Below are 72089 nucleotides of genomic sequence, written 5' to 3'. Positions count from 1 at the left end.
TGCGACACTAAGATACCTAGATGTCATCATTCCAAAATAAGATAAAGCCCCCAAATAATCCAACAGGATCCACGATTGTAGCATAAGACATGTTAGGTTGTCTATGAACCCGCTTAACAATTATGTTTCAATTTTTAGTTTCACTAAGACTAAGCTTGGGGAATAGAGACGCACTGTCTCCTTCAAAAAGGGAGCAGTCAAGGATCCCCCAGGCCTCGACAATTCCACATTATAGCCCTCATTGTCAAGAGGGAAGCCATTTAGGGCTGACCTCCTGTTCCACCATAAATTCCTCATTTTTTCCATAGCAGTAGTCAAACTAGCAGCACCTTTTTGTTTATCCCCTACCATTTGTATACCTTCTTCTGTAATGGCAACCTCAGCAAGATTTCCAGCAAAATACTTTAATTCCTTATCATTATCAAAGCTTTTAAGAATCTTAGTTAGTCCAGCTATTCGTTTCTAATTTTTCTTTTATCTTCCTTCATTATTGTTATTCTTTATTGGTGAAAATAGAGAAGTATTGTCTTTTAAAGGTTCAATTGGTAAAGTGTGGGGCGGGTTTCAAGAGATGGCTCAAGGTTAGTAGTACATACTTGGTCCTGTTTTCCTTATATGTAAGAGATTTGTTTATGAATATCCTTCTGATCAGCGAGTATAGTAGCCTGATTAATGTTTCCTTACAACTCCTTCAATGCTAAGTTGGAAAGCATCTTGTGGTTGTGCTATAGCAAGTGACATCTGTGAGCACGCATTTTTCTTCTCCAAGACAATCTCGGAACATTGTGTTGAGATCGTTTTGATACCAATTGAAGTTCCCTCTCCAATGTTATTCCTAACACCAGCAATTCTTTACTCTTTTAATCCATAATTTGTTACCTCCATAGGTTGCATCTGGTTTGATTCCACATTTTCAGTACATCACCCGTTCAAAACCTTAGTTCTCTTCCCTATTGATCTATTTTGATCCACTCCACGAAGATCGTCTTTCCCTATACTAGGTTGCATATATTGGTTAAGTTAGAGCCCTCTTCTTGATTTAACAAATTGTCCCTAGTTCCTGCAACTTCTTTCCCCTCGAACAAGTCAGAGTTATGATTTCTCAGCATGGTATGCCTATCATTTGTGTTTACTCCTTGGCATCGCTGATTTTCTGAGAACAAGACATGATTCTCTGCTTTTAACCAAGACCCAAACTGATCATTATTTAGATTGCTAGATCATATATCCTTCTCTCGTACTCACAAGGTTTATAATAATGTCCGAGCATACCATAATAGTAGTAAACATAATGTAAATTTCCGTATTTTATTTCAACGCATGTAGTTTCTAATCCTAACTTGATCAGTTTACCTCTAGACAATGGCTTGGCAATGTGTATCATGACTTTTAACCTCATATATTGTCCCTCTTTATTTCCATTTTCAGGGATCATAATATCAACGATACCTCCCAAAGCATGCCCTATTTTGCACCCAACATCCTTTGGCATCTAGTGTAAAGGGATGTCCCAAATTTGAACTCACATATTACATACATTAAACACCGAAGAATCACTTTTCAATTCTAGTTCCCAAGGATAGTCATTAAAGAGGTATCATGGTGTCGCAAACCATACTTTATCCATGTTTTCCTTGTCTTTAAAAATAAACTGACAAAATTTCCATCCTATTTTTCTTTATTTGCAATTTCCCCAAGCCAAAGGCATAGCGTTCTTGACTCCTTCAAAATTCACCGTTTTGTCAGAGATCACATTACCAAAAAGACTTACTTCATAATCCTTAATGTTTGATTGAATATTTGATAACTCAATTGCCACAACATCATGTTCTTCCTCAGTAAGAATAAATTTATGTAGGTGTTCCGTAATTTCTTCCTATCATCTTTCCAATTGCAAAGTTCACACTCCAATTGGAGATGATTTAGCACTATATGTATCCTAGTTGTTCTAAAAAAACAGAAGCTTTCTTATAATAGGGTTCAGTAGAAACAAGAATTTTGCAGAAATTTATGAAGCATGAAAAACTAAAGTGAAAATTTGATAGGTTTACAGATGAAGAAAGTAGAAAGACTTAGTTAGAGAGGTTGAGATGAGATGATTACCTGCATATTAGTCAGCTATCATCAAGTATTTGAACCCACAAAGGAGGAGAAAGCTCTCATGGTGGAGAGAGAAAAACCATCGGTCTAAGGCGGTGGAAATTAGCTGAGAGACATCATGGTTGGCAGGAAGTAATACACTACAACAAATAAGCTTCCCTTTCTTTGCTGTAAATTAAAATCTGAAATTCTTAGAGATCTCTTGCAGCTTTGTCTTTGTGCATACATCTCTTGCTGTTTAACATATAGCCCTTATCTTTTTTATTTTTATCTATTATGAGAAGTTTTTAGCCTAACTCATTAGCCATCTAAAAATTAAATTTTCCAGCCCGATTGATTAGCTCTTTATACTTTTATATTAAGTTCATCATCTCAATTGAAATTTTATAATACCTGTTCAAAAAGAAATAATATCGCATGTGTGAGATTGCTCGTAATGTCGGTCACATACTCGAAACAAAGGGTGAAAGTTACGTACATTGGATTAACAGTAAGCATTAACTATTTAATTTATGATGACTCCTTACAGTTAAAACTTAAAAGTACCAAAATGGACAAAGCAATAGGCTAGAGAGATTTGCAACAAATATTAAAGATAGTTAAATAGATAGATAGATGAAAATAAGAATGAGGTGAGAAGTATTGTAAAAATTGGACTTATCGATAGTTTGAGATACGATTATTTTTTATTAAACGAAAAACAAAAAGGAAAAAAAGATACGATTATTTAATTAAGACTTGAATTAATGTGTCACGTCCTAAACTACCTTCTAGACGTGACTGGCAGCCAGCTAACACCATACGTTTAACCATTTACACAAACACTGAGAGAATAATAAGTTACCAACATACCTTAGTCAATTGATAGAAAGACCAACGGTCACTCAAATAATAATACTCTAACTCGAATCCCACATTAAGATCATGGAGCATCTAACAGAGCAATATGAGCATTACTAATGAGTATGCAAACCCCAAAGAAAAAGAAAATAACTAACACTGGCTAGATAAAGCTGAAACTAAAGCCTCCAAAACAATGTGGTGGCTCACCTCAGCAATAGGATCCACCCAAACAAACTTGTCAGCCATTAGCTCTATCCCTCGCAACGGTATCTGCATATAGATGCAGGTAAGGAATGAGTAATACGTAAATATAACCCAGTAATATCCTCGACTCGTCACTTTAAATACCTCTGTAACAAGTGTTATAAAAATACAAACACACCACAACAAGAACGATATAATAAATATGTCATTATATAATAATCCAATATATATGTATCAACAGAGTTAGTAAGAATTAATCAACAAGAGTACACACTAAGGATTTGTCATAATTGTAGTGAATGAAATCAACGGCACCACAATGCCTCAAATATGTAACGGAGCATACTCAATGCTCACTGAAGTATACATAATGCCCTAAATATATCAAGAAGCATACACAATGCTCGGGTATGTACAAAGGCATACACAATGCTCATTGAAGTATACATAATGTCCCAAATATATCAAAAAAACATACACAATGCTCTAATAATGTACAAAGACATACTGTTTACCATGAAAATGGTAATAACAATTAAATTTGATTATGGGACTCTAAAAATACGTGATCTATTTTTATGCTAGTTGTTAAGCAGTTGATACTATGTATGTGAGACTTAGAAACGAAATGAGAGCTAAGGATAAGGTGATAACCAAACTGATAGGTTAATTATCGGGGCCTCGAGCTTGTCAATTCGGGAGGCCTCGAAGTCGATTCCGGAGCTCGACTAAGAGCTATCGAAGGTGGTCGAAGTATGACTAACAGTTACAATAAAATTAATGAAGGATCTTTATAGCCAATGATAAGCAATATATGATGAACAATAACGAAGATAGTAAATGGAAGTAATAATCTCAAGAGAGTACGTTAGAGAGCAGAGAGAATGTTCTTGTTTATTTAGTATGGAGCAATCAATCCTTACAATGTGGTAAGGACCCCTTTTATATAGAAAAATGTGGGATCTTGTCATAGTACAAATGCATTTATTACAATGGTATAGAGATGGGACAGCTAGTTGACGTCATGATGCGGGCTCAGACTAGCCTGACAGGCTTTGGGAACTCCCCTCTTTTCCAATATAGTCGTTGGTCTGCATTGCGACCAGGTCGAGCATCGATAGCCCTCGAAGGTGAACCGCGACCCCAGTCTCGAGTCTTGGGAAAGTATTTTTGTGGGGCATCATAATGACAAGGAAATTGGACCCTTCGATTTCACCATACACAGATAGTCTCCGTGCTTCTTAGAGTGAAAATGATAAGAAACAACCTTGAACCTTTGCCCCCTCCGATACTCTTGTAACGACGGCAATCATAAGGTGCCAAAAGACTATGCACACGCAGCCTTGAAGGCCTCCGCATTGATTATGGTAGTTAGCTGCCCCTTGGCCTCCTTCAACGCGCACGCGGGGCTTCTATAAATACTCCCCCTCTCGTTCTTTCCAACTCACTACATTTTCAAACCCCAAAAAAGGTTCCTTCTGCCTTTACTTTTGTTCTTTCCTAGGAACGCAACTTCCCTTTTTCTTTCAGAATTTTCTAGTAATGGCGAAAACTACCGCCTCTGTTTCTCAGGAGAATGCGTCCTCATCCTCTTCTCTTTTATCTCAAGGTGAAGCGGTGATGCCTCCTCGTGTTGAGGAATGAGTTCCAGGATTTTTCGCGATGACTTCTGATTTCAAGGTCGAGAGGCCTTCTTCGAAGACGGGGCACCGTGAGACCGTAACTCAGTATATTAGCTCGATAACAGACGTCGGAAGAGTGAGAGCTGATTGTCACTGGGGAAACGCGGTGCTTGTGGAGATCCCTACTTGGGAGGAGGATATTATGACATACAAAGCTGATTTTCTTAGTGTGTATACTTACTCGTTTACCCTAGGGCCGGTGGAGCCATCTTCACCCCCGATCGACCCCGTGATTCTCGACTTCTACCAACGATATCAAGTGACCCTTGGCCAAATTCATCCTTCATTCTGGCATGTTGTTTACATGATCAGGTACTACGTGAACATAATCGAGGAGATGCCCTTCACCCTCGATCATCTGATCAAGATGTACAACCCCGGTCTCTTCCGCGGGGGTCTAATCAAACTCCGTTGTCGTGCCACGAGGGCCCTCTTCACCTGTACCGAGGAGCTCGAGAATGGGGGATGGATAAGCCTCTTTGTTCGAGTAAGGACTTCTGACCTGATCCCGGCGGAATGGATGTCGTTTCCTGAGAGGTGGAATGTGGAACGTAAGTTGACACGTTATCTAGAATTCCCTCGCTTCTTTTTGAATGTGTTCTTCCATGCACTTAATTTATCTTGCTAATACAACCGCAGCAATTTATCCTGGCACGGTTCCGTACCTCCCAAGTTGGGTCGGCCGCATGGACTCAATTTTCCCGTATGCTGAGCGAGTGTGGCATGATTTATCCCAGGGTCGGTGGGAAGCTAAGGATCATGGTGAGTCTCTACCCCTGCTGTAGTCATTCTTTTTGACCTAAATCGCTACTAGCAGCGCTCTCGTTCCCTGCGCTTACCTCTTGCATTTGTGTAGGCCTGGGGGAAATCCCCTTGATGAAGGGAGCATTACCTGGCAGGGAGGGTGATTTGGTACCCGATGAAGGAAAGAAAAGACCAAGGGATCTGTCAGACGGACCTTCGGAGTCCAAGAAGGTTAAGGCAGAGGAAACTAAGGCCGACCTGGCAGCCCTAACTCCAGAAACAGCGGGAAACCCTTGAGTTGAAAGTGAGGGGGAAAATAGCTTCTCGACAATGCCCGAGGGAGGGATAAACATGGACGATCCTAGGTCCGTAGAGATGGTGTCTTCCGATCTGGAGTCTAATGTTGTTGCGGTCCAACTTCGTAGCAGAGAGACAATTGAGGGAGTATCCGGTTCTTCCCCCGAGCTGGCCGGTGGCCAGAGTTCCCTTCGGTCTGGGGTGCCTTCGTTAGGTGGTTCGTAGGGGCCTAATTCTGAGGCCCTGAATGGACAAGGGATAGTCTTGACTGACCCTGCTAGTGCCATGGTCATGATTTATTCCCCTCAGGGAACAACCCTACCTCCTAAGGGAGTGCAAGATGCCCCGCATGAAGAATCTTCCGATGCGGGGATGCCTATCAAAGGCGGAGATGTGCTCGAAAGGCTTCTAACCATTCCCGAAGGAATCCCTAAGATCGATGCTTCCCTCGTCTTTGGCGAGATGAGCAGGCTTTGCGAGCAGGTAATCTTTTCGAACACTACCTGTTGCTCAGGCCTCGGTTACTCTGACCTTTGTCTTTCTAACTTGTCTTTTTTCGTGGCTTCAGGCCAAGGTGCTTTACAATCAGACTTTCACCCGGTATCAGGCCGAGGTGACCCGTCATGAGCGCGAGAAAGCTCTCCTTACTGAACAAGTTATCTAGTCCCCTTTGTCATTATCTGAATGTTTTGCCAGATCCTATTGTTTTAACATCTTGGATCTGATTTGTGCAATTTGAGAAGGAAGGTGCCCTACTGAGGGAGGAACTCCCGGCCAGAGACTCTGAAGTCTCCGAACTCAAATGGCATGAGAGAGAGATAACTTCCGAGAGGGATGCTCTCCAAGAGAAGGTGACCTTAGTTGGGCGTCAGCTTAGTGACGCGAGGGAGGACAGTGACAAGTACAGAGGTCTCCATTTTGAGTTGGTAGCTGCATTATCCGAGATCAAAACTGAAGCCGAGGCACTTATATCTTTGCATAGAGAGGATGCCATTTTGACAAGTGCTCAAGCCGGGAGGGCGCCTGAGGGGGCTGAGCTGAAATTGACTAGGGCCGTGGAGCGTGCTCGATTGGGATCTCGGAGGCAGACTTTTGGGGACATATATGCGTGAGATATCATTTTACCTATTGAGCTCGAGAGGGTGAAGACCCTAGAGAAGAGAGATGCTACCTTGCTTGCTTTCGGAGGTGCACCGGGCAGTGGCTCAGAGGTGATAAAAATGAAGGCGGAGCCTCCGAAGGGGAAGAGGCCATCGAAGAGGGGCCGCTGAAGGACCCGTAATTGTTGGGGTTCAACCTTTGGCGGAGACATCGAAGATGTAGGCTCGATGATAGATTAGGATTCTGTTTGGTTCTTTCTTTGTAAGGGTTTTTTCAAGGCTTGTAAACATTCCCCTCGGGGCCATAAGAAGGCTTTTTGTTTCCTATCCCTTCTTTCCCTTTTGTTTTTTGGAAATACTATGTGATGTATTTTGACTTTCGACCCAAGGTCCCAGTCCTCGAGTTAGACCCTCGGGCTTTGCTATTGTCGGGCGAATTGGATATTATGTATCCGGCTGGCACGACCTTTGATCTTAGTGCCGGTGACAGTGACTCGTACGTATTGGGTCGGTACGCCCTTTTAGTGCAACCTGGCATTTGAGCTCTTATGCTTTTGCTCTTAGGCATTTCTATTAGTTTGGGCTCAGTCTCTGAGTCGGATTTCGACTCGAGTTCATCTGACCCTCAAGTTTTAAAATTTCGAGCTGGCCTACTTACGCCTTGGGTCGAAGCGACCTTTTATGTGGGCTGGCGACAATGGCTATTACGCCTTTCCCTTAGGCATATTTAGTTAACTATTTTGGGTTTAGTCTCCGAGTCGGGTTTCGACTCGAGCTCATTCGACCTTCAAGTTTTGTATTTGTGCGGGCTGGCGATAATGGCTCTTACGCCTTTGGCCGAAGTGGCCTTTTAGTTTGGGCTGGCGATAATGGCTCTTATGACTTGGGCCGAAGCGGCCTTTTAGCGTGGGCTGGCAATAATGGATCTTACGCCTTGGGCCGAAGCGGCCTTTTATTGGCTTTATTTTTCCCTTGTTAAGGACTTTTTGAAATAATTTTTGCCTGACTCTTCGACAGTTCGATAAAAACCTCGATTATGAGTCGTTATGTGGCGATAATCGAGAACCTCGGGAGGTTTGGCTCGGAGGCTGAGTATCTCGAAGCCTGTGATTTGGAGTTGTCATGGTCGAAGTTCTTTTGCCTATGTCAAGGGTAGCCTGTTTAACCGGTTCTTTTCGAAGTAGATTTGAAGTAATTGAAGGCCTGTGATTTTGTAGCGACGATCGGGCATCCCCAAGTCGCATTAGTTCGGCTGGTACAGCCTTATGACTGGAGTCATTTGTGTTTGGCTGGAGCCTTTAAGTCCCGAGTGAAGTAGTTTCAGCATTTATATCGAGGGTATGCCTTTTTAGGGGTCTTACAAGTTCGATATATAGCTGAAACTTTGAGATTGGGTTTATGCCTTTAGTGAGGTCTTACAAATTTTACATGCCTTTGAGATCTTACAGTTTTGGATACTTGGTACAAGTATTGTTCATGCCTTGCTTGAGGTCTTACAGATATTGATGTTGCCTTATGTAGGTCTTACAAGACCGAGGCTGCCCGCAGATGGCCTTACGACCTCGAGTTTTGATAAGTTGATGGAGGTGGCGCTTGACGGCAGTCCCCGAGTCGTCGAGGGTTTCTTGACTCGGGAGACATTACTTGTAAACTTGGTATTGCCTCATTACGGGCTTACGATTTTGGCGATTTCGTCCCTGAGGTCATGCGATTTTTGAAATTTTGGCGTCAGTCTCCGAGTGTTCGGGACACCTTCGATTTTGGAGACGTTTTATGATCTTGATGTTGCCTCATTGAGGGCTTATGAGTTTGGAGTTTCGACCTGGGGGTCATTCAGGTGTCGAATTGTTGACGCCAGTCTCCGAGTGTTCGGGACACTTTTGATAGAGAAGTCCATTTTGCTAAAACGTCGAGCTTCTTTTGAAGGGTGAAATGCTTTGATGAAAAGTGTTCTTCGATTACTTGGTACAAGTATGCATGATTTTGTCGTTAAAAGCTTGGTTTCTCTATATGGGCACGGTTCGTTCGACCGTTTAGCCCGGTACATTACTTTTCCTATCGAGGTCCCATTTGGGGTATCTTGGCTTTCCCGAGTAAGTGACCTTCCCGGGGGATTCCCCCTATTATTCGAGGTGGATTGCAAAAGAAATCTTGAATACTTGTTGAGTCTCCTTAGGTGTTGTATGGTCTTTGACTCGTTAAAAACCTTGTCGATAAACCCTTCTAGGGACAAAATTCGGTCGAAGGAAAAGAGTGCAACGCGTGATCGAGGGTGTTTTCGGAATTTTCAATTGGATGCCCTAGCAATAATATCGCTTTAGCATTGATATGTTCCAGTTGCTTGGAAGCTGTTCATCCTCCATTGTACCGAGCTTGTAAGACCCTTTGCCGACTACTCTGAGGATGCGGTACAGTCCTTTCCAATTTTGGCCTAGCTTTCCTTCATTAGGGTTTCGGGTGCTAAGGGTGACTTTCCTTAGAACCAAGTCCCCAACTCCAAAATGTCGGAGGTTTGTTCTCTTGTTATAATACCTTCGATCCTTTGCTTTTGGGCGACTGTCCAGACCAGCGTGGCTTCTCATTTTTCAACTAGTAGTTTGAGGGCCGTTGTCATGGCCTCGTTGTTCGAGCTCTCAGTGGTGTGTTGGAATCTGGAGCTTGGCTCCCCGACTTCCATTGGTATCAAAGCCTTGGTGTCGTTCACTAGAGAGAAAGGTGTTTCCCCTGTGCTTGATTTTGAAGTTGTTCGGTATGCCCACAACACTTCGGGAAACATTTCTCTCCACTTTCCTTTGGCGCTTTCCAGCTTCTTTTTTAAGTTTTGGATGATGGTTTTATTTGTGGACTCGGCCTAGCCGTTTGCACATGGGTAGTAAGGCGTCGATAGGATTCTCTTGATTTTGTGATCCTCAAGGAATTGTGTTACCTTGCTCCCGATGAACTGCCTCTCGTTATCGCATGTTATCTCGGAAGGAATCCCGAATCGGCACATAATATGGTCCCAGATGAAGTTAATGACTTCTTTCTCTCTTACCTTCTCGAAGGCATGCGCTTCCACCTATTTTGAGAAATAGTCAGTCATAAATAAAATGAATTTAGCTTTACCTGGTGTTGTCGGCAGGGGCCCAACGATGTCCATCCCGCATTTCATGAATGGCCATGGCGATAAAACAGAATGCAGTTGTTCGCCGGGTTGGTGAATCATAGGGGCAAATCTCTGTCATATATTGCATTTTCGGACAAATTCCTTGGTATCTTTTTCCATGTTGTCCCAGTAGTAACCTACCATGATTATCTTTCGGACCAAGGAATCGGCGCCGGAGTGATTTCCGCAAGTACCCTCATGAATTTCTCGGAGTACATAATTCGTATCCCTTGGCCCCAGACATATTGCTAGGGGGGAATTGAAAGTTCTTCTGTACAGAGTCTTGTATTCATCAAGCGAGAACCAGGCTGCTTTAGTTCGTAGGGCCCTCGATTTCTTTGGATCCGCAGGCAATTTTCCGTCTTTCAAATAATCAATATATTTATTTCTCCAGTCCCATGTCAGGCTGGTGGAATTAATCTCCGCATGACCTTCCTCGATCACTAATTTAGATAGTTAAATAACAGCCCCGGGGAGTAAGTCATCTTCTTCAATAGGTGATCCCAGGTTTGCGAAGGCATCGGCCTCGCTATTCTGCTCTCGAGGTACATGGACTAAAGTCCATTCTTTGAAGCGACGTAATGCGACTTGGATTTTATCCAAATACCTCTGCATTCTGTCTTCTCGGACCTCGTAGCTCCCATTCATCTGGTTCACTACCAGGAGGGAATCGCATTTTGCTTCGATAGTCTCGGCTCCCAGGATCTTGGCCAGTTCTAAATCTGCAATAATAGCCTCGTACTCGGCTTCATTGTTAGTCAATTTTGCAGTTTTTATAGATTGTCTGATCACGTCGCCCGTAGGTGGCTTTAGGACTATACCGAGTCCGGAACCTCTCACGTTTGTGGCACTGTCAGTGAACAGGGTCCATACCCCAAAAGACATGCTTGATTTCAATAAAAGTTCCTTTTCTACCTCGGGCACGAGGAAGGGTGAGAAATCGGCCACAAAGTCTGCCAGAATTTGGGACTTGATGGCCGTTCGAGGTTGATACTCGATATCATACCCCCGAGTTCGATGGACCATTTGGCTAATCGGCCCGATAGTTCGGGTTTGTGCAATATGCTCTGGAGGGGGTATGTCATTAGAACGCAAATATGGTGGCTTTGAAAATAGGGTTTCAATTTTGTGATGCGCTTATTAACGTAAGAGCTAATTTTTCAAGGTGTGGGTACATAGTTTTGGCATCCCCTAGGGTCCAGCTTACATAATAAACAGGGAATTGGGTACCTTGCTCTTCTCAAACTAGCACACCGCTTACCGCTATCTCAGATATGGCCAGGTATAGATATAATGTTTCATCCTCCTTTGGCGTGTGGAGCAAAGGCAGGCTAGTCAGATATCACTTCAGATCTTCTAAGGCGCGTTGGCATTCTCGAGTCCATTCGAAGTCGTTTTTCCTTTTGAGTAAAGAGAAGAAATGATGGCTCCTGTCGGATGACCTTGATATGAATCTGCCTAGAGCCGTTATTCGCCCAGTTAGCCGTTGCACGGCCTTTACATTGTTTACCACCGTGATTTCTTCGATGGCCTTGATTTTATCGGGGTTAATCTCGATCCCCCTATTTGATACCATGAAGCCTAAGAATTTGCTCGAACCCACTCCGAAGGCACATTTCTCGGGGCTGAGCTTCATGTTGTAACTTCTGAGGATGTCGAATGTTTCCTACAAATGAGTTAAATGGTCCTCTGCACGCAGGGACTTAACTAGCATATCGTCAATATAAACTTCCATGGATTTACCTACTTGATTCTCAAACATTTTATTAACTAGACGCTAGTATGTAGCCCCTACGTTTTTTAGTCCAAAGGGCATTACATTGTAATAGTAGGTACCATACTTTGTGATGAACAAAGTCTTTTCCCTATCTTCGGGGTTCATCTGAATTTGATTGTACCCTGAGTAGGCATCGAGAAAGGTGAGGGTCTCGTGGCCGGCCGTAGCATCGATCAGACGATCGATGTTAGGCAATGGGAACGAATCCTTGGGACGCGCCTTATTTAAGTCTTTATAATCTACGCACATTCTTAGCTTATTTCCCTTTTTGGGTACCACTACTACGTTGGCCAGCCATTCGGGGTACTTTACCTCTCTAATGGAACCTATTTTAAGGAGTTTTGTTACCTCATCCTTGATGAATGCGTGTTTTATCTCGGACTGGGATCTTCTTTTTTGCTTCACCAGTTTAAACCTGGGGTCGACACTCAGTCGGTGGGAGGTTATTTCCGGCGAGATACCTGTCATATCTAAGTGGGACCAAGCGAAACAGTCGATATTATCGATAAGAAATTGAATGAATTTTTTCTGAGTTCGGGGGTTAATCTCGTTCCTAGGTATACCTTACGATCGGGGAGGTGTTTGATCAAAACAACCTCCAGATCTTCAATTTTCGATTTGGTTGCATCGTACTCTTCGGGGGCAACGAAAGTTCGAGGAGCGAGGAAATCTTCTTCGTCGTCATCAGGGGTCTGTATGCTCCTAGACACATCCAAGGTCGGGAGTAAGGGTTGAATCCTCCTGGTAAACCGCGAACATTTCTTTCGCTGCATGTTGTTCTCCATATATGGTTGTTATGCCATCCTTTGTTGGAAATTTAATCATCTGGTGCAGAGTTGACGGTACTGCCCTCATGTTGTGTATCCACAACTTGCTAAACAATGCATTATACCTTATGTTGCCATTGATGACTTGAAACTTGGTGTTCTGAACCGTGCCGGACGTGTCGACTAGAAAGGTGATTTCTCCTTTTGTTACTTCGCCGGTCATGTTGAAGTTGTGGAGGACCCGGGAGGCAGGTATGATCTGATCGAGCGACCCAAGTTGTTCTACTACTCCTGACCTGAATACGTTGGCCGAGCTGCCTGGATCCCGAGCACACGTTTAACTTGAATGTTGTTTAAAAGAAATGAGATTACCAAGGCGTCGTTGTGTGGTTCTGCCAAGGTCTCGAGATCTTCTTCGCTGAATGCGAGGGTGTCTTCGGCCACGTGGTCTCGGATCGGCCCTTCTATTGCGGCGGATATTTTTGTCCGCTTGATCATGGGCCCTTGGGGAATGTCGGTCCCTCTAATAATCATATGAACGACATGCCGAGGAATCTCTTTTTGAGCCTAGGTTGGATTTCGCCAGGTTTCCCGTGGAACCTTTCGGCGTGCTTTCTGGTGAATGTGAGGAGCGGTGCCAACGCATTGAGCGTCGTGTGAGATCGTACCCTTGGAGGTCGGCTCCGGTGCGTTCACAAGGTTCCGCGGTGGTATACTGACACCTAAAACAGCCACAACATTCTCTCCTCGATTCTTGAGGTAGTTGTTTTCATCTCTATTTACTGAGTTAGGCATTTCGACCTGAAATTTGAAGATCTTGGATAAGAACATGTGTGAAAGATAACTTGCATTATGTGATGAAACCAGCAAGGAAATAATCACTATTATTTGTAGCCCTACGGTGGGCGCCAAACTGTTTACCGTGAAAATGGTAATAACAATTAAATTTGATTATGGGACTCTAAAAATATGTGATCTATTTTTATGCTAGTTGTTAAGCAGTTGATGCTATGTATGTGAGGCTTAGAAACGAAATAAGAGTTAAGGACAAGGTGATAACCAAACTGATAGGTTAATTATCGGGGCCTCGAGCTTGTCGATTCTGGGGGCCTCGAGGTCGATTTCGGAGCTTGGCTAAGAGCTATCGAAGGTGGTCGAAGTATGACTAACAGCTACAATAAAATCAATGAAGGCTCTTTATAGGCAATGATAAGCAATAAATGATGAACAATAACGAAGATAGTAAATGGAAGTAATAATCTCAAGAGAGTATGTTAGAGAGCAGAGAGAATGTTCTTGTTTATTTAGTATGGAGCAATCAATCCTTACAATGTGGTAAGGACCGCCTTTATATAGAAAAATGTGGGATCCTATCATAGTACAAACGCATTTATTACAAAGGTATGGAGATGAGACAGCTAGTCGACGTCATGATGCGGGCTCAGACTAGCCTGACAGGCTTTGGGAACTCCTCTCTTTTCCAATATAGCCGTTGGTCTGCATTGCCCCCAGGTCGCGCATCGACAGCCCTCGAAGGTGAACCTCGACCCCAGTCTCGAGCCTTGGGAAAGTATGTTCGCGGGGCATCATAATGACGAGGAAATTGGACCGATTTCACCATGCACACATACACAATGCCCTAACATCATGGCTCACAGCCGTATCGAACTCAATACCATGGCTCACAGACGTATCGAACTATCAAATTTAACATCATGGCTAATAGCCGTATCACGTCATCAAACAACTTATAAATAATTTTTCTGTATTTTTCATTAAAAATATATATTTGCGGCTAGTCTAAGACCACCGATTATGTCAAGCGCACGCTCGTCCCAACACATGTACCAGGCAGAAAGAAAAAAAAACATATTTTCAAAACGTATTTTAGAAAAGAAAATATCAAAACTTAAAGTTTCGCTTACCTAATTAACAAAAAATTCCCTACCATTACGACGTCTGTAACACCAACCAAACCTCCCGAAATAAGTCCACTCCGTAGAGCAAGATACCAAAAATGGTGTTACAAACTCCTTCCTTTTTCGTCACTGTTCCAATAACGCAGTTGCCTTACTTTGAAGTCAACCAAAATCATATCCTTGATTATTGATTCAACAGAGAAACCATAACTTTATCCTTATTGAATTTCCCAATACATTTGATTAAATAAACAAGTATAATTCTAAATTTCTAATTCCAAAGGATCCTTTTCCTCAAGAAATTTCTTTACGTGGTTACTTATGTCTCCTAGAGCAAAGCGCGATATATATATATATATATATATATATATATATATATATATATATATATATATATTGTGTCATACAGAGACATCACATAGTGAGATTAGCGTCCATCCATCAATGAGATTTCTTATAAAGTTCAATATCTACTGTATCTCAAACCTTGCTCTTTTTTATCGAAATTATAGACTATGTGATAAAAATTTAAATTCTCAATTGTTAGTTTTAGCCCCTCCGTAGATTAGGTTAACTGATCTTGCTTCTTGTTTAGTGCAATAAAATTTCAATAGGTTAATTATATAAGTGACTATTATTCTTGGAAGATACCAACTACTATACTTGATTCTCAATTAGTAATACCCAGTTAATTCGCTGATATTTTTCTACAATTAAAAATAATGTGCTACATTATTATAAGGAGATAATCATTCCCACTTATCTATAAACAATATGGAGCGGGTATAAAAACTAATAGAGAAGAGGATTAAAGGTTTGAATAAAAATCTCACGTGAAAATAGGCAGTCATGGGAACAAGGTGAATTACTTACTGATGTTCAAAGACTGCTAGTTTAGGAGAAAGAATATGCTATTTCATTAAACCGTGTAGAGCTTCCCTAGCCGCTCCTTAATTTGATGTTCTCCTTTCTTAGACCATAACCTAGGCATCTGCCACGTGAAGTCTTACAAGGTGGGCTTGGCCCACTTAAATTTCTTTTTCATCTTTATAAATTGACCAAAAATTACTTAAAAGCCAACCAAGTAAATTTTAAAATTAACCACTTAATTAAATGGCTACTATTTAGTTTATATGTTTAACTAATATATAGTGACGGACCCAGAATTTTATATAAGCGGATTCAAATTAACACGACAATAGCCGATATAAATTCAACATCAGGCATAGCAAGCAAGATAGCTACTTTACATTTTTCTTTTCATTCTCCACCTCAAAATGAAGTCACATTTTAAGTGGGTGCTCTTTCATTTTTTCAATAAACAATTATGAAATATATTTAAATTTATTTCTAAGATATATTATCTATTTAATTTGACAAATTTTGCTTTAAATTTTTTAAACTTGGTTAACAGATTAAAAGTATATTAAACTCTGCAACATATAACAAAAGCTGAATTCCTTTCCTTATTACATAACAAAAACAAAGTTGTTGTTTACAACAACAAAAATCGTAACTTAAGAGTTGTGAAATAAACTAAACTAATGCCAATAATTGAATAAAGAGAGCTTATATATATATATATATATATATACAAAATAGAAAAAAAAAAATAAACGTTTCAATATAGACCAATCTGACCAAACTAAAGTAAACTAGTAAATCATTTCAACAAATACGACAATAACGTCAAAAACTGTCCAAAAGAAAGGAAAAGTGCGCCCTCAGTATCGAACACTGGAACCTTCCGGTAAGGTTGAACCCACCTGACCATCTCTGCACAGCGACTTTAATTTCAAAGCGGGTTCAATTATTAATATATGAAAAGTTGTTCTGTTTTAGATTAAATTTATATCTATACGCGGTATAATTTTTCGACGAAGCGGGTTCATATAAACCCTCTTAACACCATGTGGGTCCGCCTTCTATAGTTACCCACTTCAATATGTGACTAAAATTAAGTGAACTACAATAATAAAATAATTTAAAAGTGCACTCTTAAAATGTCGGGTTATTACGATGGATGAACGTCATTAGTGCAATGCTTATGCTTCAAATAGGATTAGATCCGAAAACTAAAATTAGGTTTTTGGGAAGATGGGACCACTAGATCTTTATTGGGGGAGCTCTAATTGGTCATATAGACAAATATAGTGACGGTTTCGACCAAGTACTGTGAGATATAGTTATCGTACTAGCAAAGATGAGTAATTTATAATTTAGTTGTTTTTTTTTTGTGTGTGAAAAAATAGAATTTCACATATTTTAAATTGGAATTAGCAGTGCAATGGTACTCCCTCTCTTTCAAATTATGTGACGATCTTTCTGTTTTAGTCAGTCAAAAAAAACACTCTCTTTGGTGAGATATGTTGTTCCTTTTACTAATTTAACAGCATTCTATGTTTATATTAAATTAAATAATTTATCTTTAACTTTACAAATTAAAATAAAGAAGTGTATAGTTTATTATGATTAACTTACGAAAATTTATACCACACATCTGTTACTTTAATTGATTTAGTAATAAGCATGAGTGAGCTAAGTTTTGTCGTACAGAAACTAATCTCCCCGGTCTTAAAAAAATAAGGCAGAGTAGCCTAAATGACACATATACTTGTACCACTTTGTCATCTCGTGTCCCTGTATTCGATGAAGTTTCATCCAAACACCTGCACTCAGTCAAAACATGTATTTTAAACCCCTTCGGCATTACGTGTTGATCACTCGCCTGACATGGAGAAAATATCAATGCCACATCTTAATTTATTTAAAAATTAATTTTAATAATATTTCAAATCCATCTCCATCTTCCTATGTTGTCGGTGTCCTTATCATCGGGAAACAACCGGAAAATTGGAGTCGCCTCCACCGTTTAGCTCTCTTTCTTCGTTTCTAAGCACAATCTTAAACCCCAATTCGTATACATAAAACTCTTCAATTTTGATTTTAAAAAAAAAAAATCTCTTGCTTCATCTCCTTACTCTCACTATTTTAGGTAAAATTCAGATTACTAGTGTAATCTTAGAATTTATGGAGACACGAAAAGGGGGCAACAACCAACGAGCAGCGTACTAGAAAATAAAGGACTACATCGCTGGAAGTATTTCACTGCCGACCACTACAAAAAAAACAGATCGCTGGAAAATAATCACTAGCGGACTCCACCACCTATTTCTCCACTCACCATACTGCTTTGGAAAACTCATGACTATAATAGACTGATGAACACGAAAATTACTTTGTCATAGCTTCTTGATATCCTTAAAAACTTTAACCCCATTAACAAATCTGTTTATTTAGCTTCCCTAAAAGAATTCTTTTTCTTTTTATACTATCAATTTTGTTGCTAACTATCCACAAAGGGCAGAGGGGTGGGGGTGGGGAGGTGGTGGGTTACGATAGGAAAGAGGGGAAGAAGAAGATGGGGAAAACTGGGGGAAATAAGGCCGAAGGATAACAAGTAGATATACTTGGATTGGAAAATTAATTTATTCTTTTTTTTATGGTTATTCTTTATTATTTTTAATATTTTTAAATCAAAATAAATATATCTACTCTCCTTTTTAGAGCGTGTAACCACTCAGTTTTCTGACTCGGCAAAATAAATGACACATAAGTCCAGTCAACAGTCAGAGGAGTTTAAAATACATGTTTTGACTTAGTTTAGGTGTATGGATGAAACTTCATTGAATACAGAGATCGGGATGACAAAGTTGCACAAATATAGTTGTCATTTAGGCTATTCTGCCAGAAAATAATAATAAACAAGACAAAGTCGAATGTGAGAATCAATCATTTTAAATTTAGGGTAAATATGATAAAAATTTATTCGCACTTGAGCATTCGATACAAATCTAATATATATATATATATATATATATATATATATATATATATATATATATATATTTGAATGTAGACTTATCTCATTCAATCATAAAGAATTAATATACACTTTCATAGATTTTATTAAATTACTTAACTATGATAAGTTGATATGATTGGTATTACCATTCGATGCGGATAATTTTACCGGATAAATATTGCTTCTTTTTTATATACATATTCGTAATGGTAAAAAATGATATGAAAGTATAATAAATTAATAATTTATAATTATATCACTTTGTAAAAAATATTCAAAATATTATTTCAAAGAATTATTGACTTCCTAAGTTGCAATTAAATACCATTAAAATGAGAATAATTAGGGGGAGGGGCGTAGGGTTGTGCATAATACGGTAAATACCAAATTACAATATCAAAATCAAAAAATTTGGTATATGGTATTTAGTATTTTAGTATTTATTATGGTATTTTATTTAAGTTTTTAAAATAATTTGGTATTAGGTATGATATTTGGTATTTAAAAAAATAGTACTGAAACACTGCTACTGTATTGAAATATATTACTAAATTACACATTACAGATATTAATGATTAACATACGAAGTTACACAATATTTTTTTTTGGCATTCATGTTGAGCTTGATAGTAAAGCCCATTCCTATTCTCTAGGTTGCCAAACAATTTAACGTAATATTTCAACGGTTTTTGGGGTATTTCTTACTTCGTTACTCTTGTATTGTTGTTGCATATGTTGGATTAGTTCTTGTTGTTCTCTAATTTCAACAAGTTAACTCTAAGCAAGTAATATGATATTTTCAATGATTAAATATATTATGCAAATTTTTTCTCTTAGTTGATGCTTGATGGTTTTGGACAAAGATTTTGTCAATAGTTAGGTGAATTTAGAACGTTTTCATTGAGTATTTCAATTAAGAATATTATAGTCTATGACTCTATGCACTAGCTAATATTCAAGCCGAATAAACTAAAATTACCAAATCGAATAAATCAAAACCGGAAGAAGAAAAGTCGAATGCTAAAAATACCGAACCGAAATGACTAAATACTATACCGTACTGATCGACAAATATATCTAAAATTCCAAGACAAAAACCCCAGCATATGTCAGGCTTAAGTAACATTGGCCGAGTGTGAAAGTGAAGCCTTTACACATCTTTCCCTAAAATTTCACTTACGGTATGTTTGGAAAGCCACCAGATAATTGAAGTTGGTGTAATTACTAGGTAATTACACAGCCTAATAATTACATAGTTGTGTAATTACGACGACCTATTTGTTTGTCATAGTATAATTACAAGTTTATTATTTGGTTGCACAAGTGTAATTATACAGTTGCACTAAATTTTAAAAGAAGTAATTATAAAAATTTAAAAGTTAATATAATAAATATATGCATATAAATTTTTATAAGTATAATGATATTATATTTGGTATTTAAGATATATATTTTTCCGTGAATATGCATTAATTACTAATTATATATTTATAACTAATATTGTAAAAATAATTTATATATATTTCCCAAATTAACAATATATAGTTTAGATACTTACAAAAATTAAAAACATATATTTTGTCAGAACATCATGGAATTCATATTTGATAAATAAAATAATATTTAATGACATTATTCAAATATTGACAAAATTAATCTATCAATTCTAACTAAAAAATGAACAACGACAATGTGAGTAAATACTTCTAAAATAAGTAAATTGGAACCATGAATATAATACAATTTTAAATCGAAAAAAGTAGTTTAACATATATCAAATTTCAACATAATAATAGTAAGTTCTACTACAACTTAAGATTATGACACATAATAAGTTTATAACCACATTCAACAACGAAATATCACTTTAATTGCATCACTCATTATATGTCAGGTTTGTTAATAACTCGTTATTTCTAATATTAGGAGGTGTAGTTTCAAAAAATAGAATAATAAATTAAATATAAGTAATTACTTGGAATCACAAGAAGTAAAGGTAGAAAAATAAAAGATAAATAATGTACAAAAAAAATAAATGTAAAAATAAATTAAAAAATTAAAAAATAAAAAGTTATAAAGAAAATTAATTAAAATAAAAACAAAAAGGAAAGAAACTAAAAAAGCAATCTTGTAATTACCCTGTATAATTGTAGACAATAAATTTGGGTCGAGAAAATAAAATCAAGACCGAAAAATATCGCAACAATCGTAGTATTTTATTTCAAATATTTGAGTGTTACAATCTCTATGATTCCTCTGATTCTACTTTTCTAGTATAAATTCAAGGGTCTTTGAGCTTGATTTTGAATTGTAATTTGATTTATCTGTCACGAACACTTTGATTGTTGCCACGAATTTTATCACAAACAAGTAGCCTTGATCTTGAACGCCTTGTATTTGATTTGACTTCGTTCTTGATCTTGAATAATTGAATTGTTCTTCGTTCTTGAGCTTGAACTTGATTTCTTGAACTTGAACTTGATTGCTTGAAGCTTGAAACTTGTAGAGAACTTTGCGACGTTTGATCCACGAGCTCTCTCTTGCTTCTTGTTATAACTTCTGGTCTTTTTTCTGAGTTATGAAGACCCCTATTTATAGTTGTGGAAGGGAGGAGTTGTGATAAGAACAAACTCTTTCCGACCAATCAAATTGAAGTGTGACATGGTCGCATTTGATTGGCCAAAACATGTTACTTGCACACGTGGCGCGATTTCATTAGCCTTTTAGTGTGACTTGGCATGTCTTGTCATTTTGACACGTGGCATGATCCTATTGGCTCTCCCGTTTGACTTGACATGCCACGTCATTTGACATGTGGTATGATACTGGGCATCTAGGAAGATGTCATCTTGGGCTTAATGAAGTGGGCTCATCCAAAAATATTTTTCAAAACATTTAAGCCAACCAAAAATAAAAAAATTGAAAAATATTTTCCTTCATACCAAACTCACCCAATATCTCGTTCCTTTTTCTCTTTTTTTTTTTCTTCAAAAAATATATTATACTGATCAAACGTGTTATGATGAACCAACCCGACTTAAAAGGTATCACACAAATTATTATTTGAATCAACTTCGTTGTTACTCTTACTCGTATATTATTCGGAAGATGATAAATTAAAAAAACAAACGAGTATGAAAATTATAATTGTAAACTACGATCACATATATAAAAGCATTAGCTTGTACGTTGCTCTTCGTACAAAGGAGTAAACTGTTGGTATTCGATAGGGGTGGCAAAACAAACCCAAAATCATTTGACCCGCTCAAGTTTTAATGGGTTTGGATTAGAATGATTTTGGAAATGGGTTGTTTTGGGCTAGCTCAAGTTCACTCATAAAAAATTGAGAAATTTTTATAAAGCGCTATCTTTTAGTGGTAATTAGCTATCTATAGATACCATTTGGTATATTACGGATTGTAGATACGTTTTCTGTTTTTATAAGATGTATTAGATGTATTTAAATAGGCGTGAATCAAGGAAGTCCAGCTAATCAGTTGTTATATTTGAGTGTATTCGACTGTATTCATGGCGTGAAACATGAGATTACAGCTGGATAGATTATTGTATTCGACTGTATTCACGGCGTGAAACAGAGGATTACACTGTTTTTAAACGGAAAGTGAATCAATTAACATAATAGACTCCTAATATAATTCAACAAATTCAATTATAACACACAAATTTTATATTTCCAGTTATAAAAAAGATTCTCAACTGAAAAATACCCCCAAAACATAGCAATCTTCAGAGAAATTATATAATACATCTGAATACATAAATTATATTAATTAAAATAAACATATGAATACATTCATGGCATATAGCGAGACAGTGAATACAATGAAATACATAGAATACATCGGGATACATTGAAATACAATGGAAAAAAAAGACAGTCATGGAATATAGCAAGAAACATTAAATTACAATGAAAAAAAAAGATAATGAATACAATGAAAGCCAGCTGTTTTAGCTGCCAGAGGGTTCTCGATCTACGAGCAAGGAAGGCTCTTAAGTGCGTTTGAATAGTACGCGCTGCAGCATCACGTAGGGACTGACGAGAACGATGAGAACTATAAGAGATACGGCGGAGGGAAGATTCTAAGGCGGCGATCCGACGGAGAAGAGATGTAACAATGCGTTGATTTTGTTATTCTGTTATTTTGTTGACTTGATGATTTGCTTCTTGAAAATATTGATGATTTTGGTTAAGGGGTTGGCATTGGCATTGAGTAGGAGGGTTGTAGGGTGGTGGGGGTGGGGTTAGATGGGAAGCACAGAGAGGAATTTTGAGATTGAGCATTGTGTTCTCAAGGAATGGGGGAAGAGAATGGCATGTATTAAAGTAAAGAGAGAACTAAAATAGTGTAACTGAATAGCGTATTTAGTGGCTTAGGGGTAAGAGGTAACCAAAATTAGATATTTTGCTATAAACATTAAAAGGTATCTATAAAATATAATTTTTTAAAATGGTATTTATTTAAAATAAATAAGGTGTTAACCTTTGCTATAGGAGGTAAAAATTTCTAAAAAATTATCTATCCAAATTGACCCATGATGATGATGCCCAACTTGACCCATGTGCTGGAAAATATTTTCTAATTTTTTCATGAAAAAAAATACTTTTTCTACATCATTAAAAGAAAGTACTCTTATTGTAGAAACAAAAAAAATATTTTTTTTACAACAGGAAAAGAAAGTACTTTTTTTGTGAAAAAAAATATGTTGTCTACAGCATGAAAAGAAAGTACTCTTTTTGTTCAAACAAAAGAAAAAATTATTTCTAAAACATGAAAAGAAAGTACTTATTTTGTAAAAAAGAAAATACTTTTTCTACATCATGAAAATACAGTACTTATTTTATTGAAATGAAAGAAAATACATTTTCTAAATCATAAAAGAAAATATTCATTTTGTTGAAATTATTAGGCAGAATACTCTATTTACAACATTAAAAGAAAATACTTTTTCTCTCTACATCATAAAAGAACACTTTGATAAAATTATTAGGCAGAATACTCTATCTACAACATCAAAAGAAAATACTTTTTCTATAACCGGAAAGAAAATATTCATTTTGTGGGAAAAAAATACCTTTTCTCCATAATCAAAAGAAAATATTCTTTTTGTTGAAAAAAATATATCTTTTTACAACATGAAAAGAAAGTACTCATTTGTGAAAAAAAAAAATACTTTTTCTGGATCATGAAAAGAAAGTTACTTATTTTATTGATGAAAAAAAATATTTTTTCTACATCACAAAAAGAAAATATTCATTTTGTTAAAATAAAAAATAAAATACTTTCTCTACAATATCAAAAAAAAAAGTACTCTAAATGATATTTTTATTTAGGGGTGGGGTGGGATTTCGGGGGTATGGTGGGGGTTGGGGTGGGTGAGAAGTTCTAATTTTACTGCTTTTCAATTATTCTAATCTTTGTTAGTATTATAAAATGAAGAACTATCAAATAAAATTCTAAATCCAAATTGAGAAAGTCATTGGCATGTGAAATTTATTCCAAAACATAAGACAATTTTTATATATGTTTGTTTAAAAGTTGAGAATATTGCAAAGATTTGGGTCAATTTGGGAGGATTGGGTTACAACTTTTTATTTAGCCCATCTTTACCCAAGTGAACTTTGGGCAGGATTGGGCAATGACATATTTAATGGTTAAAATAGTACGGTCTAGCCAGTTTTCGGACTGGCCATTCAAAAATAGCCAGCATTTGCCAAGTCATTGAAAAATAACCACTATTTTGCTGCAACAGAGACCGGTCCAGCATAATATACTGGAGTTCGGTGCACTTGTGTATGAACTTCCAGCATATTATGTTGGACCGGTATACTTTGCTGACTCCAGTATAATATACTGGAGACTGGAGCACCGGTGCTCTAAACTCCAGATATTATGCTGGACCGGTGTATTATACTGGAACTCCAGTATATTATGTTGGAGTAATTTTTTTCGGGTTTTGAACAGTATTTTCGTTCAGATTTATCTTTACATGAAAAGTGGCTAAATTTCGATTACTTTTGAAATTGTGGCTATTTTTGAATGACCACTTGTAAATCTAGTTATTTTTGAATTTCTCCCAAAATGAGTCAGCCCATCTTGATCAGCCTAGATACAGCCCAAACACACCCCTAGTATTCGATATGTTCAATTTTATGTAACACATTCTTTTTTAGTTTGTTTCAAAAGAATAAAATCTTTTTTCTTTAAAGCTATATTAAATCTTAATAGTTTCATGGCACCTTTAAAAACATGACATTTTGTGATCCATGTGAGGTAACAGTTCATTCTTTTATAAGAAGAGATAAAAAGATTATTTAACTCTCACTGCTCAATTAAAATAATAATTTTAGTATTTTATACATATTTAACATGTCAAAACTTTTTTTGTATATTTTAAAATTTATACCCATAGATCTCATATGTTTGTCTTATAACCTGTTTGGCTAAGTATTTTGGGTGAAAAATATTACTTTTTTGAAAATTAAGGTGTTTGATCAAATTTTTAGAAAAAAAATATATGTTCTTGAATAGAAGGAAAAGCACTTTTGAGAATACACCTAAAATTACTTTTAAAAGCTTAATTTTCAAATTGATTAGCCAAAAGGAGATTGTTTCTCACAAAAAAAAATACGTACTTTTTTGAAAAAAGACTTTTGAGGAAAACTGAATTTTAAAAATTTAGCCAAACAACTATTAATCTTAATCATTACTTCTAAACTAAACGTGGTTTATGCAGGCCTTCTAAATCTGTTTCATGCCATATTATCTGGTGAGTAGGGCAATTCAGGTGAAAGGGACTTCTTCCGCTTTTGGTGGAAATAGGACGAATACTACAATATACATCCTTGAATCATCTATCAAGTATCCTACTAGCACTTTTTTTACACAATCTGGAATATCAATTAACAATGGAATTCAATCACATCCTTAAGCTTGAGGAGGATTTTTGAACATTAAAGTCACGTATTGATTGGTTAAATAATAGAGATGCAAATACAAAATTTTCTCACCTTACAACTCTAAACTATAGAAGACATAATCGTATAACTGCGATACAAGATCAAGGGGGAAAGGGAGAAATTGGATAACTGACCCACATCATATTCAGAATAATATTATAAGTTACTACCAAAATCTATTCACAACTCAACAAAGGGCTTCTACTACAAAAAATACAATCCAGCCCTTTAATGTATTAACTCGTAATGATCAGTTTTGTTTAACCGAACCCTCACAATATTATGAAATTATAACTGCAATACAATCTTTTAAACCTTTCAAAGCTCCTGGACCAGATGGTCTACACCCCTTATTTTATCAAAAATAGTGGGACACCATGTAACTCCGTCAAATATTTTTGTCGTCAAGTTTTTCTTGACCATCAAATCAATCCTTCTATTAATAAAACATTCATTTGCCTAATTCCAAAAAATAAGCATGCTTCTTCCATATCTCAATATCGATCTATTAGTCTTTTTAATACTATTTACAAGATAATTACAAAAATCATTGTAAATCGATTAAAACCTATTCTGGAACATATTATTCATCCAACTCAATATAGTTTCCAGAAAAATAAAAGAGCTGCTGATAATACTCTTATTGTCCAGGGAATCATTACTCGATTCCAAAACATGAAGGGTAACAACTTAAATATGCTTCTCAAGTTGGATCTTGAAAAGGCATTTGATAAATTAGAATGGCCGTTCATACATAGTACCTTAATCACCTTAAATTTTTTCCCCAACTTTTACTAAATTAATTATGTCGTGCATAACAACTACTTCTACTTCAATTCTTATTAATGGTAACCCTACAGAATATTTCACACCCACGAGAGGCATTAGACAGGGAGACCCTTTATCACCTTATCTATTTATTCTCTGCCTGGAAATGCTTTCGAAAAAAATAAATGCCGCAGTTGATTATCATGCTTGGCTACCACTTTCTCTTGCTAAAAAGGGACCTCAACTATCTCATTTATTTTTTGCTGATGATATTATTCTCACATCAAAAATTACAGCCAACACTTGTCAATCAATTGTTAATACTATCACTCAATTTACACATCAATCTGGGCAAACTATCAACTTTGAGAAATCAAAAAAAAAATCTCAAAAAATTGCACAACCAATACAAGAATAACTATTCGACAACTATTCCACATGAACGAAGGTAAAAGTTTTGCTATATATTTAGGATTCCCTATATTTATAAAGAAACCTTCAAAAAGGGATTATCAATTCTTAATTAATAATTTCAAAAATAAATTGGCAGGTTGGAAAATAAATTTTTTTATCAAAAGCAGGAAGGACAACTTTAATTCATTCAACTTTAAACCACCTTGCTAATCACCTTATGCAATACATTAAAATTCCTAATTATATACTATCCTACCTTAATCACTGTCAACGTAATTTTTTCTGGGGTACAACTCCACAGAAGAAAAAATTACATCTAATTAAGTGGTCTACTATAACACAACCTTTAGATCACGGGGGCCTAGGGATACAAAACCTAACTACCAAAAATCAAGCCTTACATGCAAGTCTTGTATGGAGACTATTTCAAAATCCCCGTCAACTGTGGGCACAAGTACTCTTACATATTTATTTAGGCCCACCACACTTAATCAAAATACAAGTTTCCTCCACTTGGCGCAATATCATGCGAGGGTGGTCTTACTGTTGTTCAGGGTATAAATGGAATCTTACTACGGGTCAACATGTCAAATTTTGGTCGGATCCTTGGATCAAACATAATTACACAATTCGCAATTGCATAAATGGACCTCTCCCACGCCATGAGGAAAAAAAACTTGTTTCTAACTACTATTATAATCACAAATGGAATTTTGACACATTACCATTCACACTACCAAATCATTTAAAATCCACTATCATAGATATTTACATGCCTATTTCACCCATAACACCTGACCAAATCTACTGGGCTCTTACAACAGATGGTATATTATCTGTAAAATATGTCTATACTCCTTTAACAAATAACACAAATTCACAATACTCCTATAAGTGGATTTGGAAACTTCCTATACCACCGAAAATATCCTTTTTTCTCTGGTTACTTTGTCACAATAGACTTCCAACAGCTGTGTATCTTGCAAGATTAGGTATCCTCAAGTCATCTATATGTCCACAGTGTCATAGGGCTCCTGAAACAATAATTCATCTCTTTCTAGAATGCCCTAATGCAATTCAGCTTTGGGATGTCCTTAAAGTCTCATTTCCAACTCCCAATTCTCCTCCATCCCACAATGAGAATGTACAGTGGCTACACCAACTTATACATACACCATTACTATCAACCCCTCATAAAATTTCATATACTACACTCATACCATTTGTCCTATGGAAGCTTTGGATTATAAGAAACAAGCACACCTTCCACCATCAAAGAATTACTTTAAATATTCCCTTCATATTAAAAATGGCTGCGGAATATTATTTTCTAACAACTCCAAAAGTAAAACCTCATTTTGTAACCCAGCTATACATAAAATGGCATCCCCCAAACCCTAATACTTATAAACTGAATATTGATAGGTCTTGCTCATCTCACCAACAAAAATATGGTATTGGTGGAGTTTTCCGAAACCACCAAGGAAACTGGATCATGGTATTTGCAGGAAACTCAAAACCAGGCACAAGTGTTCATACTAAACTTCTTGCACTACTCATGGGACTGAAACTTGCAGTGCAACATCACCTCAAACCCCTCATCATTGAGACAGATGCACATGCAATAATCGGTATGTTTAACTTAACTACAATGCACTATACTAATCTTATTAACGATTGCAGGTTATTACTCCTACAGCTGGATAGCCCTCCTCTATTATACATCTACAGAGAGCAAAATTGTGTTGCAGATAGTTTAGCCAAATATGGAGTCATGCATGCACAAGAGAGCTGAACACTTTTTGGAACACCACCATCTTTTGCAAAGCCTTATTATCAAAAAGATCAGAAAGGAACCTTACAAAGAAGGCAAATTACAACTAACTCTAGTACTTCAATACGATCGCTCTTTGCTACAACTACCTTGTATAATAGTAGTGTTTTACCTAGTATTAATAGTAGTATTTTATCTAGTTCTATCTATCTTACTAGTAATGGTTTCCACACGGGGGCCTTGGTAGCAAACTCTAGCTTAATAACTATGATGCCTCTTATGCATCTTCTTAACTGGTTTCATGTACGTGTTTGATTATCTATAATATAACTACATCTTTCCAACGAAAAAAAAGATACTAGCTTCCTCCTCTAAGTTCAATCCAAAACATTAATACTGAATAAGGAAACATCCAACTATCATCAGATTTGCTTGGTTGCCTTGGTAGCCTACAATATAACTCGATTACAATCTGTTAGCTTGAACTTCTTCGACTGATCGGGTGTTGCATATACGTTAATGAAAAGTGGTCCTGAAAGTGCTTTATCATTTACGTGTTTGCTGTTTACAGTAATTCTTTTTTTCCCCTTCAATTTTTCATATCACTGCATTACACAAAATGAAGAAACTTGTGATGGGGTTGCATCTATATACGGTCAAAATCGGGCTTGCTCTTTTTGTATGACTGATCGAGACTACAACGTGATAAGCCAAAGTTCAGCCTCGTATTATATCGAACTATGATGCAAAGTTAGGTTGCCGAGCTCATGGCCCTAAAACCGATCAAGATCGAGATCAAACAAGATAGAGATCGAGGGAAACTTACCGAGCCGAATAACAGAAAGCCGAAATATCCGCAATTGGGCGAGGATCATGGAACGAATCCCGGCATGTATCAAGAAGAGGCCGATTAATTAGCCAATCATGAGATTTTTTACATCATATAGAATTGTACCTAGAGTAGGACTCCCCTACTATGTAAAGGGGGGTCTCATCATTTATAATCATATTCAAGCAATAATAAGCAATATACTGTCATTTTCTAGCTTTCATTATCCTGTTATTCTGTTCATAAGCAAGTTGAAACATATTTGGCTCAAGGGTGAGGAACTCGAGGGCCAAGGCTGTTCAATTCGTGTGGTTTGCATTATTTCTTTCATCATCAATATCAATATTAATTTATTCTTCTTAATTTGTACCAAGTTATATCAGGTGTCCTTAAAATCGCATATAAATTCAATTGTTATCCGATTTTAGGGTAAACAGTTTGGCACCCACAGTGGGGCTAAGGATAATAGTGGTTATTTGGTACAAACTTTCGTAACACACACTATTTTACACTTGTTCTTTGAAATATCTTTGATTACAGGATTAAAAAATGTCAAACTCTCATTCAGCACCTCAACACATTGAAAATGATCTCGGCTACCATGGAAAAATGAGAACATTGCACCAGGAAACGATGTACCCCCTGTTGGTCTCGATGGAATTCCAGTTGTAGATCCAATCACATCAGTTCACATACAGCCATCAATAGAAATTTGGTCGTCAATCCCGAAAGCAACATCCGCGGGGATGTCCGATCAGCTACTCAAAGCACACGTGGCGGTGAAGATGGCGGGATCAGCCTGCAGGTGATCTTCAAAATATTTCAGGCTCAACAGGCAGCAATATCCCAGCTCCAAAACCAGAACCACACATCGAGCAGGGTTGAACTCAAGCCATCCCAAGAAATCGTACACAGGGTCGAATTGGTTTCGAGGAAATCAAATGAGAAGAAATCGGAGATCAATCCTACTATCATGAATATGCTCGAAGAACTGACAAAGCGAATCAAGACAGGGAAAAAAAAAGATCGGGAAAACGACAAAAAGGTGGAAACCTATAACTCCAAGGTCGACCAAATCTCGGGGGAACCACCAATATTGAAAGGACTAGATTCCAAAAAGTTCGTACAAAAACCTTTACCCCCGAGTGCGGCTCCGAAGCAAATCCCCAAGAAGTTCCGCATGCCCGAGATTCCTAAGTATAATGGGACGACTGATCTAAATGAAAACATCACCTCCTACACATGTGCTATCAAAGGAAATGACGAGATCGAATCCGTCTTGTTGAAGAAATTCGGGGAGACTCTATCGAAGGTTACTATGATATGGTATCATAATTTACCACCTAATTCTATTGACTCATTTGATATGCTTGCAGATTCTTTTGTAAAGGCACATGCCGGTGCCATCAAGGTCGAAACCAGGAAGTCAAACCTTTTCAAGGTAAGGCATAAGGACAATGAGATACTTAGAAAATTCGTGTCTCGATTCCATATGGAACAGATGGACTTGCCACTGGTCGCTGACGATTGGGTTGTTCAAGCTTTCACTCAAGGTTTCAATGTTCAAAGTTCAGTGGCTTCACAGAAGTTGAAGTAGAGTTTGATCGAATACCTAGCCGTTAATTGGGCCGATATGCACAATCGGTATCAGTCGAAGATCAGGGTCGAGGATGATCAACTGAGGCTCTTTTTGGGTCCGTTTATCCTATCAGAACCATCGATAGAATCAAGAGGGATATCGACCAAGAACCAAGGTCGAATAAAGATCGATATCAACCATATAATGGAGACCGTAGGAACAACGGATCTGGGCAAAACTCTGCACGAAATGAAAGAAGAAATGATCGAGGTTTAAGCTTGCGGGGACTCATGAGCAAGAACGAATTCGATAGATCTATGGGACCCAAAGAGGCACCATGATTGTCAGAGTATAGCTTTAGTGTTGATGCGACTACCATCATTTCGGCTATCGGGCACATCAAAGAAACCTAGTGGCCTCGAACTTTGCAAACTGATCCAACACAAAGGGATACCAACCAAATATGCAAATACCATGGAACGCATGGCCACAGGACGAAGGACTGTCGACAATTGAGGGAAGAAGTAACCCGATTTTTCAACAACGGTCATCTTCGAGAATTTCTAAGTGACCGAGCTAAGAATCACTTCAAAAATAGGGACTCTAACAAACAAAATGAACAAGATAAACCCCAGCACATCATCCATATGATCATTGGAGGGGTCGATGTTCCTCAAGGTTCGATGATGAAACGCATCAAAGTATCAATCACAAGAGAAAAACGGACTCGGGATTACTTACTAGAAGGGACTCTATCTTTCAATGACAAGGACACAGAAGGAATCATGCAACCTCATAATGATGCACTGGCAATTTCTGTACTTATGAATAAAACTAGAGTTAAACGTGTGCTAATTGGTTCAGTAGCTCGGCCAACATCATTCGGTTGGGGGTCATAGAACAACTCGGCCTATAGGACCAGATCGTACCTGCGGCCTGAGTACTGAACGGATTTAACATGGATTGCAAAACTACTAAGGGAGAAATAACATTGCCGGTACCGCCTAGGAAATGAAGTTCTATGTAATCGAGGGGGACACACGATACAATGCCCTATTCGAGAGACCATGGATCCACAACATGAGGGCCCTACCTTCAACCCTTCACCAGGTATTAAAGTTTCCAACACCAGAGAGGATAAAGACGGTTTACGGGGAACAACCCGCCGTGAAGGAGATGTTTGCCGTCGATAAAGTAATTCCTATATCAACACTCTCATTGACAAAGGACTCAGGTTCGAAAGTGAAACAGGAAGCCAAATAGCAATCGTCGATGCCAGCTTTGACCCAATCGGACAAGCAAGGGATTGATGAAGATTATGACTTCGGGGTTCCTCGATCCTTTATCGCCCCGACGATTCCGATGCTACCAAGTCAATGGTCGAAGAGCTAGAGCAGGTCGTGCTGATCGAACATCTGCCCAATCAAAAAGTATACCTGGGCACGGGGTTAACTCATGAGCTCAGGAAAAAACTCATTCAATTTCTTATAGCTAATATGGATTGTTTTTCTTGGTCCCACCTCGATATGACTGGGATTCCACTGGAGATCACTACTGACAAATTGAGCTTGGACCCAAAGTTTCGCCCGATATAACAGAAAAGGAGACCCCATCCCGAGATAAGGACGAGGTAACTAAACTCCTTAAAATAGGGTCCATCCGGGAAGTCAAATACCCGGAATGGTTAGCAACTGTAGTAGTAGTCCCTAAGAAAGGGAACAAACTACGAATGTGTGTAGATTATAAAGATTTAAATAAAGCATGCCCCAAAGATTCTTTCCTTTTTCCTAATATTGATCGCATGATCGACGCCACGGTTGGCCACGAGACTCAGTTTTCTCGATGCCTATTTTGGGTACAACCAAATACGGATGAACCCGGGAGACCAAGAAAAAACCTTTTTCATCACTAGATATGGCACATACTGCTATAACGTAATGCTATTCGATTTAAAAAATGCTGGTGCCACATACCAATGACTAGTAAACCAAATGTTCGAAGAACAAATAGGAAAAAAATATGGAAGTTTATATTGACGATATGCTAGTTAAGTCCCTACGAGCAGATGGCCATTAAAAGCATTTGCAGGAAACCTTCAATATATTGAAGAAGTACAACATGAAGCTGAATCCAGAAAAATATGCATTCGGAGTCGGGTCCGTTAAGTTTCTCGGATTCATGGTATCCAATTGAGGGATCGAGATCAATCCCGACAAGATTAAAGCTATTGAGGATATCACGACAGTGGATAATGTGAAGGTTGTACAAAGGATAATCGGGCGCATTACAGCCCTGGGGCGATTAATCTCAAGTTCGTCCGATAAAAGTCATCGAATTTTCTCGTTGCTAAAGAAGAAAAACAACTTCACATGGACCCCAGAATGCCATTGGGCTTTAGAGGAACTTAAGCGATACTTATCGAGCCCACCATTGCTTCATACATCGAGGGAAGACATACGACTATACTTGTATCTAGCAGTATCAGAAGTAGCAGTAAGTGGAGTCCTAGTCCGAGAATAACAAGGTACGTAATTTCTAATTTATTATGTTAGTAAGACCTTAGGTGAGACTGAAACTAGATATCCTCACCTAGAAAAATTGGCACTCACCTTGCTAAGTGCCTCTAAGAAATTGAAACCATATTTTCAGTGCCATCCTATCTGTGTTGTGACAACCTACCCTTTACGAAATATAATGTATAAATCCAAACTCTCGGGACGACTGACCAAATGGGCAGTAGAAATCAACGGGTATAATATCGAATATCAACACCGAACAACCATCAAATCTCAAATTTTGACAGATTTCGTGGTCGACTTTACGCCGACCCTAATACCCTAAATCAAAAGAGAGTTGTTGATAAACTCGGTAACATATTCGAGAATTTGGACCCTCTTTACGGAAAGTGCCTCGAACGTAACAAGGTCCGGACTTGGCATTGTACTGAAGCCACCCACAGGAAATATAGTTGGACACTCCATTAGAACTGTAAAATTGACTAACAACGAGGCCGAATATGAGGCCATGATTGCAGGTCGAACTGGCCAAAGGCTTGAGGGCGGAGATGATCGAAGCTAGGTGTGACTCTCTCCTTGTAGTGAACTAAGTTAACAGAACGTTCGAAGTAAGGGAAAAGCGAATGCAAAGATACCTAAACAATCTACATGTAACATTACATCGGTTCAAAGAGTGGACTTTACAACACGTGCCTCGAGATCAAAATAGTGAGGTTGATGCCCTCGCAAACTTGGGATCATCGGTCGAAGACGACAAGCTCAACTCGGCGACGGTCGTACAACTTATGAGGTCAGTAATAGAAGAAGGTCATGCCGAAATAAACTCCACAAGCTTGACTTGGGATTGGAGAAATAAATACATAGAATATTTGAAGATCGAAAAACATCCCTCAGATCCAAAGGAATCGAGGCCCCTCTGCACCGCCCGATTTAGCTTGTCGGAAGATGGAACCTTACTCAGGAGAACGTTCGACGGTCCGCTAGCAATATGTCTGGCACCCGGGAGATACCGAGAACGTTTTGAGAGAAGTCCATGAAGGCACATGCGGGAACCACTCAAACGCCGAATCATTGGTTCGAAAGCTAATCAGAGCCGGTTATTACTTGGTCGATATGGAAAAAGATGCGGAGGAGTTTGTGCAAAATGTGATAAGTGTCAAAGACATGTTCCAATGATTCATCAACCCGGGGAGCTGCTACATTCAGTTTTATCGTCGTGGCCGTTCATGAAGTGGGGGTTTTTATCGCCATGGCCATTCATCGGCATCAGGTAACGCTAAATTTATTTTGTTTATGATTGACTATTTCTCTAAGTGTATTGAAGCACATGCATACCAAAGATCTGGGAGAAGGAAGTCATCGACTTCATTTGGGACCACATCATATGTCGATTCGGAATACCATCCGACATTGCATGTGATAACGAAAATAGTTTATCTGCAGCAAAGTGACCAAATATCTCGAAGACCATAAGATCAAAAGGATCTTATCAACACCTTATCATGCTAGTGAGAATTGACAAGCTGAATCTACCAACAAAACCATAATCCAAAACCTCAAGAAAAGGTTGACTAACACTATGGGGAATTTGAGAGAGATCCTGCCCGAAGTTCTTTGGGCGTATCGCACAAATTCGAAGTCTAGTACCAGGGCTACCTCGTTTCATTGGTTTATGGCGCTAATACTTTAATACCGAGCTGAATACGGAAAGCCGAAATATCCGCAATCGGGCAAGGATCATGGCGCGAATCCCAGCACGTATCAAGAAGAGACCGATTAATTAGCCAATCATAGGTATTATCATTTGTAAAGATACCATATTCACACAATACTAAGCAATATACTGCCATTTCTTAGTTTTCATTATCTTGTTATTCTGTTCATAAGCAAGTTGAAACATATTTGGCTCAAGAGTGACTAAAATCGAGGGTCAAGGCTGTTCAATTCGTGTGGTTCGCATTATTTCTTTCATCGTCAATATCAATATTAATTTATTCTTCTTAATTTGTACCAAGTTATATCACGTGTTCTTAAAACCGCATATAAATTCAACTGTTATCCAATTTTAGGGTAAACAACACCAGAGATCAACCCTTAGTTTTTTTTTTTTTTTTGGTGATGTACGGACTGACTGTTATATTCAAGGGCAGGTACTATGGTATATATTATTTGCAGATGACATCGTTCTAATCGACTAAACACGAGGTGGGTTTAGTGTGAGACTGGAGGTTTGGTATGAGGCTCTTGAGTTGAGCAGGATCAAGACAAAATACTTGGAGTGTAACTTCAGCGACGTAACCCAGGTAGAGGATGTGGATATGATGATGGAGGCTCATATCATCCCCAAAAGAGATAGTTTGAAGTACCTTGGGTAGGAAAATTGAAAGATTGATGAGGATGTCACACATCGTATCGGAGCAGGGTGGATGGGATGAAAGCTTGCTTTCGGAGTCTTGTGTAATAAAAATGTGCCACTAAAACTTAAATATAATTAAGTTCTACAAAATGGTGGTTAGACTGAAAGTAACTAAAATGAGGATGTTGAGATGAATGTGCGGGCATACTAGGTTAGATAAGATTTGAAATGAAGTTATTGGGGAAAAGGTTGGAGTGGCCCTCTTGGAGGATAAGATGCGGGAGACGAAGCTGAGATAGTTTAGATATGTGAAGAGGAGAAGTATAGATGCACCAGTTAGGAGGTGTGAAAGGTTGACCTTAGTGAGTATGAAAAAGGGGTAAGGTAGGCCAAAGAAGTATTGAGGAGATGTGATTAGGGAGGACATGACACAACTGGAGCTTACCGAGTACATGACCGTTAATAGGGGATATGGAGATCGAGAATTAGGGTGGAGGCCATCGCGCGTGTATGTTTTCCTAGATCGATAACAGTAGTGTTAGCATGATACAATTTCTTTATTTTTGAATTGATGGTACTATCTACTGTTTGATTGCATTCTTTCGTTTTAGTTTTCTTAATACTTTGTTGCTGTTACCACTTACTGCCATTGCTCCTTTTCATCTTGTCTTTAGCGAGGGTTTATTGAAGAGAGCCTTTCAGGATAGGAGCTAGGTCACGTATACGGTATCCTCCCCGAACCTCATTTGCAGGAACATGTTGTTGTTGTTGGGTATTTTGTCCTTTCCATTTTTAATCATGTTAGCATAACTGTGTATAATATACTAAAAAACTACTCAAAAGTCAGATGGCGCAGTGGAAATTAAACATCTCTCTTCTTTTCTCTTTCTTCTTACAAAAATACACTATCGTGACCAGAAGCTGGTTCTTAGAAAGAAACAATCGGCAAAGCAGTATATAAAGATACTACTAGACTTGCAGTGAAGTACATAAAATCTACTTCCAAAGCTAGTCCTTGTAGTTCTCCTCTCCCTCTTCACATGGAGGTTACATCCCGTGGAACTGTTTCACTTTCTTTGTCGTTCCCTCCAAAGGCTTACTGACAGAAGAGAGGGAGAGAGCTCACCTACTACCAAACACGAGATAAAGAAAGGAGTACAGTTGATTAGACATTACTATTTCTTTTCGTTTTCCCTTAGGTTGAAAGTTTGTGAGAAAGCTTCAACTTTTGTTGGGCATTAATGATCTCCGTCACAGCCTGCATTTACATGAAGATTCTTGAACTGGGTATCTCTAAAAATGTCAACTTTAGACAAGTCCCATGTTGATTTGGAAGCTGGTACTGCTGAAATTGTGGAAAAGAAGAGGACTTCTTCTGTATCAGAATGTTCAGTGGAAGTGGATCTGGAAGCTGAGGGACAGGATACTACTAAGCCACATTTGCCTAAAGTTATAAAGAGGGATTGTAGGATTTGCCAACTGAGTTTTGATGCTTCGAATCCGGAATCTGAGGTCCCCATTGAATTGGGTTGTTCTTGTAAAGATGATTTGGCTGCTGCTCACAAGCAGTGTGCTGAGGCTTGGTTCAAAATTAAAGGAAACAAGTAAGTATTTTGACTAGTAATCCACATTTTGTTATAATAAACCAGTTGTCTTATCCTAATTTTAGTATGGCTACTTTCTTCGTCGTTTTTTATTTCTTGGGTACAGATTATTTTCAGGTTTAGAGAATGATTAGGAGAAACCCCTACATTTTTTCTTTGTTCAGGGGCTCATTCAGGGAATGCGGCCAAAAAGTAGATTACCGTTAAGATAGTGGCAAAATTTGTTTTCTGATTATAGTTTAAGCTTTATTTAATGAGTATAAGGTAAGCTTTGTGGTAGACAGAGCAAAATGAAAGTGGATAAGCATCTTGTGTTTAATGGAAAAAATTGAGCAACTGACACTAGATTTTTACTTATTCTTTACTGCGAAATATTAATTTCTCCGATCTGAATCCTTCTCTCATTTATCTACAATATAACTTCAGAACTTCATTCATACCATTTCTTTTTGTTGAAATTGGACACCGACTCAATACTGATCACCAGCCTCCAATTTGTCTAGTGGATCCTGTAAAAATATTTTTCTAGTCTAATCCTTTAATGGAGTCCGGTGTATTAAGCTTCCGCTATGCGCGGGTCCAGGGAGGGGCCTGACCACAAGGGCCTATTGTATGCAGCCTTACCCTGCATTTTTGCAAGAATCTGTTTCCACGACTTGAACCTGTGACCTCGGTCACATGACAACAACTTTACCACTCACGCCAAGGCTCCTCTTCAATCATTTGATGGAGTATAAATTCCTATATTACTTATCTTTTTCGTCAATCTGATAGGTTCCCGATACGTTCCGGTGTCTTTGTCTCATGCTTGGATGTGGACACTGGGTAGCAGTAAATTGTCACCAAGTTAGAATTTCGTCTGACTGAACTTTGTGTTAGGTGTTTGCCATAATTTTCTTAACATATTTGGTTTTCCTGTTTGTTGAAGGAAAGGGCAATATAATTACCTTAATTGAGTTTTCCTTTTTGTAGAAGGAAATTATAATTCTCCTATACTTGGCTAGTCCTTTTTCTTGTAGGAAAAGGTTTGGACTTCTATAAATTGAGGATCCGTCCTTCTCATTCAGCAGCATTCACAATGTAGCCATAGGGGTTTGAGAGTAGTGTTTAGGGGGAGAACTTTACGGGACAAGTGTTAGTGTGTCACTTGTGTTTACCTCTTCGTGAAGTTGTTCTCTCGATATTTTGTACTCTCTTTTATTATAGTGGATTGCTCATCTCCGTTGTGGACGTAGGTCAGTTGACCGAACCACGTTAAATGTTTGTGTCTCTTTTGGTATATTTCTCTTTTGTTGTCTTATTTATCGTCGTTCAAGGTTTGCTTTGCTAGCTTCCGCATGATACCTGCTTTTTACGGTCCTAACACTTTGTTCTATTTGTGATGTCAACGCAAATGTGAAGTACCTTCCTGTCTATCGAATTTTCCAGTTGACCTACTTGTATTGATGAGCAGGACATTCGACATAATGCTAAACCTTTTGAGGTTTCATTCTGTATGGAGGAACGAGATCTCGCACACATCTAGCTTTTACAAAAAAACACTTTATTAGCTACTTTCCCCTCTTTTGCTTCTCTTTGTATCTTCTTGGAATGCTCTTTTTCTCACACGCTGTGAAGAAGATTCTCTCTTATCATATACTTTAGACAAACACACAATTAGGGGTGTTCATGGTTCGATTTGAATCGGTTTTTCCCTAAATAGAAACCAACCAAGTAAGTCGGTTTTTCAAATATTAGAACTAAATCAAACCAATTAAGTCGGTTTTTTCTCGATTCGGTTTATGTCGGGTTTTGTCGTTTTTTCGGTTATTTATCGATTTTTTCTTAAATATAAGATATACACTACCAAACACACATTCCGGCGACCACATTTTCAACGTAACACTATCAAATCAATTGCCCTTTGAAAAAACTATTATTTACTAAAATATATTGATGATAATTGAATCAAATAGTGATGAATAATTTAAGGACTCAATTAAAAATATATTTTTTTAACATGAAATGGATTCTTACACTTAACAAAAGAAAACTACCAATCAAACAAGAATATAAAGGTAAAGAACTGCACTAAAAGTGCAAATGATTAACATTCACCATAAAATTTTTGAAACTTTGTATAAAAATATACATATATATAGGTGCAATAATAAATTTGAAATAGCTACTCCTATAGTCGGTTTGGTTTGGGTTTTTTCGGTTATTTTTTGATTAAAACCAAAACCAAACCAAATTTGATCGGTTTTTAAAATTCAAAACCAAAACCAAACCAAACCAAAAAGTATCGGTTTTTTTGGTCGGTTTTTTTGGTTTTCGGTTTGGTTCGATTTTTCGGGTTTTTATGAATACCCCTACACACAATGGTCTGGTTGTAAAACGGGCCAAAGTTGTGTGCTTGCGATGTCTTTTTGGGATTAAGAAAATGTGAAGAAATAATAAATGAATGTTAGTTTAGTGATTCATTCTCACTGGCTTAATGTGATTAGAAGAAATAATTTCAAATGAAACTATAACAAGTTGGCTACTTGTGCAAAAGGCATCTTTCTTCTGGTTTATCAGAGATTTTTACTTGATGGGTGGTGCGGGGATGGAGTGGTCATTGACAAGCTAATGTTGAAGTAGCTTTGTTGAAACATCTAAAGAAGAGTGACATTTTGCTGATAGAGGATATGGAATCTTGCTACCATTGCTCCTTTCCTTGACCATTCTGAAGAGTGTTGAGTGTGTCTAAAATTGTCTTGTTTCTTAGCCCCTTTGCTCTTTCCTTACCAATTGCAGTGTCATTCATTATTTAACGTGCAGCCACCGGGAAATCCTAACAAGTGCAAATCGGTTGGTTCTAAGATATGTAAGATAGGCACTTCATAAGTTATCATGCCTTTTACTCGGGGGGACAATGATGTATTTGGCTGTGTCATAGGTTATTTCTATTGTATGATTATTATTCACTTTTGTCTTTCATGCATATCTTTGGTGGAACAGGAACGAGCACAGGGACTAATTAGAGTGTATATCTTTAAAACGTCTTAAAAGTTAGGCAATGTTTTCTGTTGCTTCAGATTGTTGGCATGTGATACAAAAAAAATTTGCAAATATAATTTAGTGTCTTAATTATTTTGTTATAGGTGTGGGTGGGGAGTGTGTGTGTGGGGTATATGTTGCAAACATTCACCAATTTTATCTCTTAGGTTCCTCATTTGTTTGCACTTAATAGAGGTCTGGATCTTAATCATACAGATCTCAAACATTAAGTGTGTTTGTTTTTAAAGTCTGAATCTTAATTATTCAGATCTTAATCATTAAGTGTGTTTGTTTTTTTTACTTCACAACCACTTAATGAGTCTTAATAGGTCTGTATGATTAAGATCTATAGCAGAGACTTAATTTCATTAAGATGCTATCACATATTCATTATTAACTGTCGCCACCGCCTACCATTATCAACTACCACCATGCCGCCGCCACCACCATACTCAACCACCACCACCTCCACCACCACCACGCCACCATCATCCTCAATCATAGCCGCCACCATTATCGACCATCACCATCCACTATCCCCACCTCTCCGACCATCATCATTCTCACCTACAATTAACTCATCCACCCCAACTACCACAATTGACCACCCCATCACCATCAACAACCATAGCCGGCGCTGCCCATCATTATAACTACCACCGCCCACCCACCACCTTCCTCAGTCACAACTACTACTACCACCCATCATTATTAACTATCACCACTACCATCCTCAATCATAATCGCCACCACTACCAATCACTACTAGCTACCAGCATGAACTACCATCATCAACCAAAACTACCACCAACCACCGTCTCTAATAGGCATTCACCCGTTAACTATCACCACCAACAACTATCATATTTTTAAAAACTATATATTTTATTGATAGAATATTAGATTAGTTAGTATTTCATTTGAACTTTATGGTTATTAATTTTCAAATAAAGATAAATTTTATACATTCAGATGTTAAAAATCAAACAATCTTATTCAGGTCTTAATACATACCTTATTATATTCAGATGTGTATTCAGATTCAGATGTCTTAATCTTAATCAGATTCAGACGTCTTAATCTTAAAAAAAAAACAAATGAGGTTATTTTGACATGTTTGTCTCTGTTGAGTACATTTTGAATCTGTAGTTTTGAACATAGATCTTCTATATTTTCATGTTCAATGTATATATTTTGACTCGATGAGTTGTGCACTTCCAAATGTGATGCAACAGATAGATGCTTGTCAATAGTTGATTATGATTTTACAGCCTGAAATATCTTAAGAGATCCGCGAACAGTAAGCTGTCCAACTCAATGTTTGTGCCATAGCAGCATCTTTACTTTGTTGCATAACCCTGAATCTTATTGTGTTGTCTTGCATTTGCTACCTTGCGTGGATTAACTACATTCTGGGTTTCATGAGAAGTCTTTGGCTGATTGCCATCTTCATATGCATAGTCTGCTAAATTTTGTAAATTATTCCGTTCTCTATGTCCATGTTTGATTCTCTTTATTTCAATTTCGTAATGTTCCTATATACTCGACTTCAGTCTTGTGAAGGGATTTTGATTTTGATTTTTCTTTTCCTTTTGCTTATGGCCTAATGTATTATACGTTCAAAATAATGATGCTATAGAGATTTTCCTCCTGTAACCTGGACAGTGCTGTTTTACTTTGAGTTGCTGACTTAATTGTGTTGGTTTTACTTCTACCTTTACGCTTCTCCAGAATCAAACTCTGGCATGATCAATATTCAATCCCTTGTTGTACCATTTAAAAGATTAACACAAGTTTTCTGACTTGTGAAGAAGATAAAGTGGAGATGCTTTAAACCTCGTACTATGTATTTAGATGTTGCATGGATACTTAAACATAAGGAGAAGCTTTTACCTTTTTCCACCCAAATGCATATCTGAAGAACCACTGGTTGCATGTTGTGTTACAGGAACACTTCAAAACCCCTGTTGCATTCATGTTTATCTGACACGATTTGGGCATTGGTGGGGGTGTGGGATACGCATCAGATTTGGTAATTCACCTATACTGTGCTGATTACAACTATAGCGAAGAAGCATGGGTTTGTTGTGCTTTTACTTTTTATGCGTGTATGTGTGGATGTGTCTGTATTGTGTGTATGTATGTAATTCCCACAATGTACTAAACTATTTGCTACTATATGAGATATAAATAAAACAACAGCGACACCTCAATCCCAAACATGTTGGGAGTATGAGATATACATACAGAATAAAAAATTGGAAATTGGTGATGAAGGATATGTTTTCTTGATCTGTCTCATATCAGATATCCTCATTGCTTTCAGTTAACATAGCTTGCATGTACCTTATATTTCAATCAAAGAAGTCTTCAAAGACTTATTTATTTAATTATCTGCTACATGTGATATGAACTGATTGTGCCAGAACCTTCAAATCTGCAGAACTTGTGAGATCTGTGGGTCAATTGCACGGAATGTTGCTGGTGCAAATGAAGCAGAGCTTGTGGAGCAGTGGAATGAAGCAAATGACGCAGCATCTGTAGCAGCCACCGCACCAGCGACAGTAGAGACCAGAAACTTCTGGCAGGGTCATCGATTCCTAAACTTCTTGCTTGCTTGCATGGTTTTTGCATTTGTGATTTCCTGGCTCTTTCACTTCAATGTACCATCATAATACTTGGAGAGACTATAGTAGCATGTCAGCTAGGGCACCATGCATGTTTCCCCGTGCTAAGATGGCACTCTAGCATACATATTGCTGCATTCCCACTTGGAAAAGTTCCTGTTACTTTCCTAAGATGTTAATATAGGTAGAAGAGCTACAGAAAAAAACCAGATTTGTGCTTCATGTTGTGACGAGATGTAAGCAGAAATATTTGTAATTAATTCCAGTATTTAGTGTGTAACAATTTGATTGATTGTCCTGCGCTAATTGTTCCTGTTGTTGAACCACACTACCGAGTTGCGTGTATGGGCTTCAGATTTCTCCCCTTTTCTCTCACAGATTTCTCCTTTTTTCTCTCACAATATTCTGCCTTGCTCTTCATTATGGTTTCAGGGGGAAAGCTGATGTTACCTTAAAAGCTTCATTACTTGATCTTTTTCTATTTTGGTTTAAATATTTCATCTTGTGCTGCATCAGGGATCTTTTGCGGTGTGCCTGAGGTAGCCATTTCCAAGTAATATTTGGATGCCTGGGCTCATAGCTAATGATGAGGGATTGATGCTAATGATGTTCGTACCCAGATTATCTCTGCAGAGTTACTCGTGCTATCTTTGTTGGTAGGAAGTATCACATATCTAGTGGAATATTATAGGTGCATGCAAGCTAGTTTGGACACCATTGTTATTAAACACAACAAAAAAATTACCAACATAGATGTAGTAAAGAACCAGAATCACACTCATTTGGTTTTAGGTCATGTGCAGCTAAAGAGTGGTCCGTACCAATGGAAGTTGGAGCCTCTTTTGACATGAGCCTCATGTCCCCTTAGAGCCAAAACAGATGAAGTTAATGCTCCATCTGAACTTTTTAAGGGGTATACAACATGCAAGGGTGAAATGTTTGTTAGGATGGAAAAAATCAGGTGTTATGCGGAAGCTAGTGACGCAAACCTTGAACGACGATAAATCATATGACAACAAAAGAGAAATATACCAAAAGAGACACAAACATTTAACGTAGTTCGATCAATTGACTACGCCCACGACGGAGATGAACAATCCGCTATATAAAAGAGAGTACAAAATATAGAAAGAACAACTTCACGAAGAGGCAAATACAAGTGACACACTAACACTTGTCCTTTAAAGTTCTCCCCCTAAACACGACTCTCACACCCCGTATGGCTACATTGTGGATGCTGCTGAAAGAGAAGGACGAATCTTCAATTTATAGAACTCCAAACCTTTTCCTAGAGAAAAGAGACTAGTCAAATATGAGAGATTTGTAATTCCATTCTACAAGAAGGAAAATCCAATTAAGGTAAACATGTTTCCATTTCCTTCAACAAATAAAAAAATTAAATATGGTAAGAAAATGAGGACAACACCTAACAATGTTGAGTTCCACTCAAAATTAAATTTATTTAAGGTTAATTTTATTTACACCTTTTTTTTACACCCTTTTACGTTCTTACCTAGCCCGAGAGTAGGGCTGGATTGCCATCACATCAATAGTTGATTGAATCACTAAAATAATCTGTAGCTTTTTTTTTTCCCTTTTTATTTATTTTTTAAATCTCAATTCATATGACCATATTATACATAACTAACGATCAAAGATCAAAAGAGTTGTAACGAATCAATCACCTATGCACTTGCCGGAATCCACCATCATACGAAGTTTCCATATACGTATCAAACTAATGTTTCTAATCCTCTGAGTCGCAAATATGGAATGGTTTCCAGAAAGTTAAATTTGAAACTTGTATCTGTGCAATTTGTAAATGTGTCAATTTTTTTACTTTTCCGAATCATTCTCAGAAGTTATTAAACCGTCAAAGGTGAACAAAATAAAACGTTGCACGTCAAACTCGTATTTGTAAGGTATGTTGCAATAATTTTGTTTTTCAAAAGTTTTTTCACCTCTCTTCTCCCCCCCCCCCCTGCAACATAAACTAAACTAAAATAAGTAAGAGAGAGAGAGAGAATTATTGATGTGGTCGATCTGAGGTAGATTACCATTCATGTGGATTTAGTTTTGTTTATATTATGCAGATCTGAGGAATTATTGATCATATCTTAAATAGTATTTTAAAAGGTGAAAACGAGCGTTAGCTCCACAGTTTTTTATTTCCAGTATTTGAAAAATAAAAACAAATCATAAAGATGTATTACAATATAAAAGAATAATAGAAAATACATGTACAAATTATAAAAAATTCCTACGAAATAATATGCAAATATTCTCTTCTATCTAGAAATATCGTAGATTTTGAACATTATGTAGCTTATACTATATGGAGTAAATGTCCCAATTTTGATATTTTACATATATTATATACCTTATTATATGATATCAAAAATATCAGCAGAAAGAAAATCCATTGATAATTTACCAATAAAAAATGAGCCAGTGGGTAAATTTCCCAACGGATGCTAAGTTTACTGATCACGCCCAACTCTAGTCCTAAAAAGGATAAGCGGTCGCTGCAAATATAATTCGGTCTAAAAGTCCGGAGTCAAATCCCACAAAGAACTAAGGCTTAGCTATATCTGTTTAATATCACTAAAAAGACAAGTTTGAACAATTTTCTAAATTATAAAGATTGAGATTTATATTTCTAACTAATTAATTAGCAAATACTAGAAAATGGTAAAATTATCAACTGACGAGACAAAGGGTTGAAGACTAAATTAAGGATGTCTAGAGTTATGATTTCCCCAATTGTCGGAATCCTTCTAGCTATGTTCCCTACACGTTTGCCAATCTATTCTCTACTGATCGTGAGCACTTTCGATGCCGTAATTCTTTCTCGAGCAACTACAACAATTTACTAGACATATTCTCTCAAACTACGCTAGTTGGCTTTATCTAACCGCTCATTATGACCACGTCAAGGCTATGTTATTTCTAAACCTATCTTTAAACCCGTTGTATTGATTTCTCACATACGTTAGGAATGACGTTGTTCAACAACCACCTAAATATGTATCATTTCTCAATCAACACATAATAAATAGGCACAATCAATCAATGGCCATTCAATCAACAACAATAAACACGTAGTTGAACAAGTAGAGAAATCCAACGGCTCAATTATATAAAAACATAACAAGAATTTATTCTACAAAAAGGTTCTATCAAAACCCTAGATAACAAATTAGTTATTCATAATAGTATGTAAAACTAAAATACTAAAAGTCATAACCAACAATGAAAAAATAGGAAGAGGGAGGAAAAAATCGTAGAAGAATTCCCCGCCTTGCTCCTATTGTGTCTCTGCCTCCTTAGGTCGAATCTGTGTCAAAAATTAGTCTCTCCTCCTAGAAATACCATTTTCCCATGTATATATGCCAAGTAGGGTCGGGCCCAAACTATTATACCTTCTCCTACGCGAAAAAGGACAGGTTTCCAGGCCTGGACATCCGCGGCCGCGGCCCGGGCACGGTATTTGGCAAGTCTACTGTTTCAGTCCGCGTCAGGTTTGTGGTCACGGTTTCGACCGCATTTTTCACCCTGTTCCGTTTGGAATTTGAAAACACGTAAAACAAAAATGTGGTAGTCCTTTGAGTTAGCTTTCTAACCATATATTGTGGATCCCAAATGGAGTTCTGAGCAAAATGTTATGTGTATTTTACTAGACAGTGCGTAATATGCCTACTCGATTCTTTGTTTTGTTGCTCTATCATCCGTTGATCCCCGAATACGATCCCGGCTTAATTTTTTAGGCTTTTACTCAGACTTCAAAGCTCTAAATCACTTGAATTCATTCTATAACATCTACATAGCTCGGAATCACTCCTACAAGGTATAAAACACACAATTAGTGCAAGACACTAGCGATTAAAGCTCAAACTCAATTAAAGTGCAGTAAATTTGAGTGTAATAAGCGACTAAAATACGTAATTATAGCCTATCATCAACACACCACACTTAAACCTTTGCTCTTCCTCGAACAATCAAACTGCACTTTTTTTTTATAGACATGACCTTTTTAAATAATTCTCCTAACTCATCACACCAAGAGTATTTAAAATAGACTAAGCATAAAAGCGTAATATCTTCACCTCAAGATTTGACTCACAAGTACCACTTTAAGAGTGACTACACCACCTTAAGCACTTTAATACATATACTTTAACATTCTAGCCTCAAACTTATATCAAACCAAAACTCCACCTTCACATCAATATATATTACCCTATTCTTCTTTAAGCACACTTACATCAAGAGCCACCACTTATCAAGGAATTTTTTTTCCACAACAATCCAACTATTTTTTTTTTCAATTCAAGTGGCTCTTACTTTTTCAAAACAGTGCACCTTTCTCCTTATTTAATTAGTTCCACTCAAAAGCCAAACCAACCACCCCACACTTTACAAAGTTTATAAACAATTCAAGTGCTAATGAGAGGTTACAATGGTTCAAATAGATGGTTAATTCAAACAAATGGGTAAGGCTTGTAATGTGGTTGACAAAGAAACAAGATTACAGGCTCAAAGGGGTTAACTACGATACATATCAACTAGGTGGGTAAAATATACATATCTGGCTCAACAAAGAAACGCCTATATCACTTCCAAGACTGAACAAAACTACTATTTCGCTTTGCAAACACACAGGGCAAGTTCTAGGCATCAAATTCAATGCACAGAATATAACAAATCCTTACACACACATGACACATAACTCACTCAGGATTGCACTCATCAAGACACTCTAGTCAAAGCAATTAAGTAAATCTAAGATCATACAATTTAAAGTACTTATGCAAGAGTCAAAAACTGAGCCTAAGCGTCACAACCAAAGTACTCACTGTTCTCAAGGCATAACAAAGTCAAGAGATATTGCTTCAATTCAAAACACAACACAATGGCTCCTATTCCTAAAAAAAACTAACTATACCCGGTTCAAATAAAATCAATGGAAACGAATCGCGGCACAAAGAAAAACCAAGGGGGAATTGCTACACTACCTAAAAAAAGAAAATCTTTATATTTTATTTTTTCTTTAGACTTAAATCCCTCAAGAAAATTGTCTAATAAATCCATCGTCGGAAAAAGTCCAATCTTTTCTTTTTAAAAAAAAATTATTCAATTAAACTAACACAACTAAAATAGCATAGAAAGTCACCCAAACAATCTCCTCACCCCACACTTCAAATTGTGCATTGTCCCCAATGCACACCATAACTAATAAAATGGTAAAAAGAGACTCCCTGGTAGGCCAAAGGCCGAAGCACTAACAACTCATAGGGTACTCAGACTTCTCCCAAGCTTGGTCCTTCGTGCGGGTACCTCACACTTAGTTCCAACCATTTGGTTTGCTGTTGCATCCTTCTAATATCTTTGCTTTCCATGCTCTTAGAACATAAAAAAATTGACACTACAAAAATAATACAGTTAAAAAAAATATAAAAAAAATATAAAAAATCAATAAAGCTGGGTTGCCTCCCTACAAGCTCTTGATTTAACGTCGCGGCATGATGCAGATCACTTTTTGCCTCCACCTCGAGCTTATGAATTGAACCCCCAATTTGGCATCAAGTTTTCGGCTATGCTCTAGGGGTGGAGAAACAAATCTAATTGGCCTAAGCAACCATTGTACTATTCTACACTTCTTGCCTTTTAGATGAGGTATGTAATCTTGTCTTTCTGGCAAGAAAAATTCTAGAATGTAGGTACCTTGTTCCTCATTCCTTGACTTCTTAATTGGCTCGGATGACTCTATGTCCACATCGTCATCCAAGCACAATGTAGAAAAATGTTTGGAGTGGGGACCAATGCTCTCACACACATGAACTTCAGGACTTTCAACATCCTCAACATCAATGATACTAGAGTCAACAAAATTGTATCTTCAATATCCTTGGCTGACTCTAGTCTCACTTCTTCAACATTGATATCCTCAAATTGTAGTTGGCTAGGTTTTTGATGTTCTACTTTGACCTCCCCAATTAACACCTCAAATTCATGCTCTTCTTGGCTACTATCCCTAATATTGGCTTGTTGAGCATTAACAACTCCAATCACACACATTCCACAAATAAGATTGAGTTGGTGCACATAACTCGCTCTCGGTAATATTTTGATAATTTTGATACGGGTGGTTTCCTTCACAATATGTATGAGGATCAATAGTAGAATTATCTACACCTAAATTTTCATAATTCCAAGATGTCATGTTTCTCAAATCAATAGTTATAAGAAAAATACAAAAAAAAAAAAAAATAAAAGTTCAAACTTGAACCCTAGCAATATATACAGCTACAACTACACCGTTAGTTCCCCGACAACGACACCAAAATTTGGTCACGCCCAACTCAAGTCCTAAAAAGGATAAGCGGTCACTGCAAATATAATCCGGTCTAAAAGTCCGGAGTCGAATCCCATAGAGAACTAAGGCTTAGCTATATCTGTTTAATATCACTAAAAAGACAAGTTTGAACAATTTTCTAAATTATAAAGATTGAGATTTATATTTCTAACTAATTAATTAGCAAATACTAGAAAACGGTAAAATTATCAACTAACGAGACAAAGGGTTGGAGACTAAATTAAGGAGGTCTAGAGTTATGATTTCCCCAATTGTCGGAATCCTTCTAGCTATGTTCCCTACAATTTTGCCAATGTATTCTCTACTGATCGTGAGCACTTTAGATGCCGTAATTATCTCTCGAGAAACTACAACAATTTACTAGGCATATTCTCTCGAACTACGCTAGTTGGCTTTATCTCACCGCTCATTATGACCACGTCAAGGCTCTGTTATTTCTAAACCTACCTTTAAACCCGCTGTATTGATTTCTCACATACATTAGGAGTGACGTTGTTCAACAACCACTTAAATATGTATCCTTTCTCAAGCAACACATAATAAATAGGCACAGTCAATCGATGGCCATTCAATCAACAACAATAAACACGTAGTTGAACAAGTAGAGAAATCCAACGGCTCAATTATATAAAAACATAACAAGAATTTATTCTACAAAAGGTTCTATCAAAACCCTAGATAACAAATTAATTATTCATAATAGTATGTAAAACTACAATACTAAAAGTCATAACCAATAATGAAAAAATAGGAAGAGGGAGGAAAAACTCATAGAAGAATTCCCTGCCTTGCTCCTATTGTGTCTGTGCCTCCTTAGGTCGAATCTGTGTCAAATATTGGTCTCTCCCCCATCAAAATACCATTTTCCTATGTATATATACCAAGTAAGGTCGGGACCAAACTATTATACCTTCTCCTATGCAAAAAAGGATAGGTTTCCAGGCCTGGACGTCCGTGGCCTCGGCATGGGCGCGGTATTTGGCAAGTCTATTGTTTCAGTCCGCATCAGGTCTACGGTTGCAGTTTTGACTGCATTTTTCACCCTGTTCCGTTTGGAATTTGGAAAAACGATAAACATAAAAGTTGTAGCCCTTTGAGTTATATTTCTAACCATATATTGTGGATCCCAAATGGAGTTTTGAGCAAAAGGTTATGTGCATTTTACTAGATAGTGCGCAATATGCGTACTCGATTCTTCGTTTTGTTGCTCTATCATCCGTTTTGATCCCCGAATATGATCCCGGCTTAATTCCTTGGGCTTTTCCTCAGACTTCAAAGCTTCAAATCACTTGAATTCATTTTATAACATCTACATAACTCGGAATCACTCCTACAAGATATAAAACACACAATTAGTGCAAGACACTAGCGATTAAAGATCAAACTCAATTAAAGTGCAGTAAATTTGAGTGTAGTAAGCGACTAAATTATGTAATTTAGCCTATCATCAACACCCAACACTTAAACCATTGCTCGTCCTCGAGCAATCAAACTGCACTTTTTTTATAGACATGACCTTTTTAAACAATTCTCCTAACTTATCACACTAAGAGTATTTAAAATAGACTAAGCACATTAAACGTATCATCTTCACCTCAAGATTTGACTCACAAGTACCACGCATTATTCACAACTCACCCACTTACTCTAACATAGAGGTCACTAACATTACCTTTCCTTCATGAATCAAGTGCCCTCACACAACAACAGAGAGTAGTTCCACACAATAAAATTTAAGAACACTTAGGAACTCAAGATAGAAAGAATTCACTCACTCTCAGAAATAACATTAATATGCCACAAAAGATGCACCATAAGCTTGCCCGTAGTGTACTACTCCACTAATCGAGCTCATTCAATCTAGGATCAATTATGACTTTATTTGGTTGTAATGTAGGCTACGGGATGGGTAGGATACATTTAGATATAAGAGTGACTACATCACCCTAAGCACTTTAATACATATACTTTAACATTCAAGCCTCATACTTATGTCAAACCAAAACTCCACCTTCACATCAATGTATATTACCCTATTCTTCTTTAAGCACACTTACATCAAGAGCCACCACTTATCAAGAAATTTTTTTTCCACAACAATCCAACTATTTTTTTTCAATTCAAGTTGCTCTTACTTTTTCAAAATAGTGCACCTTTCTCCTTATTTAATTAGTTCCACTCAAAATCCAAACCAACCACCCCACACTTTACAAAGTTCATAAACAATTCAAGTGCTCATGAGAGGTTAAAATGGTTCAAATATATGGTTAATTCAAACAAATGGGTAAGGCTTGTAATGTGGTTAGCAAAGAAACAATATTACATGCTCAAAGGGGTTAACTATGATACATATCAACTAGGTGGGTAAAATATACATATCTGGCTCAACAAAGAAACACCTATATCACTTCCAAGACTGAACAAAACTACTATTTCGCTTTGCAAACACACATGACAAGTTCTAGGCATCAAATGCAATGCACAAAATATAACAAATCCTTACACACACATGGCACATAACTCACTCAGGATTGCACTCATCAAGACACTCTAGTCAAAACAGTTAAGCAAATTTAAGATCATACAATTTAAGGTACTTATAAAAGAGTCAAAAGCTGAGCCTAAGCGTCACAACCAAAGTACTTACTGTTCTCAAGGCATAACAAAATCAAGAGATATTGCTTCAATTCAAAAGACAATACAATGGCTCCTATTCCTAAAAAAACTAACTATACCCGGTTCAAATAAAACCATTGGAAAAGAATCGCGTCACAAAGAAAAACCAAGGGGGAATTGCTACACTACCTAACAAAAGAAAATCTTTTTATTTTATTTTTTCTTTAGACCTAATCCTTCAAGAAAATTGTCTAATAAATCCATTGTCGGGAAAAGTCCAATCTTTTCTATTTTTTTAAAAAAATTATTCAATTAAACTAACACAACTAAAATAGCATAGAAAGTCACCCAGACAATCTCCTCGCCCCACACTTAAAATTGTGCATTGTCCCCAATGCACACCATAACTAATAAAAGGGTAAAAGTGACTCTCTGGTAGGCCAAAGGCCGAAGCACTAACAACTCATGGGGTACTCAGACTTCTCCCAAGCTTGGTCCTTCGTGCGGGTACCTCACACTTAGTTCCAACCATTTGGTTTGCTGTTGCATCCTTCCAATACCTTTGCTTTCTATGCTCTTAGAACATAAACAATTGACACTACAAAAATAATACAGTTAAAAAAAATATAATATAAATAAAAGAAAGCAATAAAGCTGGGTTGCCTCCCTACAAGCACTTGATTTAACGTCGCGGCACGACGCGAATCACTTTTTGCCTCCACCTCCAGCTTATGAATTGAACCCCCAATTTGGCATCAAGTTTTCGGCTATGCTCCGGGGGTGGAGAAACAAATCTAATTGGCCCAAGCAACCATTGTACTATTCTACACTTCATGCCTTTTAGATGAGGTATGTAATCTTGTCTTTCTAGCAAGAAAAATTCCAGAATGTAGGCACCTTGTTCCTCATTCCTTGACTTCTCAATCGGCTCGGATGACTCTATTTCCATATCTTCATCCAAGTACAATGTAGAAAAATGTTTGGAGTGGGGACCAATGCGCTCACATACATGAACTTCAGGACTTTCGGCATCCTCAACATCAATGATACTAGAGTCAACAAAATTTGTATCCTCAATATCCTTGGCTGACTCTAGTCTCACTTCTTCAACATTGATATCCTCAAATTGTAGTTGGCTAGGTTTTTGATGTTCTACTTTGACCTCCCCAATTAACACCTCAAATTCATGCTCTTCTTGGCTACTATCCCCAATATTGGCTTGTTGAGCATTAACAACTCCAACCACTTGACTCAATTGAGCCTCCAAGTTGCGAATAGTTGCCTCTTGCCTCTCTATCTACAGTTGTTTATCATTATTTTATTCCAGAAGGCACTTTAGCATATCCTTGATCTCCTTCAGGCCCGCATCCCTAGGTTCTTTGTTCCTATTAACTTCACAAGAAAAGGTAGAACCATCATAGTAAGGGGTTGGGGGAAGATAAGAAATATAAGCAGAACCATTAAAGTGACCATTTTTTACCACCACACACATCAAGCACATTCTACAAATAAGATTGAGTTGGTGCACATAACTCGCTCTCGGTAATATTTTGATAATTTTGATACGGGTGGTTTCCTTCACAATATGTATGAGGATCAATAGTAGAATTATCTACATCTAAATTTCCATAATTCCAAGATGTCATGTTTCTCAAATCAACAGTTATAAGAAAAATACAAAAACAAAAAAAAATAATAAAAAAAAAATTTCAAACTTGAACCCTAGCAATATATACAGCTACAACTACACCGTTAGTTCCCCAGCAACGCCGCCAAAATTTGATCACGCCCAACTCTAATCCTAAAAACGATAAGCGATCACTGCAAATATAATCCGGTCTAAAAGTCCGGAGTCGAATCCCACAGAGAACAACGCTTAGTTATATATGTTTAATATAACTAAATAGACAAGTTTGAACAATTTTCTAAATTATAAAGATTGAGATTTATATTTCTAACTAATTAATTAGCAAATACTAGAAAATGATAAAATTATCAACTAACGAGACAAAGGGTTGGAGACTAATTAAGGAGGTCTAGAGTTATGATTTCCCCAATTGTCGGAATCCTTCTAGTTATGTTCCCTACAATTTTGCCAATGTATTCTCTACTGATCGTGAGCACTTTAGATGCCGTAATTCTCTCTCGTGCAACTGCAACAATTTACTAGACATATTTTGTCACGACCCAAACTGGAGGGCCATGACTAGCACCCGACCACACTTGCCGAGCACCAACGTACATTTCATCTAACCTTCATTATTATCTTTTAGGGCTGACGAGATCAATATAAATGGTAGACCTGGATCATGGACAACCAGCAATAAAATATGACGGCATGAACATACATAGCAAGGGATGACCAGACAATCAAGAAACTACATATAAGGTATGAGCTACCACGCTACTATGAAAGACTATACAACAAAAACTAGCCGACAAGGCATACCAAACTATACATGAGCCGACACCTGTCTATGAGCCTCTAAAAGAACATAAGTGTTGCAACATAGCCGGAACAGGGCCCCGACATACCCATAATGTCTATAACAAAAATTGCATACCAAGACCAAGGCAAGTCCGGAGAAGGGATCTCGCCAATCACCGCTGAACTGGACAGCCTACTGTGGTGGGGGAGCTGCACCTGCCTGTCTATCAGGACCTGCAGCACGACATGCAGCGTCCACAAATAAAAGGACGTCAGTACGAATAAAGTACTGAGTATGTAAGGCAGGGAACCATAAATACGATCAGTAATGTAAGCAAGGATAGAGAATATACAACCTGTAACATCTTAGTACCTCTGAGGGCTACTTACATGAAATGCATGATACATATGTATAAATACATAAACCCTTAAAACATTCGCCTCTGTGGGCATCATCATCATCATATCGTACCCGGCCATAATAGGCTCGGTAAAAAAACGTACCCGGCCATCATAAGGCTCGGTAGAATCGTACCCGGCCACGTGGAGCTCGGTAAAACCCAACTGATCAGTGGTTGCACAATAGGTGCCGTACCCGGCCAACTATAGCGTGGCTCGGTAGAGTAAAATAGATACATATATATAATGCATGCTCGACTCATGGAATCACATTCTAAACCTTTCGGAGTGACGTAAGGTCGGTATCCTCTGTACACGTTATTAGGACTAACTCTTCACTATGAACCTTATAAGAATCAGGAAGTACCAACAACATTGATAACATAAGAATAAGAGAAGCAACATTAACATCAATCGTTCCATAAGAGGGAAAACAATGTAAGTACTGCTAGCTTCTAAGAGTAGAGTATCTTGGAAGCTCGTTCATTACATTATGTACAATCGGAGTCGTGCAAAAGAAGGAAAGGGATAGCCTCACATACCTTGTATATACTGCCCCAATCTCAAGCTATGCAATTGTCAAAACTCCTTAGTCTACAATAAGAGAAACGATACTATCGTTATCATTTAAGCGTCATAACTATTATGTATCGACCACAACCTATTTTACGATGAAACGGACAGCACCTCCCCTATATATATGACCTCACACCATTCAAAACAATCACCAAACAGCCCAAACAACATCAATAATAAACATATTGAGCCTCCCAAAATAGTCCACACACAGCCTAATCACTCCATACATATGACGACCACCGTAGTCGTGTCAAACAACCTGGAAATATTACGAATAACTATCAGCCCATAACCCTACATATATATGGTGTTTATCCACACCCTTCATCCTCCAAAACTCCACAAAACAGTAGTAAAATACGCAGCCCAAAAGCAACGCAAAACAGTCCAAAAAACAATAACATTACTACCAAGCCTTTCGATATATATTTCACAAGTTCTAGCTTCAATGGCTTAGCCGCAAATTGGATAATCTTAAATACATATAGAGTAAGAGGTTCCTTACCTTTATACAGAAATAACAACTCCAATTTGACCTTAAATTTCCATGAAATATCCCTCCAATGCTGCCACAACAACAAAAAAGCGAAACTAGCGATCAATTAGTGTTTTTCGGCACTAGAATCACTTTAGAAGGCTTGAAATCACCTAGGATTGATATTAAGAACATGAGGGAGTATTTACAGAACATAAACCCTTTAAAACAACCTCCCACACGAGCTGGAACGACACAAAAATGAGCAACAACAAGAAGAACAAGAGACTTACTAGCGCCACGGAATTCCCGACACTTGATTTGTGTTGTTTGCCCTTTTTTGGGTCTTGAATCTTGAGAGAACCTTGAGAGGATGTTCCTAGGGTTCTAAGGTCTGAAAATAGTGAGAAGAAATGACTTAAAACGGGTTGGAGGCATCCTATATAGGTCCAAATATCTTAAACCGCCTTAGTGGGCCCCATAGAGAGGTGCTTGGCGCAGTCTCGCGAAAACGCGAATATCTCTCTACTCCGAGATCGTATTAATGAACGGTTTAATGCGTTGGAAACTAGACTCATAGATCTTTAATTTTGTTAGTAGATCACCCGTAATTCCTTGTTAATTAGGAGAAAAGATTAGAAACATTTGACCTAATGTTTAAGTAAAATTATGAACCTAAGTTGCGACAACTTTTGTTTCATAACTCGTTTGACTTCAAGACTTATGATACGGATATTATATGATTAAAATACCTTAATAAATGAACTCTTGAGTGTATTAAGCACCACTAGATTACTTGAAAATACGAGTTACAACATCCTTGATTCATTTAACTTCTAATACTTGTTAGTCACCCTTATACACTCTTGTATCACTTAAGACCAATAGGATTGACTTCTTATCATATCAAAGATAATTCCTTCTTGGATTTATGTTAACTAATATATGGCATGAACTAACACATGTGGATATGAGTTGTAACATATTCTCTCGAATTACGCTAGTTGGCTTTATCTAACCGCTCATTATGATCACGTCAAGGCTTTGTTATTTCTAAACCTACCTTTAAACCCGTTGTATTGATTTTTCACATACGTTAGGAGTGACGTTGTTCAACAACCTCCTAAATATGTATCCTTTCTCAAGCAACACATAATAAATAGGCACAGTCAATCGATGTCCATTCAATCAACAACAATAATCACGTAGTTGAATAAGTAGAGAAATCCAACAGGTCAATTATATTAAAACATAACAAGAATTTATCCTACAAAAGGTTTTATCAAAACCTTATATAACAAATTAGTTATTCATAATAGTATGTAAACTACAATACTAAAAGTCATAACCAACAATGAAAAAATAGGAAGAGGGAGGAAAAACTCGTAGAAGAATTCCCCGCCTTAAACGCGTAGAAGAATTCCCCGCCTTGCTTCTATTGTGTCTCTGCCTCCTTAGGTCGAATCTGTGTCAAAAATTGGTCTCCCCCCTCAAAATACCATTTTTCCATGTATATATACCAAGTAGGGTCGGGACCAAACTATTATACCTTCTCCTATGCGAAAAAGGATAAGTTTCCAGGCCTGAATGTCCTCAGTCGCTGCCCGGGCGCGATATTTGGCAAGTCTACTGTTTCAGTCCGCGTCAGGTCCGCGGTCATGGTTTCGACCGTGTTTTTCATCCTGTTCTGTTTAGAATTTGGAAAAACATAAAACATACAAGTTGTATCCCTTTGAGTTAATTTCCAACCATATATTGTGGAGCCCAAATGGAGTTCTGAGAAAAATGTTATGTGTATTTTACTAGACAGTACGCAATATGCCTACTCGATTCTTTGTTTTGTTGTTCTATCATCCGTTGATCCCCGAATACGATCCCGGCTTAATTCCTTAGGCTTTTACTCAGATTTCAAAGCTCCAAATTACTTGAATTTATTCTATAACATCTACATAGCTCGGAATCACTCCTACAAGGCATAAAACACACAATTAGTGCATGACACTAGCGATTAAAGCTCAAACTCAATTAAAGTGCAGTAAATTTGAGTGTAATGAGCGACTAAAATACGTAGTTATAGCCTATCATCATTTACCAACAAAATTGAAATTCATAGGTATATTATCACAATTCCAAATCTACTGGTAAATTATGGAAGGAACTCGAATTCGTTGGTAAATTACCGATGGAATTCAATTTATCAATAGATGTTGAGGAGGGAACTTGCATCTATATCCAATTTTGGGATCACCATCGAAGTTATACCACTTTTGCCTAAAAAATTACAAATTTACCCATTTTAGGATCAACTTTAAATTTATCGGGTATGAAGTTGGAAAACAAATTAGTTTGAAGTGTGATGCACTTAAGGCCAATTGTATGTCTAAAGTGTAAAAATTGCACTTAAGATGTACTAAGGCCAAATTAGTCTGAAGTACAATAAATGTTTTCATGCACTTAAGACCAAATAGGTTTGAAATGCAAATTACCCAGAAATAGAAATTTGTTCTTCGAATTTCAACAATCTAACACATGATTTAACACCTAAATCAACTCCAAATAAGCTTAAATTTGAAATATAACCTCCAAATATTATAAAGAACAAACCATAATCATCAATATATCAAAACAACAAGTCTAACAAATGCATTTTGCAATTACGAAGAAGAAGAGACCCTAAGCAGTAGCAAAGAAAGGAGCGTCACAGCAACTCACAACTGTAAAATATCATAAACCACCTTAAAATCTGCTCACAAACACCAAGTAAATTCACCATCACCTTTGTTTTCACAGCAATTAAGAAGAAGGCCTAAGGTTATTTGTAATTTTGATATTAGTTAAACTTTATTTTAAAAAGCGAGTACACGTTAAATATGACTACCAAATAGGACATCTCGTAAGATTTTTACTGTTGAGGATCGGGAGTAACAACTAACTATAGGGCTAAACTAAAATCAATTGTTGTCATGTACATACCTAATTGATTGGTAATCAACCGTTACTAAATTCCGTTCTATTTTTCTACAACATTTACCTTTAGGGATTTTTTATTTTCAGCTCATCGGACGATATTATTACGGGCATGTTACACCCCAAAAACCAGCGCAACCGGCACCTAATACCTTCAGCTTACACCGAGCGAACCACTTGAACTTGTCTATCCATTCATGATTATTTCAAGGTTTGAAATATAGCTAACTATCTTAACTAAGTACACGTGTTGCACTTGACAACTCGCTCACGATCTTGCACAACTTGCTCATGTTCTTGCTATGTCAAGTCAGCCTTACTACACTCAAGATCGCTAAGAGAATGGAAGAAAGAACACAAGAGAATTGTTAAAGGAAACTTTGTATTAGAGAGAACTTGAATTGTTTGCTTGATGAATTACAAATGAGTGGCCCCCTTTATATACTAGTATCCTAGGGGCTAGTGTATAAATATTAGTTATTATACAAGTCCTTGACATTTACAAGATAAGGGTTTTCTCTAATATTCTCTACAAGCCTAGAAGATTCCAAGGACTTTCCTAGCAAATCCATAAGGATCTAGGTTCTTCCTAAGGAAATGTCCATACTTCTCTAGAACCTTTTCACAAATGCTAGCCTTCTTCTTATGTAAGCTTCTACATGGTATTAATATATGCCAAATGGTTCCTATGTGGCATGATGATGTGGTGGGTCATCACACTCTCCCCCACCAAATATTGCGATGACCGCGGCGCAATGCTGCTGCATAAACTCTCGGATCTTGTCTTTGAATTGCCACAAGTCTACATATCACGCGGCCTCCTCCGGTGATTGCCGTTTCCAATGGATGAGGAACATATCAGTGGCTTTTTGCCCTTGTTTTCGCCTGGCCTAGTAATCTATGGTAACCTCAATCTCCCGATCATACGAGGTGATGATAGTTATTGGCGCTCAACTTGATTGGACCCTACTCGGATCATCCTTATCTTCATGATATGGCTTAAGCATGCTGGCATGGAAGACATGGTAGATCTTAAGATACGATGGCATGTCAAGCTTGTATGAGATCTTGCCTACCTTGGCGACGATCTTAAATGGCCCATCGTACTTGCGAATCAGATTCTGATGCATGCCCCTAGTGCCTTGAACTATCTTGGGTTAAACTTCACCATGACCATGTCCCCAACTCTATAGTCTGTGGGATGCCGCTTACGGTCCGCAAACTTCTTCATCTTCTTAGCTGCCTTATCCAAGTAGGACTTAGCAGTGTTGAGCTACTCCTCCCATCTTTTGGCCATATGATAAGCCCCCAAACTCTTTCCCTCGAACGCGGCTAGTAATAAATATGGAGTTTGTGGTTGTTGGCTTGTGGCTAGCTCAAATGGTGTCCGCCCCGTGGACTTACTCCGCTGCAAGTTATAAGAGAATTGGGCGATGTCTAGGAGCATTGCCCAATCTTTCTGGTGCGCGCTTACATAATGCCTCAAGTAGAATTCTAGTAAGGCATTGGCCCGTTCCATTTGTTCATCCGTCTGTGGGTGGAAACTAGTAGAAAAGTGCAATTCAGTGCCAAGTATGTCAAACAACTCTCTCCAAAAGTTCCCAGTGAAGCGGGGGTGTTAATCACTGATGATATGCCTTGGTAAGCCACAATACTTTACCACGTTCTTAAAGAATAGCTTGGCAGCTTCCTTAGCTGTGCAACCCGGTGAGTCGGGCATGAAGGTGGTATATTTGGAAAATCTATCCACGACCACCATAATAGTACCATAACCGTCAGACTTCGGTAGGCAAGTGATAAAGTCCATAATCACGCTCTCCCATAGATGCTCTGCAACTAGTAGTGGCTCCAAAAGTCCTCCGGGTTGTTGTTGTTCAACCTTGTCCTATTGACAGACAAGACAAGTCTACACATAACACTCTATGTCATCTCGCATGCGTGGCCAATAGTAGACTGACTCAATCAAGGCCCTAGTGCGACATTCACCTGGATGACCAGCCCATATTGAGTCATGACTCTCCCTTATGGTCCGTCGTCTAATGTCTCCAAACCTCGGCACGTAGTAGTAGGCCGTCTTCTATCCAAAACCATCTTGTCTTACCTTTGTTAGCTAACTCGATAGTTGTTTGGCTGATGGATCATGTTACATGCCTTCTTTTATAGCCTCCCGAATGTCCCATCTCGCTAGAGTGATTGCAGCAAACTCGGCTTTCCGGCTCAAGGCATCGGCTACAACATTACCTTTTCCTGGCTTATACTCCAGTGCATAATCAAACTCGGCCAAGAAATCCTGCCACCTAGCTTGCTTTGGTGTGAACTTCTTCTGTGTCTGAAAGTAGCTAGTAGACACATTATCAGTCTTGACCACGAATCTCGATCCGAGTAGATAATGTCTCCATGTACGAAGGCAATGCACAATGGCAGTCATTTCCTTCTCTTGCACCGTGTAACGCCGCTCCGTCTCATTTAACTTGCGGCTCTCAAATGCTATGGGATGCTTATCTTGCATCAGGACACCCCCAATGGCGAAGTCTGAGGCATCTGTGTGCACCTCAAATGTCTTGGCAAAGTCAGGTAACGCCAAGACTGGCTCCTCTGTTACAGCTGTCTTAAGGCATTCAAATGCCTTTTGACAATGCTCCGTCCAAACCCATGGCTTGTTCTTATTTAGCAACTCAGTCAATGGTGCGGCCTTTGCTGAGTATCCACTGATGAACCGACGATAGTAGTTAACAAGGCCAAGGAAGGATCTCAACTTAGTTACCTTTATAGGAGCCGCCCACTCCTAGATAGTACGTACCTTTGCCTCGTCCATGCGTAGCTCTCCATTGCTAATGACATGGCCCAAGAAGTGCACCTTTGATTGTGCGAACTCAAATTTCTCCCTCTTGATGTATAGCTCGTTCTCTCGCAAGACTTGGAAAACCTTCCTTAAGTGCTCCATATGCTCTTCCAAGGTGTTGCTGTAGATGACTATGTCGTCTAGGTAGACTACCACGACCTGATCAAGGTAGGGATGGAAGATCTTGTTCATAAGGGTGTAAAATGTGGCTGGTGCATTGGTTAAGCCGAACGGCATCACCAACCACTCAAAGGCTCCATATCTCGTCACACATGTTGTCTTTGGCTCATCCCCTTCCGCAATACGAACCTGGTAGTAGCCCTTTCGAAGATCCACCTTGGTAAAGTACTTGGCTTGCCCAAGTCTATCAAACAAGTCCGCAATGAGCGGGATCAGGTACTTATTCTTCACTATGACCTTATTAAGTGCTCGGTAGTCTATGCACAAATGCAATGCTCCATCCTTCTTCTTCTGGAACAATACTGGTGCACCAAAAGGTGCCTTGGATGGGCGAATGTGACCAGCATCTAGCAGTTCTTTCAATTGTTTCCTGAGCTCTTCTAGCACGGGCGGTTCCATACGATGTCACACCTCCTTTTTTACCTACACCCCGTAAAGAGGTATATAAGGGAGTTTTTTCCAATTTAAGTGACAATCGAAACAGGATTGTTTATTTATTAAAAATCAGAGTCACCACTTGGGATACTTTTATGGCATCCCAAGTCACCAGTTCGAATCCCGAATCGAGGAAAGAATGACTCTGTATTACAGTCCACGAACCAGAAATTCGGGTAAGGAATTCTGTTAACCCGGGAGAAGGTGTTAGGCACTCCCGAGTTCCGTAGTTCTAGCACGGTCGCTTTGATCATACTTGGCTTATTAAATTGTCTAATTACTCATTTTAGAACCTATGTGCACTTACCTTTTACCGCTTTTAAATTAAGAAAATTATCTTGAAATGGGTCACGCGTACGTGTACCCATTGGTTTGGTGCGTCAAAATCATGTCACACGAACGTGTCCATAATTAATAACACTTTGTTTATTTATTTAAGAAAATTTGGTTGAAGTTGCGCGAACGCATCCCTCGAGTTACTTTTAGAATTTGCAATCATGTCACGCGGACGTGTCCACAATCGCAATGGGCCTAAAGCAAACTACGAACATTTGTTATTTTATAGTTAAATCATAAGAAATTAATAGAGGGCCATAAATTGTGACTTGGCTAATAGCCCGCTTCAAATTATCTAAAGGGCTTACCAATAAAAAAACTTAAGGGACTGGTATTTAAATTAAGCTGAATCTAAAGTATGAATTTAAATGAACCAAAGCTTTCAATTTATTTCTCATCTAGGCCCGGTCCGACGTGAGGCCCTACAATTACTGAACCCATAAGTTGCAAAGAGCGAATCTCCACAAAAAAGTTCAATGAGCCCATGTAGGAAGCCCAACTTAGCAATCATTTAAGAGTTGGGTATCAACGGGTTACGTGCGTCGAACCCAGACTACAACAAAAGAACGTCCAAACTCTTTTAAACAAAACCAAGGGAGCTGAACATCACAGATCCGAAAACTTGGTATTGAATAATCACCGAAGTTAAACCCACGATTGAAATTGACTGAAACCCATTCCCAAATCATTTTAAGTTAACCACATGAGTATGATATTTATTTACACCCCAGAAGCTAACAATCATATAACACATTACTTAGAGAATTATCACAGCTTATTTGAATTTATCCCCCCTACACTAAACATAACTCCAAACCTAACTTAAACAAAACATAAATTACCTGATACATACCATACTTCTCATGAACAAAACAATACTATCATTTTTACACAAATCACAGAACTCTACTAGTATCCCAGCATCAACGTTTTCCCCTAGCCTTTCCACATCGATTCAACCATAGAACTGTTATCAAGCGTAACAGTTTACACTATTTAAAGCTAACAGATCTAAAACACATTAAACTTGACTGAACTTCTAAACACCATGTTTTAACAGTCCAAAAAAAATACAGACTTAAAAATTACATAATACCTCATGTGGTATAGAGCACAGATATCATGGAGGGGTAGCAATGAACATAAGAGAATCTATAGCCATGCTTTCAACTTTTACTTCATCTTCAAATTGAGACTTACATCCAACAGAATTTAGGAGAAGTACCTAGAGATTGAAACAGAAAGGAAATAGTGACAGATCATCAGAGTAACAGCAGAGAAACAATGGAACAGTGTTGGAATCAGCCAATCAAACCCAAGGAATTCAAGCTGAAACCCAAATTAGACAGTATTCCACACGAACAAACTCAAACCAAGCTTTCAAGCCCAGAAATGAGTTGCAAAAGTCCAAAAACCCAATTTCAATTGAACAAAACCCAGCAGAAATCAAAACCAAACTTTAAAGACTCGAACTCAATCCATTTCAACCCCATATAAATCAAAATTACTTCAGGAATTGAAAACCTCCAGACTTCAGAACAAGTTCAATGGAACAGTGTGTTTGTCAAAAGTTTTTCTTTTTTGATTTTTTCTGAAATTTCCTTCTCTTCAGCTCTTGGTCTGCCTTAAAAGGCAGGAAATGATGCCTTTATAGGCAAGAAACAGGGCAACCTTAAAGGTTCAGTTTTTCATTTTAGTCCTTTTCAAATTTTCCTTTTTGCTGCTTAGTCCTTCAATTACTGACTTGTTGGTCAAGTTAGTCTATTTTTCAGCTTCGAGCCAGCTTCTTAGGTGGTTATAACAAGATTCCCTTAAGTGACTTACCCAATTTACCCCTATTACCCTCTGTATTTTATCTTGAAGCCCGACTAGAATTGAACATGGGCTTCAAATCCCCGAACGACTCAATGCTTAACTGGACATGGGCTCAAACTCAAACCAAACATGAGATCTTAGACTGACCTCAGAGCCCAAAGGCGAAATCCAAACAGATTCGGAAAACTGAAAAACCAAACAAGTCAACTAATTAACGATCACAAACAGGCGGGGAACTAATTAAGATAACTAATTAAACTTAGTGACCAAAACCAAAACAAAAATGAAAAGTTTAAGCATGACACTAATGAAAGCTAACAAGACCACAAACTTCAGATTTGAAAAAGAAAGCTGAAAAGCCAATGGAACAAATACGGACACAAAATCAGTCTTAGAGGGAAACTAGGTTCAGAACCTTGCTCGAATTTTAATCAAAGTAAAAAACTTAAAGAAAGGGAGAAGAAAACAAGAGGAACATAAGGTAAAACTCGGATAGAAAAGAAAAAGGGAAAGAAACTTACCCTAGTAAACCCGAAACGACATCGGACAAAATGATTTCAACAGAACTGATGCTAATCACTTGTTCTTTGCCAAGAACAAATGAGAAGCATCAACTCGCATTGAATCTGACTTCAAACTCGAACAAATCGGAGGCCTAAGGTCATGCATGCCCACAGATTCGACGAAAATTGACTCCGGGCATTTTAGGGTTCGAACTCAGATTTGAAATTCGGAGAGTTCTGGGGTGATTTGAGGGAATCTAAGTGGGTATTTAGAATGAAGGAGAGACGGGGGTTCAGGGGTGTGATTTTGGGGTCGAACCGAGGCGGCGCCGCCACCGGAGAGCACATGGGCGGCGCTGGGGTTTTTCTTTTAAACCAAGATTCGAGACGTTCTGGGCTTGGTTGATGGAAGGTGCTTGTAGATTTGGGCTAAGGGAGTTGAGGAGGGTGTTTGGTGTTAATTTGAGGTCGATTTGTGGTGGCGCCGCCTCCGGTGGTGGGGGGATTTAGAGTTGGCGTCGTTAGGGTTTACAGGTGCGGGTTGTGAGGGAGATGAGTAAGGGGTAGGGGGGAAGGTTTGGACACTTAAATACTAAGTGACCCGAGCTTCAGGACCGTCCGATCAAGAAACCTCGACGGTCCTGATCTATTGCCCATGAAACGACGTCGGTTTTTAAAAAAAGGGGGGGGGGGAGAGGGAAGACAAGACCAAGTTAAGGTGGTTTGGGCCGGGTATTGGGGCAATTTTCGTTTGGGCTGGGGAAAATTGCATTGGTTTCAGCCCAAATTTGGATTTTCCTTCATTTCTTTCTTTTCCTTTTTCAATTTCAAAATTCTTTCCTTTTCAAAATTAAAATAAAACCTAAATTTATTAATAATTCTTTTTTTTAAGATAAATTAACCTACCCAATTAGATTAATCACTCATCATGGTATTTACAATAATTAATTAAATCCTAAATTTAAAGAAAACTATACAATTCAAAATTAAAAAGTAAAAATGTAAAATGAATTATTTTTGTGATTTTCATTTTTTATAAAACAAACTAATTTACTAATTAATCTAAAAATATAAAATTAAATCCTAAATGCAGATGCAACATATTTTTTGTATTTTTCATGAATTAAATAAAATAAACGTGCACAGACAAATGCAAATAATTAACAGAAAATGCCACGAAATCCAACAAATTTGCAAACACTGAAAGAAATTATTTTGTTTTGAATTTGTTGGAGTAATTCTTATAGGGCAAAAATCACGTGCTCACAACTGCCCCTCTTTGCCCGGAAACACGAAAAGTTTTCGTGCAAAGATAAGTGAGCGGATACGAGTGGTTTTTGCCCGTCTGAATACTCCGTGGGAAGCATTTTTGAAAGATTTGACCGCACCATGCTTCCGAGGTTGCCTACATATCCTTGACTAAAAAGGAATCAGGTCAGTGTAGTTCGGGAAGTTTTGGTAGCTGGGACTACCATGAAGCTGTGATTTCACTATTGCTGCTGCTGCTACTGCTTACTGAACCCCCTTATTACACCGTGTCAAAAATAAAAGAAGCTAGACTAGACTACGATCTATGAGTTTACAAGAGATCCTATCTATATCTTCAAACTTGCTTCTTGCGGTTCTTGTTGCCTTGTTGACTTGTATTCTCCCGGTGATATCCATTTATTGCCTCCTTGAGTTGTAAGCTGAGATGTTTCCCCATCTTCAAGTGGGTGTCTGACTGCTGAACTTGATATGTATTCCCATGCTCTCCAGGTGGGCTCCTGACTTCAAAACGTGAATGTATTCCCATGCTATCCAGGCGGGCTCCTTACTTCGAAACGTGAATGTGTTCCCATGCTATCCAGGCGGGCTCCTGACTTCAAAACGTGAATGTGTTCCCATGTTATCCAGGCGGGCTCCTGACTTCAGCAAAATAGACAAGGACAAAGAAAATTTTCTGCCCCAGTTTGGGTATGTGGGCCCAGGTGTAAGTGTAAAACGAATCACATTACCGACTATCAATAAGAATTTTGAAAAACCAAAATTTGAATTGTACTCCCTTGTTCTCCAGGCGAGTTCCTAACTGCTAAGCTTGAAAGTATTCCCTGCTTTCCAGGCGGGCTCCTGACTGCAACTTGAAAGTACTCCCTGCTCTCCAGGCGGGCTTCTGACTTCAAAATAGACAAAACAAAGAATTTGAAAGCTAAAACTTAAATGGTACTCCCTTGTTCTCCAGGCGGGCTCCTGACTGTTGCGCTTGAAAGTATTCCCTGCTCTCTAGGCGGGCTCCTGACTTCAAAATAGACAAAACGAAGAGTTTGAACACTAAAACTTAAATTGTACTCCCTTGTTCTCTAGGCGGGCTCCTGACTGCTACGCTTGAAAGTATTCCCTGCTCTCCAGGCGGGCTTCTGACTGCTGCATTTGAAAGTATTCCCTGCTCTCCAGGCGGGCTCCTAACTTCAACATAGACAAAACAAGGAATTTGAAAGCTAAAATTTAAATTGTAATCCCTTGTTCTCCAGGCGGGCTCCTGATTTCAATTTGAAATGTATTCCCTGCTCTCCAGGCGGGCTCCTGACTTCAACAAAATAGACAAAAACAAAGAAAATTTTCTGCCCCAGTTTGGTGGCTGGGCACAGATGTAAGTGTTAAACTGAATCATATTATCAAATATTACTAAGAATTTGAAAGCTACGTCCCATTATCCAGGAGGGTCCTGAAAACTCCTAGTTAAACGACAATTAAAAATCTAAGTTATATCTTCTAAAGTGTGACTTCTGCTAAATCTTGTTATCTAAGAGGGTCTTCAAACTACTCCGCATTATCCAGGAGGGTCCTGAAAATTAAAAGTCAAGTTTTATCTTAAGAGTGACAACTTTTATGGCTGAATTATACTACCCTACAACAAAATTTACGCTAAATGTTGCTATCTAATCGAAATTTTAAAGCTAAGTCCCATTATCCAGGAGGGTACTGAAAACTCCTAATTGAATCCTATCTCGAACATGCAAAATTCTAAGCTAACTTATATTCTTTTGGGATACACTTATGCTAGATTATGCTATTTCTGAACTTTAAACTAAGTCCCATTTTTTAGGAAGGTCCTGAAAATCAAAAGTCAAACCTGTTTAGTGACTGCCTTTCTCCACGGAGGGTTTCTCCGAAACAAACGAGTTTTCTGCCCCTGTTTCAATCAAAGAAAATTTTGTCAGTTTAAAGTGGTGGTTAGCTGATGACATTCTTGCTAAAGGTCTTTCCACTGCATTGTTTTTTCTAAATGGCTTTCTCGAACTAGCCCTGAACCGCTTTGACTTTCTGACTGACTTTCAAATCCCATAACCTTTTACGAATCGAGTTTGCTATACCCATGTTGTTGTTTCACACCTTTGACCCCTTTTATCTGAACCTTTGCATCTCCCACCAAATCATTCCACCGGTGAAACTTCGGGTGATCCCCTGTACCCCACCTTTCATCATGCTGTCTTTAGTATGCTCTGACCACTTTGTGAATTGCAATTTTGGAAATTGGTAGTGAGCTTTGAAATTCTTTTCCACTTACTTGGGACAAGACCGACATTAAAACATCTTATTCAAATAATCCCAAAAGAAAATGAAATGCAATGACTTTGCGGGTTAAGGATAAGAAGAATCCAATACCAGATGACTGCTACAAAGGGACAAAGAAAAATAAACTTATCTGAGTGGAACAACTGGTACCAATGATCTTGACATGCATTTCGGATTAATCGGCCCAATCTGTCCAACCAATCAACTTTCAGTTGCCGTACTTTGTTGCCTCAGAATTTCCATGACTTGATTACCTTACCCAAACCTTGTCCTTGTTCATCATGCGGTTCCTTGAAACAGTTTTCCACCAACAGACCCTTCTCACTTTTGCCTCAAGGTGCCCGTGAGGGTTTTCACCAATAAGACTCTCTCATTTTAATTTCTCTCAACTCCCGTCGTCTTACGGTGCCTGTGAAGGCTTTCACCAATAAGACACTCTTATTTTATTTCTCTCAACTCCCGTTGCCTTACAGTGCCTGTGAAGGTTTTCACCAATAAGACTCTCTCATTTTTATTTTTCCTGCTTGAACCAGAGTGTTGCCCATGACATGAATTACCTTTACCTGCTCGACTTGACATTTCTCAAAGACTGATCAGAAGGTCTTTCTTTGGATCGTAATGTGGACTTTTGGACAGGGTTAGAAAGAAAGAGCATAAAAGGCTCAAAAAAATTCAAATGGGTTAAAATTACAACTTTCGGAATCAGATTTCTCACAATGACCACGACTTCTGCCCCAGTTTCTGGCTTGGGGGCTTTTGGTTTTTTGTTTGATGAGACCGAACCGTGAGGCTGCCTACGTATCCTTAAAAGGAATCAGGTCGAATGTAGTTCATATCATAGAAATTACTTTTTTTTGTGATTTTTCTTTTTCTCTTTCTCTCTTTTTTTCTCTTTTGCTTTTCGCTCTTTTTCTTTTACTGTTTTTCTTCTTCTTTTCCCTTTTTTTCTTTTTCTTTCTTCTCTCCTTTTAATTTTTCTTCTCCTTTTCTTATCTTTCACGTCTGTGTTTCTGATATTCACTACTGATTCCGAAAGAGGGGTATGAAAGAAAATAAATAAGGCTCAAAAGGGTTGACGAGGGATAAGGTGTTTAGATAGCAGAACAAAATACCTTCGTCATTTCAATCTTCAAAATATGCCAAATACAAACAAATACAAAGACAATCAAACGAAGAAATCATATATAGTATCTCTTGCCTGCATCGAAATTGATAGCCATTTCTACACATTTCCCTTCTACATCTGTCAAATATAATGCGCCGTTGGACAACACTCTAGTTACGACAAATGGCCCTTGCCAATTTGGGGCGAACTTCCCTTTTGCTTCAGCCTGATGAGGCAAGATACGTCTCAACACTAACTGACCCACTTCGAACTTCCGTCGACGTACCTTCTTATTATATGCTCTCGCCATTCTCTGTTGGTACAATTGGCCGTGACATACTGCTGCCAATCGCTTTTCATCAATCCGATTTAATTGCTCCAAGCGAGTTTTGACCCATTCAACGTCATCAATTTCTGCCTCAGCGACAATCCGAAGGGATGGGATTTCAATTTCTGCGGGTATTACTACCTCCGTGCCATACACCAACAAATAAGGAGTGACCCCTACTGAAGTGTGAACAGTAGTGCGATAGCCCAATAATACGAAAGGTAACTTCTCATGCCATTGTCTGGACCCCTCCATCATTTTCCGAAGTATCTTCTTTATGTTCTTATTGTCTACCTCGACTGCTCCATTCTCTTTAGGGCGATATGGGGTGGAATTGCGATGTATAATCTTAAACTACTGACAGGTCTCCGTCATCAAATGACTGTTGAGATTAGAACCATTGTCCGTGATGATTACCTTCGGAATCCTAAACCGACAGATGATATTTGAATTCATAAAATTGACCATTACTTTCTTGGTCACAGATTTGAAAGTTTTCGCTTCAACCCACTTGGTGAAATAATCAATGGCTACCAGAATAAACTTGTGTCCGTTTGATGCTGCCGGCTCGATTGGCCTAATGACATCCATGCCCCAAGCAACAAAGGGCCATGGTCCCGACATTGTATGCAATTCAGATGGTGGGGAATGAATCAAATCTCTGTGCACCTGGCACTGATGACACTTGCGCACAAAACTGATGCAATCTCGCTCCATAGTGAGCTAGTAATAACCTGCTCGGAGAATCTTCCTTGCCAGAATGTACCCACTCATATGCGGTCCACAAACTCCGGAGTGTACCTCAGTCATGATAACTGTGGCCTGTCTGGCATCTATGCATCTTAGCAATCCAAGATCTGGAGTTCTTTTGTACAACACCCCTCCATTGAGGAAAATCCACTCGCCAATCGTCGAATTGTTCTTTTCTGATCACCTGTGGCCTATACCGGATATACCCCCATTCTGATGTATTCTTTGATATCATGGAACCATGGCTCCTCATCAAGTTCTTCTTCCACCATATTACAATAAGCATGCTGATCATGTGCCTGGATCTGCAAAGGGTCCACATAAGCCTTATCTGGATGATGTAACATTGACGCCAGAGTAGCCAAAGCATCAACGACTTCATTATGTATTCTTGGGATATGCCTGAATTCTATTGACTGAAACCACTGGCAAAGCTCATGCAAACATTGTCTATATGGTATGAGTTTCAAATCCCGTGTTTCCCATTCTCCCTGAATCTGGTGCACCAGAAGGTCCGAGTCACCCAAGACCAAGATTTCCTGGATGCCCATATCCACAGCTAACCTCAAACCCAGAATGTATGCCTCATACTCAGCCATGTTTTTAGTACAGTAAAAACGAAGTTGAGCCATAATAGGGTAGTGCTGCCCTGTTTCGGAAATAAGTATCGCTCCTATCCCCACGCCCTTCATGTTTACAGCCCCATCAAAGAAAAGTTTCCATTCTAGCTTCTTGACTTGTTCCAACTCATCAATGTGCATCACTTTGCAAGCCTCTCTGTGGGCATAGGCTTCTGAAAGATGTACTTCAATGGATCCAAGCGATATATGAGGTAGGTAGTGTAAGATGACAAATAATGTTTCAGTTTCTGTGCCACCCAAGTTAGGGCACAACATGTCCTCTCAAGCTGAGTGTACTTAACCTCGTACGACGTGAATTTCTTGCTGAGATAATATATGGCCTTCTCCTTCCTGCTAGTGATGTCATGTTGACCCAATACACAGCCGAATGAGTTGTCCAAAACCGTAAATATAGAATCAAAGGTCGCCCTAGTTCTGGCGGGACCAACACGGGTGGATTTGACAAATACCCCTTTATCTTATCAAACGCCTCCTAACATTCATCTATCCACTTGACCACAACATATTTCTTTAATAGTTTGAAGATAGGCTCGCAAGTTGTCGTGAGTTGAGTGATGAACCTGCTGATATAATTCAATCTCCCCAACAAACTCATCACCTCGGTTTTGTTCCTCGGAGGTGGCAATTCCTGTATGGCCTTGACTTTCGATGGATCCAGTTCAATGCCCCAACAACTTTCCAGACGGCACCCCAAAAGCACACTTTGCAGGATTAAGCTTGAGATTGTACCTGCGAAGCCTTTGGAAGAACTTCCTCAGATCCCTGACATGGTCAGACTACTTTCTAGACTTCACGATCACATCATCCACGTACACCTCGATTTCCTGGTGTATCATATCATGGAAT

At 38.1% G+C, this 72089-nt stretch overlaps 1 protein-coding gene across 1 annotated transcript; it reads left to right on the top strand.

Annotated features, from left to right (window-relative positions):
- Positions 1 to 36506: 36506 nt before the first annotated feature.
- LOC104230194 (uncharacterized) lies at positions 36507 to 43236 on the top strand. Its single transcript, XM_009782938.2, has 2 exons — positions 36507 to 37265; positions 42730 to 43236. Exons 1-2 carry the CDS (start codon positions 36961 to 36963, stop codon positions 42959 to 42961), a joined length of 537 nt encoding a protein of 178 aa, XP_009781240.1. The 5' UTR covers positions 36507 to 36960; the 3' UTR covers positions 42962 to 43236.
- The last annotated feature ends 28853 nt before the right edge of the window (positions 43237 to 72089 follow it).

This window comes from Nicotiana sylvestris, chromosome 3 (genome assembly GCF_000393655.2).
Source record: "Nicotiana sylvestris chromosome 3, ASM39365v2, whole genome shotgun sequence".
Classification (NCBI taxonomy): Eukaryota; Viridiplantae; Streptophyta; class Magnoliopsida; order Solanales; family Solanaceae; genus Nicotiana; species Nicotiana sylvestris.
Note: the sequence above shows the minus strand (reverse complement) of the source record. Positions and strands in the feature narration are given on the sequence as shown.

Bases quoted from the DNA above. Each gene is read 5' to 3' on its own strand.
- LOC104230194 (XM_009782938.2), top strand. From the start codon at position 36,961: ATGTCAACTTTAGACAAGTCCCATGTTGATTTGGAAGCTGGTACTGCT. The intron at 37,266-42,729 runs GTAAGTATTTTG...TCAAATCTGCAG, and splicing joins TTCAAAATTAAAGGAAACAA to AACTTGTGAGATCTGTGGGT.